This window comes from Camelus ferus, chromosome 9, assembly GCF_009834535.1.
Source record: "Camelus ferus isolate YT-003-E chromosome 9, BCGSAC_Cfer_1.0, whole genome shotgun sequence".
Classification (NCBI taxonomy): Eukaryota; Metazoa; Chordata; class Mammalia; order Artiodactyla; family Camelidae; genus Camelus; species Camelus ferus.
The window spans coordinates 63,351,814-63,412,761 of NC_045704.1; the positions used below are offsets into that span (position 1 = coordinate 63,351,814).

At 40.3% G+C, this 60,948-nt stretch overlaps 2 protein-coding genes and 1 long non-coding RNA gene across 20 annotated transcripts in view; 1 reads left to right on the forward strand and 2 right to left on the reverse strand.

Moving 5' to 3' along the window:
• Nucleotides 1-6,184, reverse strand: part of LOC106730410 (golgin subfamily A member 6-like protein 22) — a 16,808-nt gene extending 10,624 nt beyond the window's left edge. For 9 of the 18 annotated variants that reach the window (XM_032487023.1, XM_032487026.1, XM_032487025.1 and 6 more), the window contains exons 1-4: nucleotides 6,030-6,182; nucleotides 2,560-2,721; nucleotides 2,023-2,219; nucleotides 1-12 (exon numbers count right to left, since the gene is read on the reverse strand). The exon at nucleotides 1-12 is cut by the window's left edge and continues 73 nt beyond it. In XM_032487023.1, the coding sequence (XP_032342914.1) occupies nucleotides 1-12; nucleotides 2,023-2,219; nucleotides 2,560-2,599 (249 nt within the window). In that variant the 5' untranslated portion in view covers nucleotides 2,600-2,721; nucleotides 6,030-6,182. Of the gene's footprint in view, nucleotides 13-2,022; nucleotides 2,220-2,559; nucleotides 2,722-3,109; nucleotides 3,874-5,331; nucleotides 5,442-5,987 lie in introns of those variants that run through there. The other 9 variants (XM_032487027.1, XM_032487030.1, XM_032487032.1 and 6 more) reach the window with 7 other exon arrangements.
• A 23,954-nt stretch (nucleotides 6,185-30,138) lies between these two features.
• Nucleotides 30,139-46,865, forward strand: LOC116665873. Its single transcript, XR_004322630.1, has 3 exons — nucleotides 30,139-30,318; nucleotides 45,135-45,138; nucleotides 46,855-46,865. It is a non-coding gene; the product is annotated as an uncharacterized LOC116665873 (long non-coding RNA).
• GBP6 (guanylate binding protein family member 6) lies at nucleotides 32,066-50,895 on the reverse strand. Its single transcript, XM_014564546.2, is given in 15 exon segments — nucleotides 32,066-33,118; nucleotides 34,093-34,170; nucleotides 34,172-34,287; nucleotides 34,630-34,680; nucleotides 34,683-34,728; nucleotides 35,649-35,861; nucleotides 36,548-36,828; nucleotides 37,580-37,825; nucleotides 39,143-39,315; nucleotides 39,317-39,337; nucleotides 39,523-39,632; nucleotides 42,521-42,648; nucleotides 43,443-43,659; nucleotides 47,988-48,081; nucleotides 49,966-50,895. Coding segments are annotated over 13 exon segments (1,881 nt in total). The 5' UTR covers nucleotides 43,633-43,659; nucleotides 47,988-48,081; nucleotides 49,966-50,895; the 3' UTR covers nucleotides 32,066-32,890.
• Between the last annotated feature and the right edge of the window lie 10,053 nt (nucleotides 50,896-60,948).

Consider the following 60,948-nt stretch of genomic DNA (forward strand, 5'->3'; position numbering starts at 1 on the left):
CATCACCGAGGCCTGGAGACCACAAAAGGGCAAAGACATGACAGGCAGGTCAAACCTAAACTTCCACTGAAATATTCTGAGAGAAGAACTGTTCTGAATAACATGCCCTGGTTGCTTCCCACCCGCTACATGTAACGTTTCCAAGACCCTGCTTACCTCACTACCTCTCCAGCCTCCTCTGCCAGTGCTGCTTCCACCAGGCAGAAGAATGAGCACTTTTACAAACAGGTAAGCTTGGGGGCTTTCGTATTTTTCACATGCTGTTTTTTCTGTTTGGGGCTCTCCTGGTAACATCCCATGTTGGATTGTATGTACAAATAGTTTCAAATTTACAAAACACTCCTTTTCCAGAAAGATGTTCTAAACTTTCCATGGTGACATCATTGTACATTTATATAGGTACATTTGTATCAATTGTACATTTTAAACGCATGGAATTTATGGTGTGTAAATTATAGCTCAATAAGACTCTAAAAAGTCCTTGAATTACCCATCTTAGAAAAAAATACTAAAATACTCTCTTTAAGGCTACTAGTATGTTTTTAACTCCCTGAGCCTTTCTTGTGAAATGCTGAGTTTGAGTTTGCATTATATAATCCCTGTGGTGCCCGGCAGCTGCAGCATCCTGAGTCCATTTACAGCTTATGATTAACAGTAAACAACTAAAAGCAAAATAAAGATAAAGAAAGATCTGGTAAGAGAATCTTCCCAGAGGACTGTAGGTTACTATGAAGGGGAGGGAGTAAACAGGAAAAGCAACAACCTCAAAATAATTTAAGTGTGTTCCAAGCACATGAGGAAACTACAAGTGTTCAGTCAAGGAGGATGTCTGAGTGCCTATACTGACCTTGCTAAGAGATCAGACAGATTTCCAGAAAAAGTGTTGTAAGCAGATATGGTAGGGGCTTCCTGGAGAAAAAAAACCAAGAATGACTTTCTTGACATAAGAGAAGCCATTTTTTGGCCTAAGCCATTTTGTGATCTAAGCCTGGCCACAATACCTGCCTTCGAACAAGTCTCAGTAATAATGCTCTTAAGAGAAGAAAAGGACAAACTTATCAGGCAAGTGATGTAACAATAGCAAAGACAGCAAATAGTTGTAAAGACTCCCAGTTCCATTTTAATGTAAAGACTAACTTGGAGATATTTTGCAGAATCTAAATCCCAACTTGGGCACTCAGCACCCAGATCGGCTGAAATCTGATAGATGATGATATTGACATTTTCTGGCTCTCATGACTCCATTCAAATAAAGCTTGGACTCTGACTGCTGCTCAAGACCCTGCATGAATATGCATGTACCCATAGCTCAAGACTGCCCTAGTTCTGCTGGTCAGTGAGACGGCTTTGGAAAAGCTCCCCGGTGTCCTCCTTATTAGCTGCAAGTAATGAATCCTTCCTTTTCCAATCTTTGGCTTGGTTGTGTCTTTTAGCTCGACACCCACCAAAAGTTTCCAGGTAACAGCACATATTTGGACTAGAAGGAGATAAAATAGAGTAATCGCATCCTTTAGATCTAGCTTACTCAGAAGACTCAGGATCCATCCGCTACGAATGGGAGTTAATCTATGGCCAGGAAGGTGGCCTCTAGTGAGAGGAGAAAACCTGAAGAATGGACTGTGCGGTAAATCGCCATCTGCTGCTCCAGTAAATTCTCCTGCTTATGGAGAATTTAGACACACTCCGTTAGAACATCTACTTGATAATCCTGAAAACCCCATTTAATACTGGCTCCATAAGATCATCCAGGAACCCCCAAAACAGCAGCACAAGCACTGGGAGAGTTCTTTATATCCTATAAATGCTTGGAGGCACCAAGTTCCTCCTAGGCTCTTCAGAAACTCACTGTGAACAGAACTCAAGTTTCTGGATATAAGCCACTAAGACTCAGGGCTTCTAGGGAGTCAAAGCCAGTACAGCGCAGGGGTGCTTCTCTCTCACTTTGCCTTGATTCTCCCCCTCCCCCTCCTGAGGTCCCAGGGCTTTGTTCACAGTCACTGCACACACCCAGACCTGACCTACCTTGAGCCACTCAATCTTCTCATTCATCTCCCTCAGAAGTTTCTCTCTCTCTCTTGTATCTCCTATTATTTTGAATACAAATTTCATGAAGCCTATTTTTTGGTTTTCCAACATTTGCTGCAATTCTTTAACTGTTTGCTCAGGAGGCTCATTTTCCATCCCGGAAAAAATAGGCACCTCTCTTTCGTCCAGATCTTCTGCTCCAAGAAGATTTCATAGAGGAAAGGAAACAACAGTCAGCCCTGAGAGCTACAATGCCCCCATCCCCCAACACTCACTTTCTCAGTGACCAAACTGTCTGAAGAAAGCAAATGGACATGTCTGAATTCACCCGTGACTACACATGACGGACAGGTGTGAGAATCTGCTAGGAAGGGCTCTGACTGGCTGGCTGGACCTGTGTACTTTTCAGATGAAGCAGAGTGTGTTCACAGAAGATGAGGAAGTTCTCTGCTTCTGGAAGCTGCTCCCATCATCGTTCTCAGACGTGACTGCAGGAAACTCCACACCCCATGTGAGCTGAGCCCTCCCCTGTACCTGCTGAGGTCTTTTCTCTTTCTCTTATCTCCTCTGTCATTTTAGCTGTTAATCAATCACTCAGAGACTCTTGGTCCTCCAACTTTTGTCACAGCTCATTAAACTAATGCCGTAGAAGCTCCTGTTCTTTCTCCAGTGCCTCTCTTCTGGCCCACTCCTCTGCTTCAGGAAGATTTTAGAGAGAGAAGAAAACAACAGTTAGCCTGGAGAGCTACAGCCCCTCCATTCCCCAACTATCTGCTTTCTGAGTAACCAAACTGTCTGGAAAAAACCAATGGACGTGTCTGAATTCACCTGTGGCCACACAGCAAGGGCAGGTGTGAGCACGTGCTAGGGAAGACCCTGACTGGCTGGCTGGACCTGCAGCCACAACTCGACTTTATTTTCAGGTGAAGCGGAGTGTGTTCACAGGAGGAGAGGAAGCTCCCTGACTTAGGAAGCACCTCCTGTCAGGGTCTCCGAGGGCACTGCAGGAACCTGCCCGCCCCACTGTGAGCTGAGCCCTCCCCTGTACCTGCTGAGGTCTTCCCTGCATCTCAGAGGAGCTCACCTTTCTTCATGCACATTCTTCCACTTCCTCTCTTATCTTCAGTGTCTCCACAGTGGCGTATCTTTTTACATTCCCATCAACAGCACACAAGTGTTCCAATTTCTCCACATTATCTCTGACATTTATTCTTTTCTGTTTTGTTGATGGTACTCATCCTAACAGGTGTGAGGTAGCTCCTCATTTTAGTTTCTACTCATATTTCCTTACTGGTTAGTGTTGTTAAGCAACTTCTCATAGGCTTATTAGTTATCTGTATATCTTCCTTGGGGAAATGTCTATTCAAGTCTTTTGTCCATTTTTAAATAGGGTTGTTTGTATTCATGTCATTAAGTTTTAGGAGTTCTCTGTGTATTATGGATGTTAATCCCTCACCAGATATGACTTGTAAATATTTTCTCCCACTATCTCAGTTGCATTTTTACTCTGTTGATAGTGCCTTTTTATGCATAAATGTTTAAATATTCATATGTAGGCTGCACTTCAGTCGTCTCTGAGTTCATTCTTCCTTGCTGTGTTCCTGGCACAGTTTGCATAGACTAAGGCCTACAATTAAAAATTCATCTATTTTTGGTTCTGCCCTGACAATGAATCTCTGGAATGGCCAAAGTGCTCCCAGTGCTGTGAGGATCTCAGAGTGGATGTTACTGCTGGCACATTCTGTCATACAGTACAGCGGCTCTACCCAAAGCCGAGGAGGATACGGTGGGGGTCATCATCACTGAGAAGCAAAGTGACCACCTCATCTGATCATCCTCTCCCCAGACCTAAAGTTTAAGCATATGGTAAGAGAAAACTGAGCAGTGGAGCCAATGCTGAGGGAAGGTCTGGGAGTAGGATGACCTGGGAAAACAAGCCAGGAAATGTTAAGCCATGGACTTCATGCATCTCTTCTGTCCCTTGATCCTAGTTATTGAGAAGAGCTGTAGAACTAGTGATGAGGATCGCAAGTATTTATAAAAATCTGAGTTTTTAAGCTGATAAATTCTAGTTTCCCATATGACAGATCAATGATGCATAATACCTATGGAACCATTTATAATATTCAAAGGATTGAAAGAGTTTGGCTTCAAGAAAGGAAACAGCTTTTGGTTTTTCTCCTTTTTTAGAAGTCATAAAAATCCTTTTGGCCACAAATTTTAAGAATTATCCTCTGTGTGGGGAAACTGAGCCACTGGGAAATAGATTTTGTTTTTCCAAACAGAAATGCGCAGCAACATCAAGAAAAGGATGTATGTTATAAGCCAATAAAAAGTATATCTTAATTTAAAAGTCAGTGAAGAACAACAAGAAGACCAACTTCTGCACCATCCATGTAATTGTTCAAAAATGTTCCTGTGAAAAGACTCAGAACCAACTCTGCCCTCAGGTGGGTCTGCATAACCCCTGGACATGTCTGCCACTGAGCTTCATTAAGGTAGGAGACAGAAGCACTTACTTCCCAGGAAGAGCTGAGTTGGTCCTTCCCAGTTTTCAAGAAGTACCAGAAAGAAGCTGCCCTACGGGGTGTCACAGGCAGGCTTGGCTGAGCAGTGACTTAGAGCCAAGGCCAGGAGACAATATGCTTGTTTCCCAATTTTTAAGGGTGCAAATGGGGGTGACAGTAAGGATGCAATATTTAGGTTGCCCACTTGTTTTGGGATCTCACCACCACCCCCCCATTCAAAAAATAAAGGCAGCCAGATCTTTCTGAGCAACTATGGTCTTGACTCAAAAAAGAAAGGAAAAGAAAAGAAGTGTGTAGAAGGTGAATCTAGTGTGGAGCCTGGGTTGAGAACCAGTGATGAGTCTCTCCCAATGTCTATACAGTGAGGAAACTTGAGGTCATGGGTGGAAAAATTGCTTCCCCACTCCTGCCCAACAAAAGATCCAGGAGAAGACCCTCATCTCTCATCTCTCGGGCAGGACTCTTTCCACTCCGCCTGCTGCTGCCCTGGTTACGTGACATGGTGTGAAGCGGTCACCATGCAGCTACCACTGGTCCAAATTAAAAAGCTGAGCTTTCTCAGAACGAAAGCCAGCGTCTGAACCCTGCAGTCCAGACTATCAGGATACATTCCTCCCTGACCTCTCGACTCCGCAGATACCATTTTCAATCAGAAACTGAGAGTTCTGAGGTCAAGATTAAGTTGTATTTAAAAGAGAGCAGACAAATTGGCATTTCTGCTGCACAGCTCTTCAGGTCAGCGAGTTTAGGGAGAAGCTCCCAGCTGCTTCCCACTCACCTCGCTCTTTCCTCCTCCCGCTTTTCTGTTGCTATGTTATAGACGTTGAAAATGAACTAAGGGATGTCTTTCTTCTTTCTCACAATGGAAACAGAGCAAAAAAACTGAAACTGAAAATTAAAGTAATTTTTCTTTCTGGAGTAGGGACCACACATTTGGTAACAACAAAGGATAAAAAACAGGCTTAGATCTTATACTTAATTTTTAAGAGTTGATTAGAGAAAGTGAGAATGAATTATTTTATACAAATACAGCTTTGTGCAATCTTTAGAATATTACATATGGTTAATACTGGAATTCTATAAAAATTTAAAGTGCACATCAAGGACTATCCTTCCTGTTTTTCCAGCGCCCAGTAGGGCACAGTCGGGACCCGTCGGAGGAGGGGAGGAGGGGCAGGAGGGAGCGACTCCACCCACAGCCGCGGCCAGGAGGCGGGGATTGGCCCCTAACCGTTTCCGCGGGTGAGCAGGGGTGCAGCCCTCCTCCTGCCCTGCAGGGCTCTTTGCCGCCTGCGCCCGTGGATGCTCCCGGAGGAGCGGCGCATCCCATTGCAGCCGCCACGGATCCAAAAGGGGACGCTGAGCCTCCCCTGCAAAGTGCCCCGCCCCCGCAGCCTTCCCTCCGGCAGCCGGTGTCTGGGCCTGAGAACTTACTTGACGGAAAGGTTCTTGGAAGTAAGTTAGGCGCAGACTTACTTGGCGCGGGCGGTGCACCGCGAGGCGAGTTCTCAGCTCCCCTGGCTCGCCTTCCGCGCGCCTCCGGCGCCTGGCTCCTCTAGAAACCTGCTGCTCTTTAAAAGATGAGAAGGAAGCCTGATGTGAAAGCCACCCAGTAATGAGGCGGGTTTACGAGAAAGGAAATCGAAAAGACATGCGCTTCTGTTACGGAAATGACAGGCCAGCCAAGAAACAAGCGCCACTCTGAGGTTTGGAGTACTCAGATGTATTACGCCGGCGGGCTCAGAGGGGCTTCTGCTCCTAAGCCCTGAGCGCTTCCAAGACGTGCGCATGAGGTTTTATAGGGTTAAGTACAAGCTTGGGGTGTTCGGCCAACAGGCACGCAATAGCTTTAGAAACATCATTATCGCAAAAGTAGAGGCAGTGAGGCAGCAAACCAACAGTTTCAAGGCCAGATATGTCTCTTTGAAAATCCAGCTGGCTAGCAAAGCATGAACAGGGAATCAGCAAACCGACACTTACTAATTTACATTTACGAGTTAGCCCAGCAGAGCTCAGATCAGTAATCCGACACTTGTTACGCTTAGATTTGTGACTTAGCTTGTTAGCCCAGCTGGGCTTTTCCTTCACACTTCTCCTGAGTTTACCTGGAACAGGTTTTGGTTTTTCTTTTTAACGGAGGCCAGAGCACTCAGGGGTGTGGGCGAAACCCATGCTCCTCCCTCCTCCCCTGCTGGCTGGGTGCCCTTGACCCCGCAGCGGAGGTGGAGCTGGAGCTGGAGCTGGAGGCGGGAATACGAACAAAGCAGCTGTAGCCGAGATCCTGCCACAGCCTGTCTTGGAGGGTACTTTTGGGGGAGGAAACAGAGGATTTAGGGGTTTTAATTTTTTACTTTGCATCTTTTTCTCCTTTCTCTCAGCCTCCTTTCAAAGTATTCTTGTTATTAATATAAGTACTTTTTCATTAACAATAAGTGTGTGTATGAGACTCCTAATTTTACGGTCCAGAAATAATCACCACTGTTTTGTAGCATATTTTCCCACTTACCTGGAGGGAGGAGGTGGATCTACGAGGGATTATGGAGGTCTGGAGTTTATATATTTTGAGTGTTTGTTTCAAACGAAATAACATGAAGGTACAAATTCAAAAGTGAATATTGATTCAAAATGAGCAAAGAAATCATATCAACAAATCTTTAAAGCTGACAGATGTTTAAAAGCTGACAAATACATTCTGTCAGTTTTCTAGTTATATTGTCTGTTAAGTTTCTTGCCTCATAGTCGAGCAGCTTTTATAAATTGTCTTGACTTGGTACTTTTTAATACTTGCTGCTTTTTCCTGCAACACTTGGTGGTGCCCTTTACTGGTACATGTAATACACTCGTGAGGCCCATCGCTACTGTGTATTTAAAGATGAGCGGAAGAAAGTTCTCACCTAGGTCCGATCTACACCTAGAAAGCAAATATTATAAAATGAAGCAAGAAGTGATTGAGTGTTAAAAAGGGTGTTACAGATAAAGTGCTTATTTTCTACAAAAGCAACTGGTTACTTATATTTGGAAGGCTATAGACAGTGTCACTGAGGAGGTATCATTTCTGTTGGAACTTAAAGAGTGATTCAGATCTGAAAAAAAGGTAATTGGGAGAAATAACCTTTAAAGCAAAAGAAAGGAATGAGCAAAGGTACAAAAGTTGGGGCTAACTGCTGGGAATCAGCCAGGTCCAGGTAGCCAGTACAACAGGCTCATTGAGAATAAAGTTGGAAGTCCTGGCTCATGGACCATGTTCCACAGGCAGGTGGAGACTTGGAAGCCTACTCCGCATGCGCAGAGTCCTGTTGGAGCTCCTTCTCTCTGACGGCGGGAAGACAGAGAACAAAGTGAGGACACTGGAGACAGAGATGATTCAGGAGGCTGGTGCCACAGCTAAGAAGACATATTACAGTCCCACCATTCTAGGTTCCACAGAGTCATTCAGAGACTCAGGTTCCTTCCATCCTGTTGTTCGGTACCCACTAAGACATGTATACACCTGTGTGGGTTCTGGCCAGCAGAAGTCCCACCAAGACAGAATGAATTACTCAAGACCCTGTGGAAAAAGTCAAGAGAGTGAGAGGGACTTGGGGACCAACTCCACGAGCCTCTCAAATGCTCCCACATTTATTGTGTATAATCAAAGGAAAAATCATTAACAGTTGTGTGATGGTATGCAGGAATTTAGGGAAAGACAGGATGGGATTGAGATTGTAGAAGTCACAATGAGTACAAAGGCTTTATCTTTAGGGAAGTCATGGGGAGAGGAGAGCAAGATACATACATATAGATGTGCAGACCACCAGACCAGCCAGTCCCTTGTCTGGGGGATAACAGACTATCTAACAGCAGGCACGCCAGCATTTATAGCTGAGGGCCTGGGTCATTGCTTTGCAATGAGCGGAGTGCTGTCTAAAACCTCAACTATGCAAGCAAGGCATTGTCTCTGCTTTTCACGGCAAGGAGACAGGAGTGCGGACGGACACACAGGCGCCTGCTTGTAAAGCAGTTACTAAGCACATTTGTTCTTCTTAAAGGAGACAAGCGGCTGGGGTCTGTTACAGTTTGTTAACCCAGTCATGGACTCCCACACACCTGCAAGTTCAGAGGTCGACTGCTGCCACATCTGCTGTCCAGATAGAAAGATGGATAAGAGTGACTGCTGGAGAGCAGGCTCAGAGCTCTCTGGGCCAGACCCACAAGTTGCCCACAGACACTGCTGCTCATCCACCACGAGCGCATGGCAACGCTGTGACGCAGGAGAGCTAGAGAAGTATAATCTCCACCTGGGTTGCCATGAGCTCATCTCACAGAGCAGAATCATACAGTATTTACAGCTGAAAGTCTGTCATGGCTCTAAAGGTATTTCAACAGTATTAGAGACAGCTTTTTAAAAAAATACCTGAAATTAAACTTGGCAGTTTTTAGAGTTGAACCTAAACTGGGTTAAGTATAGTGACCCTGGACTTACTGAGACACAGCAGCTGTCTATGGGCTGGGCACCGACCCAAGCACAAAGAGAGACCGTCCTCCCTCACTAACTGGAACAAAGCAGCCTGCCTGCTCTCTCTCCCTCTCCTTTTTTTTTTTTTTTTTTTTTTTTTTTTTTAATTTTGTTCCATGAGGCTATAAAATAAAAATGTGACTAAGAGTCAGCTGGCTCGGCCCCTTCCTGGCCTGCCGCACACGTTCTGCAGTGCAGACGAGTCAGTGCCCTGCTGAGGCCACACTCCCTTTACGCATTTGCAACATTTCCAAAGCCTGGTCCGTTTAAGTTGTACACAGTTTGCTTAGAGGAAAATGTAAGGTTTTTGACTGGGGTTTCATGTCTCACTCTTAGACAGTGTTCACTCTAAAGCCTCTTTAGTTCCCATTTTTAAAGGGGAAAACATTATTTCTGGCTTAATGTTTCCTTTTATCTTATCTTTGGAACCAGAGAGTTCACGTAATCAACGCTGAGAGACTTTAAAATTTGAAAGGGTGTGTGTGTGGAAAGGTGAGGGTTGTCTTCTAGAGTTTCCCCAAAGACTATCCCATAATGACACCGAAACATTTAACATACATGCATGCTACATGCTACATACATTTGACTGGAATAGCAAAAGTAGAAGAGGGAAAGAAAAGACATCTATAATTTTTCCAAAATTAATGAAAGATAAGAAACCACAAATGCAGAAGTTTAGAGGACCCCACGCAGTATAATTAACAAACAAAAACACAATAGCTTAAGTTTGAAACCGAGATGCATGTTTCCAAATTGCATTTCTACATTCTGTGACTTTGTGACCTTGAGTCATTTACCTAACATCTTTCTATCTTATTTTTCTCATCTATAAAATGGTAATAATAATAGGACCAATCTCAGAATCTTGTCATAAGAATTCAGGAGTTAATATCTTTAAAGTACTGGCCACATAGTAATTAATGATTAATTTACAATTAGCAAAAGCAAAAATGAACTCAAGTTGAAATGGCTGTCCAGCTTACTAAAGTTTTTATTGGCCTTGTGTGTGCTCACCCTGCCCTCCATTCAATTCAGAAAGGACCCTCCTTTCTCATCACATCTATGTTCTGAATAGGAGCTGCCAGCTTCTCCCTTGACCTTGTCTCCATTGTCCATGGTGACCATCCAAGGGGTGGATACTCTCCAGCCAGAATACTCAGTTGCCCAGCCTTCCCTGCAACAGACACTCATTTTGGAGGAGAGAATACGTAAGACAGAGTATTCAGAGAGCTCCTCTAATCAGAAAATCCTCTTTGATGATAAGGATGTAAACATTTTTGTATTGAAATGAAATAACAAAAGGAAAAAATAAATTAAGAGTCTTTCTTTCAGCTTCTATGGCTTGCAATTTCTACTAGAAGCATGTTTTTAAATATAACATTCCATAAGGCTAACTACACTAAACAGCATTGGTATACTGGTAAGATTCTATTGGTAAATGAAGAATTATAAACTGAACAGTTTTGAAAACTGATAGAAAACTGATAGTATGTAATAAACCTGACTGAACTGAAAAAAATATTATTTCAAGCCCCATGAGCTTCATGAATTTCCAACACCATAAAAGGTGATTGAACCCCTGACTTGGGAACAAGTTGTTCTCTGGCGCCTAGTTTTCTCAGCTTTAGGTACTTGCTGGACATTCCCAGACAGGAAGATCACCACTCTAACGTCAAGCAGCCTAAGGAGAAGGAGCACAGACTGGTGACGTCCAGACCCGCATGGCGTCCCCGGAATCACCGCATTTAAATGCTGTTTAAATTAAATTAAATTAAATTAAAAGCACCTTCAGGTCAGGAATAATTTTAGTGAAATTCCTCAGCTGAGAAAATCTGGGGTTTAAGGAAGAAGCGTATTTTAGAGTCAAGGTGTTAACTCCACAAACAGGACAAAGAGACAGTAGCCACTGTAACATAAGCTGAAAAGAACAGAATGAACACTTTGGAGATTGCTGGGCAGGAAGAAATATAGAAAAAAGGAATAGGGAACTGGTTCTATCAATGACGGGCAAGAAAGTGTGCCCTCAGTTCCCCGGTTACTGTGCACAGGGCCTGGAAGCTAGTTGGAAATGAGAACTTAATAGGGTTTAACATTTTTAGGATACACACTTGAAGGAAGAAAGAGGCTCCCTCCAAGAACTGTATGCTGGCTGCAGTAGGAACAGTTAGGCATTTGGCCTCCCTCCAGGGCCTGGGACATCTGGTTTGTGATGGCTGACATGTATGTACATAGATTGTTGTTCATCCTCACTGCAGGAAATGCCCATTAATACATCTGTCCAAAATTTTCAAGGATCGTCCATTTGGGGCTAAAGAAATTTCCAGTTTGTGACCTTGGCTTCAGGTCAGACTCTGAGGGCAAAAGCTATCAATTCACATTTGTTCTACTTGTCATTTTTACACCTCGAAGACCTTCAAAACCTGCACCTGAATTGTAGACCTGCACCTGAATTGTAGAAAAAGTCTTGGTAGAAGTAACATGGTCTAAGCAAAAGGCTCGCACCAGGATGCGTACGGGCTCTGAATTCCCTGATTCAGGCTCCACCTAAGTGGTCTCTGAATAGTCCAGGGCCCCAGGTGCTAGTAGGTTCTGGTTGTCAGATGGGCTTCTTCTGTATAACCGGAGGTGCCAGCCCAACCCTAACCCTAAACACTGGAGACAGGTTGCCGAGTTCCAAGCCACGCAGGAAACGCCCTTCCCAAACTGCAGGAGAAACGGTCACACCTGAAGAAGGATGTCAAGCCCTTGTGACTGAGGAGAGCTGTAGCCGCTTCGGCTAAGACTGTGTGTCAAGTATACTTCACCAAATTTGACAGAATCAGCATCCTTCTTGTCTTTTTACCCGTCTGTTCCCCTTCCTCTGTCTTATCCTCTTCCTCCTCTCTTCTTTCCATCCATTTTGTTCCTCCTGCTTCTTGGGATATTATACAGAATCTGTTGAATCAGAGATTCCCACTGGGAACAAAGTTCATTCCACACATTACTTTGCTAGTTGCCATGGGTACCTCATATCCAAACAAATACAAACTGTATTTGCTATCCGCCACTAGGAAGAAGTGGAACCATCACGTACATTTCAGACAAGTAATGCTTGTCTGAAAACCACAAACCATTTCAGACTAGTAATGCTTCCGAGTGGCGTTTCTCTTTTAGGAACCGTTGTGTGTTTCAGGATGACTTGAAGTACATTCAAGAAAACAGTGTGGAATAATCTACATAAGTTGAACTTAAGTTCCCTATGACCTGGCTATTTCACTCAGAAATACACATCCAGCAGAAATGTGGATACATGTGCACAAAAAATTAGAGAGAATGATCATAGAAGCAATGTGTGTAATAGTTCCAAAGTGAATGTAACCCAAATGTTCAGCCATAGTAAAATAGCTAAATAATCTGTGATATATTTGCACGTTGGAATGCATTTTAGTAGTGAAAATAAAGAAACTATAGTTAAAACCAACAATGTAGATTAACCTCACAGTTATAATATTGAGTAAAACAAACTGCCCACAATAGGATACATACTGTTTGATTCCATTTACATGAAGTTCCCAAACAGGTACATCCACCTCTGATGAGAAAAGTAAGGAGAGCAGGTAACTCTGAGTAGGAAGGACGGGTGATGGAGTAAAAGGGACATAAGAAAGCTTCTGGGGTACTTTGAGTGCTCCCTTTTTTTTAACCTAGGTAACAATTACAGGAATACTCATTTTGTGTGTTTCACCTGCTGTACACATTTAAGCTGAACATTTTCCTGTTTCTATGTTATGCATTCATTTAAAACTTTAGAAACTACAACAAAAGCTCTCATATAATAAAAAGGTGATGTATGACATCTAGTTATAAATGCTGTACCTCAAAAGCAAAGCAAACAGAAAACAACAAAGAGAACTGTTGCCTCTTCTACATCACAGTTAGCAAATAAAATCTGGACACTTTTGTGGAAACCCTGGAAATTTTAAAACCTGATCTGAAATTCAGATTCTTACCCAGCCATCAGGAATATGGACTCAGATGAGAAAATGAACAGTGTGCCAATGCCAGGGGCTGTATGCAACTTATATCTGAGAGAAGTTGGGGAATAACCCAACAGTTTACCCGTCTCTCCTCTTGACTTCTCTAACCTTCTTCTAATTAATACTTTGTAAAGGACAAGGTCTAAGTTTATCCTCACCTTCTTGTGAATGTGGAATTTCTCAGTCAATTTCAAGACACAACTTGACACTCTGTATTCTGCTAATACAACTGAGAATGAAAGTGAAAGTCGAGCAGGGCTGCTTTGAAATGTGACCGATGCTCAGAAACCAGCTGCTTTTTCTTCTGACCGATAAAGCCCTTGTTTATGCCAGGGAACCAAAAATAGTTTCAGAGACAATTGAATGTTTATATGAACATTGTGAACTGAATTTCCTGCCTATTCTTGCAGCCCCTTCAGAGATAAACCAAAGTGGTTTATTGCGTGCAGGGAAACTTTGAAATGTTGGTAAGAATCATTTACTTTGTGGTATGGAGGGTAAGGGTCTAATTTCAAATAAAAATTATAAATCAATAAGGTAAGAATAAAATCCAAGAAGAAATAGTACACTACAATTAACAGCATCTCTAGGTCATTGAAGGGGATAAAGTTTATTTTTATAGTTTTGTGCAAAGGAGGCAAAGCTTCATGACAGTAAGAGATGGGGACTGGGAAGAATTGTTATTTTTAGCCCATGTGATGATTTAAAGTACACAGTTCCCACATCTTTCTTCTTTTCACTTCATAAGAAATCCTGGAGATTTTCTCTTATTAGTCAAAATAATATTTACCTCTTTATTTTAGTGACTGTAGAGTATTCCTTTATACATATGTCCCTTGACTTAAATTACTAGTACCTGACAGATGGACTTTAAGGTTATTTCAATCTTTTGTCATTTCAATCTTTTGCAGGATTGCATCAATCCTGCAACAAATATCCTAGTACATAAGTCACTTTGCACCAGGGCAAATATATCTATAAGATAGAATCCAAAATCTGCACTTGCTGGGTCAGAGTTTTGTGTTCATTTAAAAATTTTAATATATAATTGTACAATTTGCACTGTAATTAGCAAATATGAGAGATTTGTGTTTCCCCAAACCCTTGCCAACCCAGTGTCCCAGCAGATGTGTTCTGTCTTGATAACTTTAGAAGCGAAACACATACCTCATAGTTTTGATTTGCACATCTTCTTGTTATCAGTCAATGTAAACTGTAAATTTTTTTAAAAATCTGTGTTTTCTACTATTTTTGCCCATTTTTCACATTTGAAGCAATTGTTCTTTTTCTCACTGGCCTATGAAGGACTCCTTATAACATAAAGAAATTATCTCTGTGTCTGATATAAGTTGCAGATGTTTTCTTCATCCTACCATTTTTCTATCTTTTTAGTTCAATTTTTCATGTTTCATATTGATCCATCTGAAATTTATTTTGGTGAAGGGTATAAGGGATTTTATATTTTATATAAATTTTATATTTTACATTTTTTCATATGGCTACCTATAGTCCAGTTACCATTTACTGAATGTTCTATATTCTTTCATTGAGGCAAAAACACCAGATCCATCAAATACTAAAATTCAGTATGAATTTGTGACTATTTCTAAACTTTCACTTCTGTTTTAGAGCTGTTTGAATATTCAGCTGTCAGTACCAGTGTCCTAATTGTTGGAACGCTTTATATAATTACAGCTGGTTCCCCTCATGTATTATCAGTGTTTCTGAGTTGCATTGGATATTCTTGCTTTTAATTTTTGCATGTCTGGTTTAAAATAAATTTTCTACTTCAAAAAAAAAAACATTTTTGCCATAGTTATTTGAATCATATAATTTATAAGGATTGATATTTTTGTTTCTGAACATTTTCACAACTTTTTATTTCATTCAGTAACATTGTAACATTTCTTCATAAGTATGCTGTGTACACACTTCTTGATAATTTTCTAAAGTATTTTACTGGTTTTCAAAATATTATGAATTTGTCCTTTCTTCCATTACATCTTCTAACTTGTTTCCTATTTCTTTAAATTAAATTGATTCAATCATAATTAATTCGCTTAATTAATTAATTTAATTATGTCAATCAACATGCAACTTGTTTTCTGTATTATAGGTCATAATATTCTTTGGAAATTAGGTTTTCTTTTTTAAAATCTTTATTAAATGAAAAAAGCATGACACATATACTTCAGAAGTGAGCCACAGCATAACAGTATTAAAACAAAAGAAGTTTCATTTTATAATTTCCTTAACAGAAATTCTGAAGTCTTCATTTGTGGGCTCAGAATTCTTTTCCCTACACAAACTAGCATAACAATGCCACGTAGTCCCGTAGTGAACCGTTGCCAGCTTCTTCAAGAAATTTTGAAAACTCTGAGCTTTCATTATTGTTTCAGTCTCTTTGTTCCAGTGTTTTTATCTCTTCATTTACTCCTCAGATTTTGTTTTAAGTCTTTCATTAAGCCGTTCCTCTTAGACTTATAAGAGAGAGTCCACTTTTGAAAATCCACAGTCATCAAGAGTTGGGATTTTGTGTTTACAAATCAGCAACTAAGCATTCATGTGTATTTCTCTACCACCTTAGCGCACTCTTTGATGGGGTCACCCAATATTTCCATACTTTTGGGTCGAGATACTGATATTATCCATTGTTTGAACCCAGCTGATATTCCCTCAGCACCGTCTCACTGGTGCGAAGAGAGGCTGATGACAGGCTAGGCCTGAGAACTATCCCATGATGTGTCCCGGCTCTTTGAGAGGTAGCGTAGGTTACCTCTTGATGTTAATTTATTCTCAGTTCTAAAATATATAAGCAGCTCATACAACTCAACATCAAAAAAACAAACAACCTAATTTTAAAAATGGGCAGAAAACCTGAATACATCTTTTTCCTAAGAAGATATACAGATTGCAAATAAGTACGTGAAAAGATGCTGAACACTGCTAATTATCAGACAAATGCACATCAAAAGCACAATGAGATATCACCTCACATCTGTCAAATGGCTATCCTTAAAAAGTCTTCAAATAACAAGTGTTGCTAACGTTGTAGAGAAAAGGGAACCCTAATATGCTGTTGGTGGAAATGTAAATTGATGCAGCCACAGTGGAAAATAGTATGGAAAGTCCACAAAAAACTAAAACTTGAACTACCATGTGATCCAGCTATCTCTTGTGTATATAACCAAGAAAATTAAAACACTAATTTGAAAAGATACATGTACCCCAATGTTCATAGGAGTATTATTTATAAAAGCCAAGATATAAAAGTAACCCATGTCTATCAACAGATGAATGAATAAAGAAGATGTAGTATATATAATGGAATATTACTCAGCCATAAAAATGAAATTTTACAATTTGAAAAATTATGTATACACCTAAATAGTATTATGCTAAGTGAAATAAGTCAGAGAAAGACAAATACTCTGTGTTATCACTTTATGTGGAATCTAAAAAATGAAACAAACAAACAAATATAAAAAAAACAGATGCAGACTCACAGATATAGGTAACAAACTAGTGAGTACCCGCAGGGAATAGGGAAGGAGGGAGAGACCAGATAAGGTCAGTGGTTAAGTGATACAAACTATTATGTATAAAAAAATAAGAAACAGGGATATAGTACACAGCACAGGGAAATATAGCCATTATTTATAATAACTTTGTAAACTACAAAAGTATTGAATCACACTGTGTGTATCTGAAACTAATATAATGGTAAAAATCAACTATACCTAAAATAATTGACAAGTTTGAAAAACAGGTGAATGTTGGTGTCAACGTGTGTGAAATATTTCGAGTGCTAAGAAGAGAGTAAATGCGCAGGAGTAAGTGAGCGATTTTTTAGGAATTTTTTTTATCAATCATGGGCTATATTAGGGACACTAGTGCTATAAATTAAGTCCAACAAGTATTCATTGAGCATCTACTAAATACAAAGCACTGTATTTTGTTTGTTAATGCAAGTTCAATATCACAGTCCCTGCCCTCAAGAAGATAAATTTCTAGAGAAGCAGATAAACTTGAAAAACAAAATGCACCCAAGATGATAACCTCTGCTTGGCAGAAACAAAAGCTATAATGTAAAGGAAAACGTGGCCAGTTCAATGAATGGGTTCAAACACTCTCTGAGATCAGAGCTAGAAGAGAATAACTCTAACTGGGAAATAGTTGAAAATGCCTGTTCTTCACACAATTTATAAAATGTGGACGTGTAAAGAAGAAGACATCATGCAAGTGGAAGGACCAGCACAGTCCAAGTCAGGTTGTCAGAAAGCATAGGTCTGCCACAGGTGTTGTAGAATTACTTAGTTGACCAAAGCAGCACGTGAGTGTACGAGAAAGGAAGACGAGACTGGAAACAAGATTCAAGGCAAAACAAGAAGGGTCTTGAAAGCCATGCAAATAGAATTAGCCATTCCTCCAAAACACCACAATTCTAAAGTCAGTAAACAGTTCTCCTGGCATCAGCAGTTTATAATTTGGTACAATTTTGGTCCTTGAACAAATGCTTAGCGGACTGTATATGGAAGATTGGAAACATTTCTGTATATGGGGGAAAAACAGTTCTTCCATACCCTTTTGTGTAATTCATAAATTAACCAATTTAGAAAAAAGAAACAGAAGTTAAGACCAAAAAGCTTATTGGCATATACTAAGATTATTATTGAAACTTAAAAAGAGAATAAAATCACTTTTTTTTTAAGTAATAGAAGCAAAACACCTACTCCTGCTACTTTCAATGTAAAATTAAAAGGAGAAATGATTCATCACACCTAATACTATAAAGACAAAATATCCAGTATTATCTCTTTTGCAGTTTTTTTTTTTCTTTTTCTCATGAGTCAAGTTCATGCTTCATTGAAGTCAGTAAAGAGTTCATTGCAAACGCCAAGAGATTTGGACTAAAACCTTTATGACTTATATTTATTGCTGTGTAGTTTTCTGTTTTATGAAAATACCACAATTGTTTTATCCATTCTACTGTTGATGAGAACCTGGAGAATCATTATGGCACTGAGCATACAGGTAAGCATTACAGTTGGGCATATACCTAGGACTGAAATAAGCTGATCCTATGATATACATTTGTTGCTTTTATGGCAGACTATATCCAACAATTTTCCAACGTGATTATCCCAATTTATACTCTCACCAACAATGTACAAAATTTTGATGCATCATGTTCTCACCATCATGCAGAAATGACAGAATAAAATTTTAGTCATTTTTGCAAGTACATAGTTTTAATTGCAGGTTAATTACCTTTACTTCAATAATTACTAGAGATAAATAGGAGCGTGGAACATCTTTTCACATCTATTTCTTACTTGGATGTGCTCTTTAGTCTTGCCTATTTAAGGTTTCTGCATATTTTTCTAAGGTGGTGTCTGTCTTTTTTTTTCCTGTTTTTATTGTAGTATAGTCACTTTAGAACACTGTGTCAATTTCTGGTGTACGGCATAACGCTTCAGTCATACATATGCATACATATATTCGTTTTCATATTCTTTTTCATTATAGGTTACTGTAAGATATTGAAATATGTCTTTTTTCTTGATAATCACTTTATATATTCTGAGGTTGAGTTTATGTGTGTGTGCATGCATACACACATACATGTATACATGTATGTAATATATGTGTGTGCACATGTATATACATATATGTATTTACTGGTAACCCTTGAATTGCCTTTTCATTCTTTCATGGAGTCTTTGGATGCACAGAGAATCTTAATTTTAAGCAGTTACGTTTTTCAACTGTTTGTCATGGTCAGTGCTTTTGTGTCCTATGTCTAAGCCTGGAGGACATGAAAATAATATCTTTAATATTTTCTAAAATCCTTATTTGTCTTTCACGTTTGGATCTACAATCCATATGCATTTGATTTGGGGGGATCTTGGGATGTAGTAATCAAATTTTGAAGAGTTTTTTCATGAATATAATATCAATACATCACAATTTATTGAAAAAATTGTAGTTTTCCTGTATTTTCCATGGATCAGCTCTCTGTACATGTGTCAGTCTGTTTCTGAGATATCTAGTTGGTTACCTCTATCCATTCCTTTATGTGTGCACCGATACCATGATATCCAAGTTACTCTAGCTTTGTAGTGAGTTTTGATATCCTGTAGAATTCTTTCATTTTGTTTTCTTCACAATTGCCTTGGCTATTCTTGGGTATTGGCATTTTCATATAGGTTTTTTCATATAATTTCCCCTTTTTTCACAATTGTATATCCCTTGGGATTTTGTTTGGATTTATTTTGAGTCCATAGATAAACTGGAAATAAATAACACTTCTTACTGAGTCTTCCACACCGTCATCTTTATATGTCCCACCGTTTACTAAGCATTTTTAAATCTCTCAGTAATACTGTTTTCAGCATATAGTCTTTGCATATGTTTGTTAGATTTATTCTCACATGTTTTGAATAAACTTCTCTGAGCATAAATACACATACAGAACAGTGCACATTTGATAAATGTACAACTTCATGAATTTTCAAAACCAACAGATCCGCATTGCTGCAACCAAACAGGACTCTATAGGGGTCTCCCAAGTACAGATCCTCTCCGTATCACTATTTCTGGTTGGTAGGAAATAGGCTTCATTCAGCTTCCTTGACCTTCCCATAGTTCCAAAGGGCAGATTTTAACAGTTGGTAATCAGAGAAAAGAAGGAATGCAGAAACAAGGGGAAAGCATTCAAGAAACAACAGTGCAGCCTTGGGCAGAGTCCTGGTTCCGCCTCAAGGAAGATGCATAACATATTTTTGAGTTCTTCTGCAGGAACTAAGACCCCTCACCTAGGTGGAGAACGGCTGAGCACAGGATTCCTGTAACACCACGTTGTTACCTCTTTGAGACAGGATGGAAGGGGGCAGGGCACAGCCATTCAAGGACTGCCACAGCAGTTAACATCAAAATGGTGGAAGATTCAACCCCCAGGAGGCCTTGAGGCTCAACATGATGGGATATTTGACTTCTAGTAGATCTTGAGCTTCATGATACACCCATTGTAATATATTAACATGGTGAACAACATGCTCACAGGCACCGTGGCAGTCCCAAGGCTAGCCACAAAAGGTCAAAGGGTGGGAAGTGGCCAACTTCCTGGGAATCCCAGCCCCTTCCCCTTAGACTGGTCCTTCTACTTATTAGCATATGTAGCCACCAAACCCATAAAAACCAGCAACACGGTGCCTTGTGGCCGTCCCCATCTGGCTCCCTCTTTGGAGAGGGCCCTCATTCTGTCTATGGAGTGTGTACCTACTTTTAATCTGAGCACCCAACCCCCACACTTTGTGGCCTTTCTCTTGCCTTTCAATGTAGCTCTCTGCATAAATCTACCTTCACTCAACTGTGGCTCACTCTTGAATTCTTTCCTTCATGAAGCCAAGGACCCACACTAGGCAGGGCACGTCCCAGTGGCTCAAACGAGACCTGGGACACAGTCCTTCTAGTGCCCCACATCTGTTTTCCTGCATCATCTTCACCAACCAATCAGAAGAAAGCCTGCACCTAGTGGAAGATAACAAAGACTCTGACCCCTCCCCAAATGATTCTCCCTTTAAAAATTTTCACGGTCCAGCAGAATCTTTAGAGTTGGTTTTTGGTTATGAGTCTTCTTTCTCCCCAGCTTACCCAACTCCTGAATACAGCAGTTTTTCCTTTACAACCAACACCTGTCTCTTGAGTGTTGGCTTTTGAGTGGTGAGCAGTCAAACCTGAGTTCCATAACAGTAACATATTGTGATTTTAATTTCCATGTGTTTATTGGCCATTTTGTGTTTGTTGTTGTTGTTGTTATTTTGTTACAAAAATGATGCCATTTATGTATGTAGCAGTTTTTAACATTTTTTTTTTCCGTTTTGAGATCTGCATGTGAATGTATATTTTTGAAGAGTTGTTTTTATGGCTATAACATTTAGATTTATCCACTAAAACACATATAGGCTGCTTTCATTTTTAAATATATTTCAGATCATCCCTAGTTTTTGGCAGCCCACGAATCTGTAGGTCCTCCTCCAGGACTTACATCAATGCCAATCTCCTGCAGGGAATCCAGTCTTCAGGACACTCTGTCTTGGCACAAGAGATACAAAGGGTTTAGAACAATCCAAGGTTATGTGGCATGGGTCTCCATTCCCTTCTCTAGGAATTCACCTTCAGAGCTCTTTTTTTGTTGGCTAGTACATGACAACCTTCTTCACTCTGCTAAGATGATTTACTGGAAATGTTACAGAAATAACAGGCCAGCCAAGAAACAAGCACCACTCGGAGGGTTGGAGTACTCAGATGTATTACGCCGGCGGGCTCAGAGGGGCTTCTGCTCCGAAGCTCTGAGCACCTCCAAGACGTGCGCATGAGGTTTTATAGGTTAATTACAAGTATGGGGCTATTAGCCAATAAGGTTCAAACAACAAAAAGCAAGGGATCAGTACACTGGAACTTATCAATTTGGAACAGATCACGTTACTGACACTTGTTGAGCTTGGATTTACGAGTTAGCTTGTTAGCCCAGTAAACTGACACTAAACTTCAGATTTATGAGTTAGCCCGGCAGAACTTACATCAGTAAACCGACACTTATCGCACTTAGATTTGTGACTTAGCTCATTAGCCCAGCTGGGCTTTTTCTTCACAGAATAAAGACTCATTTATCTAATTTAAGCAGATTGTTTCAAGTGGCACAGCCTTCCAGAGGGAAGAGCAAGCCAAGGAGCACTTTCCTTCATTTCCCATGGCGTTTGGCTGGTGACATCACGTGGTGTCAGTGCCTGATTCCTTGCAGCTTGGCTGTTGCAGTCTTGGGGGAGGTGACCTCTCATCTTTTGGATGATAATTCAGTCAGAGACACAGCTGCATATAAAACCTCCTATAGCCGCACTGCAAAAGCCAAGACCATCCAAAAAGCTTATAATAGATTGTGAGTATAATAGATTTTACTGAAGATGGGGGGAAAATATCTGTATTCCTAAGATTTATTTCGCCCATCACAGCTTTGGAGGGAACCATAAGCTCTTCATTCCACCAAAGCCCAGCCCCTTTCTATCTTACTGGCTCCTCTCCATAGTTTGTTCCTTCGTTTACTCACTGCCTTGTTTTGGAGAGCAGTTAAAACTTCTCCAACAAAGCAACTTAGCACCATTTCTGCTGCTTAGGGGTCTGCTGATGAAACCAGCAAGACCCTGCAGGGCCCTCTCAGGTGCAAAAGCCCCTCTGTGTCCCCTGTTTCTTGTTTGAAGGGGGGAAAAAGGCTTAGTCTCCTAGGCCTTCCCTGAATTCCAAAGAGCCGGCTTGAAGCAGATCACAGGATAATAGAGCCACAGGCATCCTAGTTCTTCCTAAAGGGGTGTAGATAACAACCTGACACATTTCTCTGAGTTATTCCACGGAAACTAAGACCCTCACCCAGGTGTAAGAGGATGACCACATGCTGACCACAAGCATGTGGACCCCAGGCTGGTTTGAAACAGCAGGTTGAGCTTCTGGAGATAGCATCCTATTACTTCATTACTGTCGACTGAAATAAATGTGCAGCCTAAAAGTTGAGAGTTCTGTTTTATTTGGCGGGAGGACTCGAGCCCGGATGACAGCCCCTCAGATCGCTCTGAGGGACTGCTCCGAAGAGGTAGGGGAGGAGCTAGATATAGGAATTTTACAACAAAGACCAGGTAGTTGGAACAATAAAAGATTACTTGTTATCTAAAGAAAACCAGGCACCTCAAGTTAAAGAATTGAGCACTTTTCTATGTATGGGAGGAAGCAAACATTTGGGCTCACTGAATTCATTCCTTTGACAAGCACCTAGGGCCAGTATCTTGTCCTTTATTACTCTGAGTCCCCTCAGGGTGCACCATGGTGAGTGGCTGCACAGGCTGGGCTGCAGTTTGCCTTCACTGGGGGGTGGCAGCAGCTGCTGATGACTTGATGGCTTCAGCATTCTTTGTTTACTGATATGGTTTATAGTATTTTTCATTCACATTGACAGCCAACTAGAAGAAAGTCATACATTCTGCAAATTTTACGTTTAAAAACTCTTCCAGGAAGGCCATGGGAGAGTACGGGCCTTCTGAGCAGAAGCCACCCACTCTCCTCGCTGGGCCCTTGCAGCAACCCTTTCCCTGCTCCGAACTCTGGCGTCTGGGTTTGTCCGGCCTCACTGAGTGTCTGGCACACAGACCCGGGCAGCACTGACGCTTACATCCTGGTTTTCCCCGTTTGCTCCAGGAGGCCTGTCAGTGAATTTCTACAAACATGCACATCTCCTTCTCTGTCAAGAACTGGGGATCAGATGTTAAAGATAATAAAACTTTATTTCATCTTTTGAAAATGTTGGCCCGATATCTATTCTGCATAAGAAAGAAAGAGGGCATGTATGGAGATTTCTAAGAATTCAAATCGTGGCCAGACACCTTTGTTTTGGAAATGTTTGGCAAAATGGACCACAAGAGGTCAGAGACATGCAGCTTAGATTGAATTACACATTTTGAATTACACCACTCTGGGGTTGGTGAAGTTCCTAGCCAAACAGCAGTTGCACATTCCATGGACATTTTCTGGCCAGTGAAATACAGTATACACCAGAGGAAGAGTGTGTTTTCTAAGGCGAGTCTGCAGAAGCACTTTAGGGGCACTTACTTACTTGTCTACACAGTTTTCATATTCTGCTATAGATTTAGATCTTTAAAATCAGGCTCTCCTTTTGCTCCTACAGAAAGGCCTCTGGTATCCCAGAAAGAAGCCTGTTACAAAAGGAGATTTTCCTCGCTTTCAATTTCAATCTGGATCATATTTACAGAAAATGTTATTTCAAGTGGCCTTAAGTGACATATGAGATTCTTTTTCTGGCTGTAAATTTTATGCCAGATCTCCCATCTCAACAAAAGGCAAGATGGAGATGGGACTATACCTGCAAAAACACTGCCAGCTGGAACCACACGTTGTAAAGGAAAAACCGGGCTGGTCTAACAAGATAACTCACAAGTCTAGGAATGTGAAGGAGAGGCTGGGCTGGGCTAACAAGATAACTCACAAATCTAAGTATCGGAATACTGATCTGAGCTCTGCTAGACTAACTTGTAAATCTAGGTTAATTAGTGTTGGTTTGCTGTTCATGCTTTTTGCTAGCCAGCTGGGTTTTCAAAGATACATATCTGGCTTTGGAATGTTGGTTTGCTGCCTCCCCACCTCCACTTTTGTGATGATAATGCTGCTAAAGCTGTTCCATGCCTATTGGCCGAATACCCCAAGCTTGTACTTTACCCTATAAAACCTCATGCGCACGTCTTGGAGGTGCTCAGAGCTTCGGAGCAGAAGCCCCTCTGAGCCCACCTGCGTAATACATCTGAGTACTCCAACCCTCCGAGTGGTGCTTGTTTCTTGGCTGGCCTGTCGTTTCCGTAACAAGGTAACAGAGAAAACAAAATGAAATGAAAAAAGACTGTTGGACTTAGACCAAACAGAACCAGACCATATGAGACAGGAAGGGGACAGGGCACAGCCATTCAAGGAATGCTACATCAATTAACATCAAATTGGTGAAAGGTTCAACCCTCCTGTAGGCCTTGAGGCACAAGATGATGGAAGATCTAACTTCTAGTAGACCTTGAGCTTCATTATGATGCAGGAAAACAGATGTGGGGTGTGAGGAGAGCCGAGTCCCAGGTCTCTGCTGAGCCCCTGGGACTTGCCCCACCAAGTGTGGGTCCTTGGCTTCGCACAGGAAAGAATTCAAGTGCAAGCCACCGTTGAATTAAGGTAGATTTATTTAGAGAGATACACACCGCATAGAGTGTAAGGCAAGAGAAAGGCCAGGAAAGAGGTGTGGGAATTGGGTGCTCAGGTTAAAGTAAAAGCAGGTACGCACTCCGTAGACAGAGTGCGGGCCGTCTCCAAAGGGGAGAGAGAGTGCGCAAAGGGCCACTAGGCGTGGCGGTGTCACTTTTTATGGGCTCAGTAGCTGCACATGCCTACAGGTGGGATCATTCCAACTGCCCCGGGGAAGGGGCTGGGGTTCCCAGGGACTGGGCCACCGCCCATTCTTTGGCCTTTGGGCTTTAGGGCTCCTTCCCCCTCCTGGGGTTCTTGGGAAATGTAAGGCCCCAAAAGCAACTACCACAGGCTGAAAAGACTAGTTGGAGAAAGAGCGGATACTTATCTACTCAGATGAATTTTAAAAGTACCCAGATAGCTGCATGGTGTCTTCTCATTCCCCTCCCAAAATTGAGTTTATGGTCTCCATAAGATTATATATCATGACAAAAGAATCTTACAAGTCTCCTTCAACTTTCACTGCATTTTGCAAATTTTGATGAGTTGTATTTTTATTTTTATTTCATTGAATACATTTTAAAATCCCTCTTGAGACTTATTTGACCTATGTATAACGTAGAAGTGTGTTGTTTACTATCCAGGTATTTTAGGACTTTCCAGCTATCTTTCCATTGTTGATTTCTAGTTTAATTTCACTCTAGTCTGAGACATACATTATAACATTTCTGTTCCTTTCAATTTTTAAGGTGTGTTTAATGATACATAATGAGGTCTATCTTGGTGAATGTTTCATGTTAGCTTGAGGAAAATATGTATTCTGATGTTTTTGGTATTCTATAAATGTTGATTACATCCTGTAGATTCCAAATAGAAAAATCAATCAATATAATATACCACATTAAGAGAGCAAAGAAAAAAAATGGTCATCCAATTGATTCACAAAAATCCTTTGATCAAATTTAATAATTTTTCTGTTAAAAAAATACTAAAAAATTAGGAATAGAAGAAAACTTCCTCAACATGATAAAAACCATGCATGAAAAATCCACAGCTACATCCTACTCAATGATGAAAGACTGAAATCTTCTCCCCTAAGATAACAAAAAAGACAGTAATGCCCATTTTTCCCTCCTCTATTTAACATAGTATTAGAGGTACTAGCCAGTGTAATAAAACAAGGGAAAGAAATAAAGAGATTTAAAATTGGAAATGAAGAAATAAATTCTCTCAACACACGACAAGATATTAAATATAGAAATATCAAAGATTTCACCAAAAAATAGAAAAAATAAACGAATTCAGCAAATTTGGAGGATACAAAATCAACAATTAAAAATCAGTTGCATTTCTATACACTAACATGACAATTCAAAAAATTAAGAAAGCAATCCCATTTAAAATAGGATCAAAGTGATTAATTAAAAATAAATTTAGCCTAGAAGAAGAAAGATTTGCATACTGAAAACATTGCCAAAAGACATTAAATAAGACATAAAGAAATAGACATCCATGTTCATAGGTGGGAAGTTTTAATATTGTTAAGCTGTCAGTACTACTCAACAGATTCTACAGATCTCATGCAATTCTTATCAACATTCCAATATTTTTTCCAGAAAATAAAAAGTTCTAAAATTCATAGGGAATTTCAAGAGATTCCAAATAAACAAATAAAAAATCTTGAAACAGAAGAACAAAGTGGGAGATATCATACTTCCTGATTTCAAAACTTAGTACAAACTATTGTAATCCAAATAGACATATAGACGAATACAGTAAATAAATCTTCTCATATGCTGGTCAAATGATTTGGTAAAGGTGTCAAGACCATTCAGTGGGAAAAGCACAATATTTTCAACAAGTGATACTGAGGAAATTCGATATTCACATGCAAAAGGATGAAGTTATACCCTTACCTTCCTCCATATTCAAAAATTTACTCAAAATAGAACAAAGATCTAAATGTAAAAGCTAAACAAAATCTCTTAGAAGAAAACGTAGGGGAAACTCTTCATTCTATTGGGTTTGGCAGTGATTTCTTGGATATACACCAAAGGTGTTTGTAGACAACAAATGAAAAAATAGATAAATTGGTTTTTACAAAAATTTAAAACTTTTGTGCATATCAAAGGACAATATCAAAAGAATAAAGGGTAACTCACAGGATGGGAGAAAATGTTTACAAATCATACATTTGATAAGAAATTAATATACAGAATATATAAAGAACCCTTTAACTCAGCAACAACAAAAACAAAAACAAAGAGCTCATTTCAAAAATAGTCAAGGACTTGAAGACACCTTCCCCAAATAACAAAGATAAATGGCCAATAAGTACCTGAAAAGGTGCTCATCATCATTATTCATTAAGGAAATGAGATACATTTCACACACATTAATATGGTTGCCATTTCTTTAGAAACAGAAAACAAATTTTGGTAAGGATGTAGAGAAATTGAGAATCCTGTACATCATTGGTAGGAACAAATTGAACAGCTAATGTAGAAAACAGTATAACTATTCCTCAGAAAATTAAACGTAAAATTACCATTTGATTCAACAGTTCAACTTCTAGTTATATATCTCAAAAGAACTGAAAGTAAGAACTCAAATATATAGTTGTACACCAATGTTTATAATAGCATTATTCAAAACAGTACAAAAAAATGGAAACAATCTAGTTATCCACTAACAGTATGAATGGGTAAATAAATTGTAGTGTATTTGCTGGTCAGAATGGCTGTCATCAAAAGAACACAAGCAACAAATATTGGCAATGATGTGGAGAGAAGAAACCCTTGGTGGGCTCTTGGTGGGAAAGTAAATTCATGCAGCCACTGTGGAAAATAGTATGGAGATTTCTCCAAAAATCTCAAAATATAATTACTATATGACCCAGATTCCACCCCTGGGTATATAAAAGCAAAACCAAAACCAAAACCAAAAACACTAATTTGAAAATATACATGCATGTCAATGTTCATAGCATCATTATGTACAATTGCCAAGGTATGGAAGCAACCTAAGTGTCCATGAACAGGTGAATGGATAAAGAAGATATGATATACACACACACACAGATAGATAGATATAGATAGATATAGTATGTATAGATATTTATTGTACTACTACACACACACACACACACACACACACACACACACACACAATGGAATACTACTCAGCCATAAAAAATGAAATTTTGCCATTAACAGCAACATGGATGGACTTGGATGGCATTATGCTAAGTGAAATAAGTCAGACAGAGAAAGACAAATACTATATGATATCACTTATATGTAGAATGTATAAAATACAACAAACTATTGAATATAACAAAAACAACAACAAAAAAAGAAGCAGGCTCACAGATATAGAGAACAAACCAGTGGTTACCAGTGGGAAGTGGGGCGGGCAATAAAGGTATGGAGGAGTGGGAGGAGTGGGAGTAACACACTATTGAGTATAAGACAGGCTACAAAGATGTACTGCACAACAAAGGGAACATAGCCAGTATTTTGTAATAACTGCAAATTAAGTGGAAATGTAAAAGTTCTATAATAATTAAAAATTAAAAAAATAAAATAGAGTGTAGTACATTCTTACCATGGAATGTTATTCAGCCTTAAAAAGAAGGATATTCTAACACATGTTACAGTCTAAATAAACCTGAGGACATTATGCTAACTGAAATAAGACAGTCACAAAAAGAAAAATACTATATGATGTCATTTTTATGAGGTATCCAGGGTAGTTAAATTCATAGAAACAGAAAGTTTACTCACACTTACCAGGAGCTTGGGGAGAGGGAAATGGAGACTTGTTTATTGGATACAGAGTTTCAGCTGAGCATGATGCAATGGGTTGGAGGTAGATAGTGATGATGATTGTAACATCTATGTGAATATACTTAATTCCACTATATTGTACACTTTAAATAGTTAAAATAGTAAATAGTTGTGCATATTTCATCAAAATAAAATAATTAGGTACTTTAAGTGGGAGGGAAATAGAACTTGATTGTCTGCATTTTCTATATTAATGGACAGTCAGCAGGGGCAGAGAGAGATTGGGGCCTTAGACCAAATATATCAGGGGAGGAATTCATTACTCATGTTTTATCAGGGACTGTTTCCTGGGCTAAGAGTGAGCACCATATTCAATGCAGCCTGGGACCACTGTCCACAGAACAGTGGTCAGGAATAAGATCACATTATCTGAAGTAAAAGGAATTCCATCCAAATAACACTGTTGAGTGGCACAACCACACTTCCATGGAAAAAGAGACACAAGGAAGAATATTCCAGAGTTGTCATATCAGTCCTAGTACAGTCATAGAAACAGAATCCACTTTAGTTTGTTTAAACATAATAATTTGTACAGGTGATAAAGGAATAGAGATCAAAAAACACAAAATTCTTCACCAAAGCCTTTACTTTTTGGCCTATAGGTAATAGAGGGATATTTATTACCCTTTGAAATAATAAACAAATGTCACACTTATTCATACATCCAACCATTAATCTATTTATTCATTGTTTCAATCACCATGCACTCTAGGTTTTACCTTACTTTAAAGTTACCATATTTGGTCCTTAGGGCTCTATAATACACAATTATATCTCCAGGCAAGATGCACTAGGTTGAAACCAAACTTAAAAAATGACTATTTGGTTGCTACTTAGATTCTTGATCACTACACATAAAATATTTATATATATACACACACACATACACATACATACACATACACATATCTATATACACACACACATCTATATACACACACACATATATATATACATGTATATAATTACAATATTTATTTCTGCCTAAATAACATTATGTAAGGCCCATACACAGTGTAAGCTGCATGAGGACAAGATCTTTGCTTTTCTCTCTTTACATAATCCAGAACAATGGCAGGGAGGACATAAGAATTTAACAAACAATGTAAATAATTAGAACCAAGCATTCCTTAATGAGGATTAGAATAGATGTGTGAATAAATTGTTAACTACTTTTTAAAGCCTTTTTATTTTTCTAAGTGACCATTGTCAGTTTTATTATTTTTTATTGAAAGAAAATAGAAACAGTATTTCAAAGAGATATCTGCACTCAAGTTTATTGCAGCATTAACCACAGTAGCCAAGAAATGAAAGCAACCTAAATGCCAACACATGAATGGATACAAAAGATGTGGCACATATACATATACACAAGGGAATATTATTCAGTCACAAGGAAGGAGGATATCCTGCCATTTGCAACATCAATGGACCTTGAGCACATTATGCTAAGTGAGATAGGTCAGAGAAAGACAAGTACAGTGTGATATCACTTGTATGTCGAATCTAAAAAAGACAAGGCTTCTCTTTGCTCTTCAATGCAGGGTGTGTCTAGTCCAAGGGATTAGAACATCTGCTTAAGTCAAGCTCTCAGTGGGAACAGATATACAGATATTTCTGTAGAATAGTTTACTTTTCCATTAAACCCCATGATACATTGGTCACATATTCATTACTATATGGTTTCTTCTTTAAAAGGCAAAGCCATTCATTCTTCCTTCTGAACACTTGAAGCCACGACTAGACTGGAGTCATTTAAATTCTCCAGTGGAGATGAGTTAACATCCTCGCAGAGATACTGAGACTGTGGTGAATAAGGTCACAGAGGGGGAAACTGTACCGAAAGAGTTTCTTCTGCTCCTCTGGTCCTTAAGTCAAATTAGAGACCTTAATCTAATATCTAAAATCCAAACAATCTATTATCTCAGAGGTTTGGTGTGATCATGGAATTCTGGCAATTGAAAACAATCACACATGTGTCAGCTTTTTGTTTTTACAGAAGTTTCTTACTAAGTACCCTCTGTGCCTAAACATACACTATGAAGATGTAAAGAAAATACATATATATATATATATAAAATGGTGTCTGTCTTCAGACGAACTATACTTTTATTTGAAAAAAATACTAGACCAAGTTAGTTGCACCTGGGCCAAGACTGTGTTCATACCAGGATGTCATGTACCTCTAACAGGGAGACTGTGATGTCTTTTCAGGATCTGAGCATCACTCCTAGCTTGGATCCTGATTCTGAGAGTCCTTGAAGTGTTTGGGCATTCTCATTTCCCAGCATATGGATCCAAGTACATTTCCAGAGGTCCCCTAGGAGAGGCACTGTGAAAATCATTATCATTTATCCTCATCCCAGAGTTGCAAGGTCCTCTCTCCTGGGATCCTGCCCTCCCCTCCAGGTGATAGTTCCATCATCTGAAATTGGTTTAGACCAAGGCTACGGATTATAACCTTTTATCAATGTTACCTCTCAGCTTCCTATAAATATCCTTGATTACAATGGTTTCCTCCCCATTCTTTTTTTCTCTACAGACACCTTGTTTTATTTGCCATCTTCAGAATTTTCTCTGGTCAGGTCTGCTAGCTGCCACTCCAACCAAATTATAGACTGAATGTTTGAATGTGTTCTCCAAAATCCATTTGAGGAAACCCCAACTACCAATGTCCCAATGTGCTTGGAAATGGGGTTTGGGAGGGATTAGATAATGAGTGTGGGGCCTTCATGAATCTAATTAGTGCCTGTATAACAAAGAATCATGAGATTCATTCTCTCTGTCTCTCTCTCTCTCTGTCTCTCTCTCTTCACCATGCTAGGACACAGTAAGAACCTTGTCATCTGTAAAGCTGTAAGAGGACCCTTACCAAGAAAATAACAATGCTGGCACAGTGCTTTTGGACTTACAGCCTCCAGGACTGGGAGAAATAAATGTTTGTTTTGTAAGCCACACAGTCTATGGTAATTTGTTATAGCAGCCTGAGCTAAGACAAACCACGATGCTCATTACTCTTATTGTATGTACTTGAATTCTGATGTTTAAATGCCAACACCTGGCCTCTGTGTGTCTGGGTTTTTCATTCCCCATTACTATCAAGGCATCCATTTCTGCAGTGGTGCATCACCCCTTCTGTACTTGCCTACAGCAGAGACGCCACCACTGAACTTAAGGATGATGGGAATTCCTCTCACCAGTGAATATTCTTAGTGTTTAGTAATTTGTTTCTAAACACTGTAAAAGTGTAATTGAAACCTATGAAGTAAAGGTTACTGTTGTTGAGATTTCAAGGGGTAACAGGAAAGTTCATACCTTATTTTTGAAGCAAATATAAGGGATTAAAAACCAAGGCCAAAGCAAAAACAAGATTAGGATGCAAACGTTATTTTCTAGTATTCTGATCTTAGTCTTATACCCCTCATTAAGCAGGCTAATGTCATTTCTGGAAGCAATGAGCAATTCCATTTATTCACATTCCATTTACTATTTTAATTATTAGTATTGTAGTTTGTTTTCTTTGTTATTCGAGAAATAACACAAGCTAACTTTGCAAAATTGAAAATATAGAGTATATAATGAAAAGCATGTGTCCTTTCCATCCCTGATGCCAAGCTGTCCTCTCCAGGAAGAACCAATGATACCAATTTCTAATGAATCTTCCAGAAATGTACTATACATACATGTGTATGAGTGCCCAAAATAATTGCCTTTTTTTTTTTACGGTGAACACATTATACAAACTGTTTTGTGCCTCATTTTTTCACTCTACATTCTATCTTCCAGATTGTTCTATATTTATACAAATAGAGCTCCACTATCTATTTACTAGCAACCTAGTATTCTAGTATAAATGCATGCAAAATATATATTACCAAATTACATAAATGAGCATTAAGTGGTTTCCAATCTTTTGCCATTAGAAGTGAAGCCTCAGTGAAACTCTTGTATATATGTACATACACATATATATGATTTTGCACACATATATATTTCCTAAAACTGAACACACTATATCAAAGTGTCCATGCATTTATTCTATCTAATGTGGGCCAGGCATCAGTATTCTCTAGAAATCACTTTTTATATTTAAAGCATTGCTGGATGAAAGTGAAAAGCATGCACATCAGAAATAGGCCAGAGAACATACATGTATATTATATTATATATCTGATTTCTTTACAAGGAGAGCTACTTCTTTTTAAATAGTGAGCTCACTACTTTCATAACATTACCAAGAATGTTAGCTGGGGCAGGCAATAACGAAGCGATTCTTTTGCCAAGGTTGTCCAAGGCTTGTGCAAGCAAGGAACTATCATCATTTTTAGTATCAACAATTCTCTCTCCCAAATGATTTATCTCTGTACTCATCTCCTCACATTTCTTTCTAAATCCTTCAGTACACAGATCTTCTTGGACCTAAAAAAAAAAAAAATGAGGAAGGAAGTAAAACTTTTTAAATCCCCCATTTTTTCAAGGATTACATTTTGTCAAACTTTAAAACTTTGTCAGACTATCTTTGTTTTATTCCTAAAATTGTTCTCTCTTAATCATGAAAGGAGACTCTTGTAACAAGGAATATTTCCTGGTTTGGACCTAAATATTAAGAGAAGTGTAGTTTACAGCCTTAATAATATTCATATACCTTAGGGTTTTGCCAGGAGGCTAAGCCTGGCATGAGGACAAATGTAATATTTTCCAGTCAAAAAATGCAAATGAGAGGTAGCCTTGGTCTGACTGCACTAATTCTCAGTCCCACTCAGGATGACACTGTCACCCATATTATAGAAATCTGTTATAAACACATGGCCCCTAAATTATAGAAATCTCTTATAAATCATGTTCAGATGAACAATGAGAGAAATCCCTCCAAGCCACATGATAGCTTGGGGATCTGTCCACACCTGGAGGCAATGCAGCAAGTGTAAAATCTATCATTTCTATGTGTTTTTAAGTCTGGACATTTCTGGTAGTTTTATGTCAGCACAGATCTACCTCAGGGCCTTGGGCTGAGCAGGTCTCCTGGTAAAAGGTAGTGATCTTGGTAGAGCAGTACTAGTTGTTGTTCATATTAAACACACATAGTTGGAATATCTGTTCAATCAAGCCCTGTGAGATCATTTTAAAATTCTCTAAATGGCTATTCAACCCTATTTATATTCTCTGAGGGCTTGGAGTAGAGGGGGGAATACTCATCCTGAACTCTCCAAAGTCTACTTACAGAGCCAAATTTAAAGGTTTTGGAAGGATTCAAAGGCTTCAGGGTTTTAATAAATCACAAGCAGTAGATGCACTTGTGATCTCTGCATGACCATGCTGTAACCTTCACCCATCCCTTCCTGGGGTACCAGGGCAAAGCTATCAAGCTCTACTACTGCCACAGCCTGATTCACCTTCAGCTGATGCTCCAATATCTTGTTTGGCTCTCTCAGCAGGTTTTCTCTTTCTCTCACCAGCTTCTCCATCATCTGGAACTATGTGTTTCTGGAGACTTCTCTTCTGAGCCTCCACCTGCTGCTGCTGCTCCTGCAGTTTCTGTTTCAGCAGCTCCTGTTCCTTCTCAGCTGTCTCCTTCCAGGTCCACTCTTCTGCCCCAGGAAGGTATTAGAGAGGGAAAAAATAGGCAAGGATTGACCTCCACCCTCCTGAGCTCAGAGGCCAAACCAAATTAAAGAGAGAGGTAGGAAATCTCTGAAGTCCTCCCCCCAAACCCCATGTCCACACCATCGAGAACACACTTCAGAATGTGAGAGAAAAGGCTCTGCCTGTCTGGCGTCCAACCACAGTTCCCTTTGCTGTTTCCAGATGCAGCAGGGTTGTTCCACAGAAAGGAAGGAAGCTCCGGTATTGGGAAGGTTTTGCTCTCACACCTGTCAGAGGGCACTGCAAGAACATACACATCCCACTGTGAGCCCAGCCCTACCCTGTACCTGCTATGGCCTTCTCCCCATCAGTGAGGGCTTTATCTGCCTGCAGGATTTCTCTAGTGCCATCTGGGACTGCAGAAACCTCTGGAGGAACTCATTTGCCTGAGGAACCAAGGAGGAGCACAGAAATTAGATTTCCAATAGGGAAATTAGTGATGCAAAGACAACTAAGTCCATGTAACTTTTGCTTCATGTTTAAAGTTCCACAGTGGTTCCTTACAATGAGTCCAAGCTCCTTAGAGTGACCTGTCTCCCTCCAGTCTCTTGCCCAGTGCTACTTCCTTCTCCCCACTCTAGATTCCAGCCAGTCAGAATCATGTTCAGTTCTACAAACCCCAAATCTCTGGTGCTTTTACATATCTGCTTTCCCAGTGTGAAATAGTGCCTCTAAATTGTGCTGCTGTTCTCCTCTGCCACTAGCTGGTTATAACTTTAGACAACTTATTTTAACCTGCCTATGCTTCTCAGTTCAGATCTTTAAAATGTTGATAATGTAGATGCTTCTTAATGCTATTTGAAAGATTAAGTTAAAGAGTCTAGGGAAAGAGCTTAACATTTTGGCTATAGGAAACAACAGTTCAATATATATTAGTTGTGTTACTATTGTTGTTACCACTTTTTTATTGTTATTATTGTGTCTGTTTCTACTACCTAAGTAGCTCTTTCCTGAGTGTTATAACTTGTCTATGTAGTTGACTTCCTGTCTCACTTGTGATCATCCTTGTGTACAAAGACTGACTTGTAAATTATCAGTGCTCAACACGTCAAATATGTTGTTGAGTAAAAAAAAATGAATAATTTCTGTTCTGTCTCTTGTGGATTTAAGAAATCTGTACTCATGGTTGGGAGTTGACATTTGTACTCTCTTCAGGAATAAATAGCATGCAGTGAACCTTAAGAGCCACAGCTGTTTGAATGGCCCCATACTCTCTCTTTATGCATGCATGGAGCTGCACTCTCAGATTTTCAGGAGACCCCTTTGAGCTATTCTGTAGGTTCCCCATGTTTCCCTTATTCCTCACCTTCACTCCTTTCATGGGCACTTGGTGATATTCCTTTTCAATAATTTCCTTTGCTTTCCTGTAGAGTTCATGACCTCCAGGAACAGAGAAAGTTCCTGCTGAGATACTTTTTATTAGTGTCTTTGAAAGCTGATCAAGTTTAGTCTGGCAGTATTTGATTGATGTCTCTTCATTCTGCATCAAGAAATCATCTTTCTTATTCTTTATGATTTCCTAGAGGGAAGAAAGATAGAGGGCTGTCACCAGAAGCAAGGAACAGAGGAAGTAAATTTCCAAAGGATCTGGTAGAAGAATTGGTCTAACTGTGTTCCTCATGAGAAAAGTATTCTGTTGGAGGACATGTAATAAAACAGCAGTCACAAGATTTGATTTATTCACAGCTCTGAAAACTCTGGAAGACCATGGGGAAGTTCCCTAACCTCCTTTGGGTATTTCATCTGAGCTGTTGGAGTTGCATTACCTAATCTCTCTGGTTCCTTGAAGCTGCCACATTCAGTGATTCTCTGTCTTCAATGATAGATACAACAAGGAGCAACCTAAGCTGAAAGTGGCCTGAGATGTGGATCTGAAAAGAGAAATTTTGGTTCCCAGCCATAGGAGTGTGTTCACAGAAAAAGAAGCCAGCTAAAGAATGTCTTGGGTGTTCTGGACAGGCTTGGAATCCACAGAAGTATTTATTTCAAGAGGATATCTATACTGATTTTTCATTGAAGGTCAAAGGAGAGTTCCAGATAAACTGCCTGAAAGAAGGAAATGTAGTCCTTTGAAACTCTGTCCCTCATGAGAACATGGACTACTTTATCCCTGAGTGAGAGATGAGCCATGGGACCAGTAACAACACTTCTAGGCTTCATTCTTCAAGGGGAGGGGACACAATGGTAAATACTAAGACAGATTACCACAAGATTCTTCTGGAACTCCTGCTTGTCATCCTTGAAGGAGTGCTCCATGAAGACTGCAGGGGCTTCCCTCTCACAGGCAGCGTGCACCTCCAGCAGCTCCTGCAGCATGTCTGTGGGGAAGCTCACTCGCTGGGCCATCTGCTCGCTGTAGTGGTTGTCTGCCTTCTGAATGGCAGCTGAGTTCTCCAGCTGGGCCAGAGTTGTCACTGCGTTCTCCAAGCGAGGTACTGCTCCGCTATTGATAGTATCCACGTAGGTCACAACCAGAGTCCTCAGCCCTGAAGAAGCCAGGAAATTTAGGGGCTAAATATCAAGTTATCAGTCAATGGCTCCAGGATTCTGAGACTATGCTTCTAGGGTCATATACACATGCACACACACAAACACACACACGCACCCCTACCTCCTTCTACTATTATCACCTTCATTTTCTACTGACTCTTCATTTTTATGGTTTTCCAGGCCACAGGACTAAAAATGTTAATATCTACTTCTATCTAACATACTAGGGGCTACCTGGAAAATACAGTTTCTCATTTTAAAAATTGAAAGCAATATAGATTACATAGATAGACAGATGAGGCAAAGTGTACCATGTTTAATTTATTCCTAATTCTGAGGCTTTGAATGGATTTTCAGTGATTTATGGGCTAATATTTATTTTTGGACCACTCTAAATTCTCAAAATATCTTTTGAATTCTCCTTGTGAAGAACACTTATTGTATAGGACTTCCTTTGAAAACATGCAGTATTCTGTTTTTACACCAAGAGAGTGATTATATTCTAAGTGGAGGATGTTTTCAGATAAGTGGGAGCCACAGATATCATTGACAAAAGTTGCAATTTGGGGAGGGAATTTGTAAAGCCCCCAAAGTGAGATAATTATAAAGTATACAGATTTCTTCATGGAGTATAAATGTCTGTAAAATCAGAATTCTTTATAGAATCAAACAAAAATACTAGAAAGCACATTATATAAAATATTCAACACATAGCAGTCCCCATGGAAATGGGAAAAAGAGACTCACCTTTCCCAGTGACCATGATTCCTTCTGTGAGGGTCTTGGTCCTTGCATCAGCGAAGATGTAAGAACAGAAATTTTTTGTTTGCTCCTGGAATTTAGGATCCAGTTGGTCTTCAGATACCATCCCAATATTGGCTAGAATTTCTTTGTCATTTGTTGGCCGGTCAAAGACAAAACACTTCCATCTTGGAAATAAATGCCTGATGCAGTCTCTGGGTAGATTGGATGTTTGGGCTTTGGGATTCTTCCCTGAGGGACAGAAAAACAGGGATTAGAGTGTGTAGAGTCTTGAGGCGAGGGGGTTACAGGTGTTCATGGCAGGGATTTGTGTGTCTTTGCCATTTCTACACATAGAACTCTTTTAACATAGACATTCAATACTTCTTTGCACATCAGACTTATACCAATGATATAACTGCAGAGAAATTTAGGGAGACATCTGATCCAGTAAAGGAAACCTATGGCTGGTCTCTCCAGACATGCACATAGTAGAGTGGTTGTCTATGATGTGTTTGCTTAACTAGCAGCTAAAAGGATGAAAGGTCACATGAAACTTTCTGCTCAACTCAACCTCATGTAGGAATTGAGCTGTGGAACCAAAAAGGAGAGCTACAAACAAGGGATCATGGACAGTAATTGGAATATTAGGAATGACATCCTCATTATTTAAGAAAAACTGTTTTGATGCTAAAAATAATTGATGCAGTGTTATCTATTTTTAGCAAAAACCTCTGAAGGGTAAATGTACCTGAAATGTAATTTTAAGGTATCACCACTAATCTATAAACTCTTTGAGGTAAATGATTATATCTGGTCCTCTCCTGCCAGCCAATTTCTCAATAGCTGTTTTGAGAAATCATAAATAGAAACATGAAAGTAAGAATGAATAAATTGGAATTGATATTTCTCTCAAGGTTTCAATAGACACACATCCTTGGAAATGTAACCCATGAAAATAATTTATTACCTTGTAATTAAATCATGGGTAAACATGTGGGAATTAGGAGAAAGCTATGATGTGGAAGGTAAAATGTCAGTATTATTGAAAAGGCATAGATTGTAAAGACAGTCACTTCTTCAGGTTTATTTAGAACATACAATCATTTTGTAGATGATATAATTATACAGGATTAGAAAGTTATATATCCCTCTTTGAAAAGAATAATATGTGAAATATATATTTTGTTCATTAGATAAGCTTTTCACTGCAGTTTCATGTCTAACAATTAGCTGATTAGTTGTTTTCTTCAACAGAGAAAAGCAGAAGCCAAAATAGGAAACACAGTGTCTAGTCTTTAGAATGTTTCAGCACCCATTTAAATCTGGATGCTAAATTTAAAGATGTATAAAAAACAAATTGGTTTTGAGTAATTTCACTTTACACTTTACTTTTCTTGAGTAAACTTCAACTGTAGCCCCTAGATCTTTGCAACCCACTTTCCAGCCACCATTTCCACAGACTTTGATTTAGTCTCAAATACAAATGCAATCACAGAGATGAGGGATATTGTTTAGTAGATCCCACACTCTATTGGACCATACACTGCCCAGGCCATACTCTGATACCTGGAATCAGCTTCAGGGCATTCTCCAAGTACTCATCTTCTGTGATAGGCTGACCACATAACTGCAGCTCCAGGGTGAAATCCCATACAGTCCAGATAAAGTCTGGAAAGAAATTCACAAATTCTGTGGAATCTTCTACTCTATCAGGTGTTTGAGAGGACTTTGCCCTGATGTTTTGCAAGCTCTGTCACATAACTAAGATTTGGTTAGGGAAAAGAAACTCACTACCAACAATTCCCACATTTCTCTAATATAAAAATATTATAAACACACTCTTTTGCTCCACCCAAGGAAACTAAATGACAGGGAAGGAGAGACTGACTCTATCTCCATTCCCATGAATTCAGTGAAACATGGTGGTTCAGGACCTGGAAGGATACTGCAGCTGCTCCAGGGCCTGGTGGTTGATGGTGCTCATGCTGTTCTAGACAAAGCTACTGCACAGAACCACGGCCAGGGCAAAGATCCATGAATCCTTCTTAGACTCATCCTAGAAAGCACATTAGAACAAGAGAGTTAGAAGTTTACCCCTACATTAGAAATTCATCTGTACACTTCTTCAATCATGGTTTCATTTATTATTTCAGCTAACATACTCACCATGCAAAGAAATTGCTTGAAGACAGATGTAAATGCAGATATCAACTTTGACAATTACAGAGACTTTTTTATTTTTGAGTGAAGGTAGATTTATTCAGGGAGATACATTGAAAGGCAAGAGAAAGGCCACAAGGTGTGGGTGTTGGGTGCTCAGATTAAAAGTAGGTACACACTCCATAGACAGAATGTGGGCCGTCTCCGAGGAGGGAGAGAGATGGGCGGCTGAGACATTTCTTGTGTTTGCAAATTTTTCATATATAAAAGGATTCTAATGTTCACAGTGCTTTCTTTTTCCTCAATTGGATAAAGTAAAATAACATATACAGAAAAACTAATACAGTACCTGTTGTGTAATTAGGAATTCAGTGATGAGTGTGGGCACTTCTTAATTTTTTCAGAGAAGTTGGTGCCTTTATTGACCCGCAGGCTACTGGAGGGGGTGAAGCGGGAGGGGTGGGTGGCCCCGACGCCAGGCCGGCGTGCTTCACGGGCTTGCCGCGACTGAGAACTCGCCTGGGTATTGGCCGACCCTCTCGGGCCTGCCCTCCACCTGGCTGCAGGTCCTGCCGCTGCACACGCCCACCACACCGCGCTGCCCACCGGCTCCGGGGAAACAGTCACATCGCGCAGGCGCGTCTTCCCCACCTCGGGCTTCTCCGTGGGCGGCGCCTCCTTCTGGGCCTCGCGCAGGCGCCTCGGCGGCGCGCGCCGCTCCCCGCGCAGGCCCGGCTGGGCCCCCGCGCCGGCGCAGGGCAGCTGCACCGGCTGCTCGTAGGCCGCGGCCACGCGGCGGTACGCGCGCTTGCGGAAGGCCCGCCTCCTCCTCTGTTCCGCTTCCGCCGTCTTGTCGGCTCTTCAGAAAGGCGGCGGCGCTTGCTCATGCTACACATGCTCACTGATCGGACTCCTTGTAAAATATACCATAGTTGGCATAACTGGGTATTTAAATTATATCCAATCAATAAATAATTGCAGGAAGCTACTAAATATCCCCCACTGTTCTTAGATTTTAAAAAAGCAATGCTAAAAATGAAAATTATTCCTTTCAACATGACTATTTCAAAGCAGTGGACAAACATCCATAACAGTAAGTGCAACAAAGATAGCAGTATCTGTAAAAGGCTTACTCTCAGTAATGTATATAAGCCGTGGAACCTATAGCTATAACACTAAACTAAAATTTAGAAGTCTATCAAGGAAGAACAGAGCTATGAAATTTGGAGAAAGAATATATGATCTGAAAGCTTCCTCAAAGTCTTGAGCTGAATATTAAAGAACTGGTAAATGTGGAACTGAAGAAATGAAGGTGATCCCATAGACAGGAAAACCCAGAGAAACAAAATTAGAGATGGGAGAAGACAGGGGTCTTGTAGTTAGAACAGAGTCATTTGAGGGCAGAGGGCAAGTGGAGAAGTTAAGGTGAGCTTTCATGCAGCCTAATCAAGGGCCTTAAAGCCCAGGCTAATTTGTATAAATCATAGCATTGTCTAAATAATGGCATAAACCAGAAATTGTTATTATAAATGGCATGTAAAGTTGCTCCCAGTGCAAATGCAAAAACTGTGGTTTATGTTGAGAAGATTCTAAATGGGAGTTTGGGGGGATAAGAGTCTATTCATTACTTTCTTTCCCCAAAACCCAGTTTTTAAAAATAATCAATTAGGATAAGAAGAAGTAGCAGTTATGACAAACAATTATTTCAACAACAAGATTATATCATTGTTTGATATATGGCTTTAAAAATAAGCACAGACTTTCTAACTCCTGTTGAGAAAAGAGAGAGCTATAAAAATGTAGGTACTATTTCCAAATAAGTCTCAAAAGGGGGAAAGGAGGGATAGTTCATTTCACCCATTAGCAGAAAGCTAAAACACCAAAAATCCATTTTAAAATGTTTCTTGTAGGACAAAAACTTACTTTTATAGAACTTGCACATTCAGAGGTGTCTCACAGATTTCCAGAACACTCTGTGAGTAGTTGATGAACTTCATCATAGAAAATGTAAACCCGTCTCTTAAATCCAACCCTCAAATACACTCTTCACCTTGTAGCTAAGAAGGTGAATCAGAAATTTTTCCTCACTCACAGATTGATACTTCTCCTCTTTCTTACTTATGCTTAACTGTAAGTTCTCAAAACCAGTCAGGTGCTGCCTGGATTGCCTTTCAAAACTGAAGGACTTATTCCCCCAGCTGTTGGGAGTGCTGGTGGAAGACAGTCTTCAGGTGTCAGCCCTCTTAATTAGAAAGGCTTCTGGAGCAGCTCTTCAAAAATGTATCAGCACCCTGTCCCAACTCAGGATAACTCAAAAAAGCCATTCCAGCCATGGAGCTCCCATGAAATTCCCAGAAATTGGGGATTGCAATGCAATGTAATTTCTTCTTCTCTCCAGCCTGCTTCTTTCCCAATTACATGGTATTAAATCTGACTGCAGATAATGTGGTCTTGTCAATTGAACTAAAGACTCTTTTAGGGCAGGACCTTTACTTTGGTCACTGATATCTACAATGCTAAGTCCAAAGGCCTGGAACTCAGCTGTTCAATAATGACTTACTAAATGTAATCAAGTCATCCACACAGTGCCAAGAAATAAAAGAATTTATCTAAGACACCATGATAACTTACCTAGAAGTGAGATTCAAACAAAACATAGTTTGCCTTATTTACTATAATTGATTTCTAGATTTTACAGATTAAAGCAGTAAAATTTCTAGGACCATGGAGAGATAAGGGGAAAATCCAGAATAAAAAGGATTTAACTGTGAATTTCTGCCTTACCATTCCCACATCCCCCAGGCCCTCAGTGTCCAGAAGGACCAGAGTATGATTTGGCTTGCGTGGGTGAGGCACACACCACATCCAGATGCCCTTGGTTTCAGACTGCACTGTAGAGCCTAGAGGAAAGCCTGTGAGGAGAGGGGAGAAAGCAGCATTCAGTTAGAGCAGATAATCTAAACAACCAAGGGGCTACAGAGTCAGATCTATTGGAATGTCAGTATCCCAGCATACGAGTTGGTGCTTTCTCCATTTCCTCAAGAATGTCCTACTTTGTGTGTCATCTGTTTCAAGGAGGAAGGAATATTAATTGTGATAAAGATACCAAGCAAGGGCTCAACATAGAGGCAAAGGGGAATCCATGAATCAGACAAAATGGAAGTCACTGATAACCATAACAAGAGTATCTTGAAAGAATGGTGAGGTTCAAAGCCAGAGAGAAATGGACTGAAGACAGACATGGGAAGAGAAAAAGGTGGAAAAAAAAATCAAGATTATATTTTTTGTCAGACAAATTTTTCAAAAGTGGGGAGAGGTGTTAGCCACAGTAGTATATGACATACAGGAAATATTTTTAAGATTATAGACATTTGAACATATTTATATGTTGATGAGAATATTCCATAAAAAAGCAAAATGTGTTTCAAGAGCGAGTAGACACAATTGCAAGAGTCCAGTGCTTAAGCATGTAAAATAAGGTAGGACTGTGTGCATCAGCAGAAGAAATTTTGCTTTACAGGAATAAAACAAAGAATATGATAACAAATTACACTAAGATAGTGATTTAGCAGTGAGAAATAGAAGTGGAAAGTTGGTTTATTAAGAGAAGTTTGGTTCTCCCTACACATGACCAGGGACGAAAATTAAGAAGCTGAGATATTAGCTAGAATCAAGCAATTGGCCCTTGACCCAGTACAGTACTTACCGCTGTTCTGACCTGCAAGACGGTTCATCAAGTAGGATTTGCCCGTACGATACAGTCCTACGATGGCCACCACCACCACTGGCTGAGAAATCTCACCAAGAATCTGCAGAGCTTCTTGGTTCACTGACAGCAGCTCATCATCATTTTCCAGCAGACAAATGGGGTCCATCATGTTGGGTCCAGATGCCATGGCAACTGGCCAACCTAGAAGAGCTTCCTAGTGGAAATCAGATTACAAAGTTGTTCTCTAACTCAGACTTATACAAAGCATCCATCAACTTAGCATAGGGTAAGACTTCTGCGCTTTCCATGAGACAAAATGTAACCTAGAATTAGCATACTGCAGAGGTTTTCCCCCATCATTCCCTCAAGTCTCTCATGATATTGGTAGTGAAATAATATAATATCACTCTCCAAAGTGTTATTTCAAAATAATAATATAATTAAAGTTATTGTTATGATGCACTGAAGGCCTACAATATACCAAGCCCTTTAATAGTAACGTACATACCCAGCTAAACTGATACTCACAAGAGGCTGAAAGTTAGAAATTAATATAACTACTTTACAAATGAGGTAAATGGTTCTCACAAAGGCTGAGTGAGTAAGTGATTCAGCAAGGCTTGAAAAATCTATATACTTGAGCAAAATGACAGACTAGCAAGCTCTAAGCTCTTGTTTCTCCAACTAGACATCAAAAACAACCAAAATACTGGCCAGAATAACCTTCCAGTAGTTCCGTAAAACAGTCAAAGGTCCAAAGCAGCCAGCCACGTACCCAATCAAGAAACAGCCTCATTCGAAATGGTAGGAAATTCTGCGGGGTTTCTGTTGCCCTGGGTCCCTATTGTGGTAAGGTCTTCGTCAGAGGAAGTGGCAACTCATTTCCCATTCCCTCCCTTGATCCAGAGGGAGGGAATTTTATAATGTTCTAACCTGTCAGGACTACCTCTTCAGGTCTCTGTTTCACCTCGCATGAATCTCAGGGAGGTGTGGCAGAGGGGTAGGTGGTGGCATAACTTGGACATCAGGTGGAAAGATGCAGTGGGTATTGTTCAAGAAAAATGTGGAGAGACTGCTCCACAGATGCCTAGAGCAAGAGATTAGCAGTGAAGATGTAAAATAGACTATCTAAGGCATCATTTCAGTTTCCAACTCCCTTCTTCAAACTAAACAAAGCAGAGCAGACTGCATTTACAATGTTCTAACATCTCATGGGCTGCCTGGAGGACTGTTATCTTTTTCCCCTATTTGGATCTTAGGCAGGGAGAAGCAGTGGGCATTGCTTGGGAAACCTGCAGGGAGAATGACCTGCAGACACCTATGGCAAAACATTATGGGTATGTTGAGATTTATAATAAGAAATACATATTTGATTGTTGTCCCTATCCCTGGTACATAGCTCTTAAAACCCTATGTGATGAGAGAGATGAAATTATCTTTCTTATAACCCTTAGTCTTTTGTCCTCAATTCCTAAAATAGTTCCAGAGTGATAAAGATGAGAGGAGAGTCTTTTGTTATTCATAACAAGCACCTTTCAGCCACACCTGAGTTTATGTTAATGAGGTGATTCTGTAAAGCCCCTGGATCACTACAGAATGGAGCTGGTTGCCAGGGGAACCAATGTTATTAGACAGTTGGAACATTTAGCTTGATGCCCCAATCTCTGGGGAGCAGAGAAGAGCTGAAAGTTGAGTTAATCACCAATGACCAATAGTTCATTCAACCGTACCTATCTAATAAAGCCTCCATCAAAAACAAAAACAAAGACAAAAACTAACTGAAGGGGTAGAGAGCTTCTGGCTTGATGAACATGTGGAGGTGGTTAGAGGGTGGCACATCCAAAGGGGTCATGGAAGCTCCACACCCCTTTCTCGATATCTTTCCCTTTGCATCTCCTATTTTGCTGTTTATAGGCTGTATCCTTTTTTAAAATAAACCAGTAATCTAGTAAGCAAACTATCCTTCCTGAGTTCTTAAGCCATCCTAGCAAATCATTGAACCTGGGGAAGAGATGGGAAACTCCAATGTACAGCCAGTTAGTCAGAAGCACAGGTGACAACCTGGATTTGTAATTGCATCTGAACTGAGGAGAAGTCTTGTGGGACTGAGCCCTTAATCTGTAGGGTATAAACTAACTCTTGGAAGTTAGTGTCAGAATTGCTTATTGTGAAAAAATGCTCACATATGTGGTGACCCATTGGGAAATTAATATACTTAAAAGGAGCACGTATATGGGAAAACTGAAAAAGCAACACACAGGCCCAGGGAAGATGCATGCTCAAAAAAGCCTAAAAAGACTTTAAGGCTTCTCCTTAGCTTGATCCCAAGCCTCAAAACCAAGGGCCAGCTTAGGGAAAGACTTCCTTGTCACAAAGCCAGTATGCAAAGAATGGGAAAGGTGACTGCTTTCATAAATGCTCAGATTTCAGGGGGTGGAAGGACAGTAACTCAGTGGTAGAGCATGTACTTAGCATATCCAAGGTCCTGGGTGCAATACCCAGTACCTCCATTTAAAATAAATAAATAAATAATAAATAAATAAATAAATATCCAGTTTTACAACATCAACAGCAAAAATCACAAGGCATACCAAAAAAAAAAAAAAAAAAAAGAAAAGAAAAGAAAATATGGTCCTTTCAAAGGAATGAAATAAAGTAAAAAACAACTCTGAAGAAACACATGCATTAGATGTTCTAGGCAAAGACTTTAAAAATAACTTTTAAAAATATGCTCAAAAAGCTAAAGGAAGGCTCAGAAAAAGAACAAAAGAAAATCAGAAAAACAATATGTGAACAAAATTAGAAAATCAATAAGGAGATTAAAAAAAAAAAAAAAGAAAGAAACCAAACAGAAATTCTGAAGCTGGAAAATACAGTAAATGAATTTACAAATTTTCTAAAGGGGATCAGACTTGAGCAGGCAAAAGAAAGACTCAGCAACCCTGAAGACAGGACATTTTAAGTTATCAAGTCTCAGGAGCAGAAGGAAGAAATAACTTTTTAAAAGTGGGTATAGCCTAAGAGAGTTATGGGATACTGTCAAGTAGACAGATACGTGCGTTGTGAAAGTCCCTAAAGCAGAAGGGAGAGGCAGGGCAGAGAGATTATTTGAGGAAATAATGGCTAAAAAATTCCCAATGCAATGAAATATATAAATCTACAAATGCAAGATATTCAACAAACTCCAGTAGGATAAATCATCAGAGACCAATGCTGAGGCATATTATAATCAAACTGTCAAAAGACAAAGAGAGAATCTTGAAAGCAACAAAAAGCAGTAACTCATCACATCCAATAAGATTGTCAGTCAATTTATCAACAAAATATTTGGAGGCCAGAAGGCAGTGGAATGATATGTTTAAATTGCTAAAAACTGAGTGATGGGGTAGGGGGGAACCTACCAATCAAGAATACTGTTTCCAGAGGAGGGGGGTCAAGATGATGGAAAAGAATTTCCCACTGAAAACTGACAGAAGAACTCCTATACAATCAAGATTTCAAGAGATATTTCCACATAATTAGGGAGGGGTAAAAACTTCAGGTTGGGACCTGTGCACCTAGGGAAGGACTAAGAGGAAAAGGAAGACTGTGCAAACAGACCCTAACCCTGAGGAGTGAGTAGGTCAAGCCACAGACTTGGCATCCCAGTCCTGGGGTCCTACACAGAGGAGACAAGTCCCCTTGGCTACTTGGAGAAAGACTGAAACAGATAGAAAGGCTGGAGAAGCCTAGACTAGAAGGAGTGAATGGGTGCTGGTTTGCCACCAGACAGGTTGGAGACAGGTCAGCCTGAGCAACTACCACCTTACTGTACACCCCAGGAAGATTTTCTATTCAAATAACAACAAAAAGAGTACTGTTGTGCTTATGCCTATATGAGACAAAAGAGAATGTGTTTCAAGCGCTGTTAAAAGAGACAAGGAAGGACATTGTGTTAAAAGAGTCAAGTTTATCTAGAAGATAAAACAATTCTAAATATGTATATCCTGAACAGCAGAGTTCCAAAATATATGAAATAAACATTGACAGAATTGAGCAACAGATCACTCAACAATAATAGGAGAGTTTAATACCCTACTTACAATGATAGGTAGAAAAAACAGACAGAAGATCAAAAACAAAATAAAGGACTTGAACAACACTGTAGCTTAACTGAACTCAACAGACATATACAGACACTCCCATCCAACAACAAGAGAACACACGTTTTCCCAGATGGGCATGGAATATTTCCAAGGGATAGATCATATTTTAGGCCACAAAACAAGTCATAACAAATTTTAAAAGGCTAAAATCATACAAATTATCTTTTCTGAACCCAGTGAAATTAAACTAGAAATTAATAGATGGAGTAAAACCGCAAAATTCACAAATATGTGAAAACCAAACAATAAAACTTGGAGTAAAAACAAACCACCTCAACATAATACAGGCTATGTATGGAAAACTTACAGCTAGCATCACACTCATAGGTAAACCACTGAAGCCTTTCCCCGCCGCCTGCCTCCCCTTTTGAGAAGGGGCCGCACACTGTGGACCGACCTTCCCACACAGCTGCTCCTTCTTCCACTTGCCACTCTTCTTCTGTTTCAGGAAGATGTCTTGAATCTTAAGCGATTTAGTCCAAAGTGCTTAGCTGAGAAAGGTCAGATTTTTTGCAACTTAATCCCATAAATGAAAATAAGAATGAAAATGCAAATATCATTTATATTCTATTGAGAGACGTATACATATATTCAGAGAGATAAAGCAAATCCAGCAAAATGCCACCGGTGGGTGAATCTAGGTGAAAAGGACAAGAGATTCCCTTGTCATTGTCTTCCAAGGCACAATCTGATTTAGAAAATCAAGCCTTAAAAGCGCAATTACGCCATGGGTCTTTGGGCATGTTTTTGATTGGCATTGTATTAAAAGTTCCCTGTAATACATATGCATGTCTCATAATCAGACTATATAAATATGATGTTATATTCAAATGTCTCAAATATTCAGTTTCATATTTATAAGTCAAATATTAAAGATGCCTCAAATGCTATCAAAAATATTTTAAAAAAATACCAGCTTTATCAGTTACTACTTGTGTGGCCTTAAACAAGAAGCCTCACCTAGCTAAACCTAAGTTTTTAAGAATAATTATAGGGGTAATATGAGGAAAATGATAAGTCCAGTCTGGAGGATGTTTTGATAATAAAATTAGATAACTATTAGCTTGTATCTGAGCATAGCATGCAGCACAAAATGGGGTTTCAGTGCATGTTTATTGAATTAGGTGGAGCTGTATCCACAATATTGCACTAGACAAATCGGGTTACGCGTTTGAACACAATCGGCAAACTTTGGGTTACTAAGAAACAAGGTCTGTAAATAAAAATTTTTATCAGAGCAAAGCAGCAAGGAAATTCAAACACTGCTCCTGCACCATCTCCTTTTGTCTGATTCTTCATTGTGGGAGCAAAGAACACAAAGGTAGAACAGGAGCCTCTGACAGCCGCATTATAATGACTGGAATCGTCCAGTCCCCTCTTTAAAGGGAGCACTAAAGGAAGCTGCAGGAAAATGCGAGGGAAACAACTTTGTAAAAACCAGGTCTGTGATTTCTTAGCTGTGAATGAGCCACAGAATTTTTAACATCAAATTAACAAACTGCAGCTCTTCAATCCTGTTCAGATTGGTTTTCAAAATGTGATGAATCATCCAAAGGGACCATTAAACCCAGATTGTGTACGTTTAAAACATGCTACAAATGACTCCAATGTTCTTACAAAAAACAAACCCACAAACACGGGGGCAGGGGGTGGGGAAGAGGAGAAGAGAGAGAATGAGAGGGAGGAAGAGGGAGCCAGAGAGACAGAAAGAGAAAGAGAGTTTTGACGTGATCGTAATGTTTAACTAATAAAGATCAGGGGTGAGGGGACTAAATTTATCTCTACATAGAGATTTACAGAGCTCTCACTGTGAGCTTTCTTAAATTGACTAATAGAAACATTAAAAAGAAACAATCTCTATAGATGACAGTTCCCTATAACCTCCTTGCCAGGGACTGTCTTATTCTCTGAATTCTAACGCCAGCCCACAGAGCTTGACAGAGCAAGACAGGCAGGCTCCCAGGAGGACTCTCTCAAGGAGCAGCACATCCAGGGGGACACAGTGTGTCTGGCTGTCACTTTGCAGCTGCTACTGGTCCATACAGAGAAGCTGAGCTTCCTTTGAACTAAAGCCAGCCACAGACCCCTGCATGCCAGACAGCAGGCCACTTGCCCTTCCTCAGGTGTCACTTTGAATCTGAAATCAATCTTGCAAATTACTACATACAGAATAGATAAGCAACAAAGTCCTACTGAACTATATTCAGCATCTTGTAATAACCTATAATGAAAAAGAATATATGTGAGTCACTGTGCTGCACACCAGCAACTAACACAGCATTGTAAATCAACTATACTTCAAAAAAAAAAAAAAAGAAAGAAAGAAAGAAAGAAAGAAATCAGGTTTGTGCTGCACGTAAAAGACAAGGACATACCTGCTCCACACACTGGGGATACAAGAACGGTTCTCAGTGCCTCTCACACCTTGCTCACTAGCTCCTTCCACCTCTCTGTCCCTCCTTCACCAAGGCTAAAAAAGAGTGAGCAGGTCTGTCTTCTCTTCCAGTACAATGGTAATAAAACTGAAGCTGAAAGCAAAAGTAATTCATGCTGTTTTTCAGTTAGCAGAGTCATGCTAGATCCACTGATTACAGCACGAATATGGGTGTGTGGTTCATGGTGAAAGGAAATTAGGAAAAGCTATTTAATAGTCACATCTTAACACATGCCACCGCTTTCTGTGGGCTGCCCTGCACTGGAAGGCCTTCATAGCCCCCCTTCTTGATACATCTCTCCCCCGTGTAAAGTTGCCAAAGGCGGCTTAAGTTTCCTTGGCAAACAAGAAAAATAGAAAATCCATGGCACAAATGTAAGCAAGGCTGTATACAACAAGTATATTTCAAGCATTTTCCTCTTGGCGGGGATTCCTGGGTATTTTTGTAACATTTTAAACCTGTTCCTTAATGTATACATTTAGTTAACGAGTATGTTTTATCATAATTAGAAAATAAAGATTAAAGATGGAAATGAACAACCCTTCATTGTATTATCTGGAGATGCTCACTATTGGCATTTTGCTCAGCATGCCTGTACTTCCCTAACACATGGACCCTCTCCTAACATAGATACCCTCTTTCCACAGGAATTTAGCCAATTGGACCAGTTCCAAAGGGATGTATTTGGTCAGATAAGAAAGTGACTGGGTGCACACATTTGTGAGAAAGAAAATGGAGCAGCGTATAAGGGAAAGATGAGAAGTGCAGCAGGGAGATGTCCAAGGAAGCCAGACTGTGCGGGTGCAGGGAGCCCCCTCCTCCCTGCCCTTCTCCGCCCTCCTCGCCGTTCCCCTTGCCTGTGGGGACCTCTCCATAAAAGGCCAGAGAGTAAGTATTTCAGGCTTTTTGAGCCGTAGGGCCTCGGTCACAGCTGTTCAGGAGGCCATCCCTGCACAACAGGTAAACGAATGGGCACAGCTGTGTTCCAGTAAGACGTTGTTTACAAAGGTGGACAATGGGAAGCCATCCTGGTTTAGGTAAATGTGGTGCTACGATATACCAGGGGTTGTCATCAGCTCATATATGTATCATTGTCTTACAAGCCAAGTAAAATGGTCCAAGTCCAGAATCTCAGGCTGAGTGTCTGCTTCTAGTGCCATTTGGGTTAAACAGTGTCTAACTATCCTCATTGTCTTGGAGCAGAGATGCAGAAAAGGAATCTGTGTACTGTCCATGTGTCTATGCATCATCCACATGAGTTCCTGCCTGGTCCCCAAGCCATGCATCCACATGTCTATGCCAGTAACTGTCTCACTCCCAACAACATAGCACTGCCAGTAGCTCCTAGACCGGCCAAAGAGAAACAAAAAGTGATGGAATACAGTCAGTGGTAGTGAGGAAGAGGCTGGTTTGGTGTGTGACATCTGCCCAGGTCTGCAGGCCTCTGTGAGTGAGCGAGGAAGCCTGACATCTGGGTACATGTCAAGGTGACCTCAGCTGGGCTGAGAGTGTGGGGCATTGGTGAAGGTTATAACAGACTTTTCAGGGGTACTTCTGCCTACACTTGTGCAACATGGTCTGTTCATCCCCAGCACAGATTAGAGAACAACACAGTTCCCACGGGTGCTGCACAAGGCCAAACCTAAGGTGTAATGGCTTGCTGACCCTGCCATCGTGTGGTAACTCAAAACCATCATCCATCCAGTAATGTGTGAATTTCCCTGAGAAAAGTGCTTTACTGAATTCAATATAAATTCAATGTAGATTTTATAGAAATTCAATTATAGTGAAGTAGAAATCCACATATACAAATATATCCCATGCATGCAATAATAATTTTGCCATCATATGTTTCCTAACATAAACAGCTATAATGTAGTTTCTTTAAAGGTTAATTGAAATGAAGAGAGAAGTAGTAAGATCTTAAGCTCCTATAGAGAGACAATTTCACAGCAACAGATATTTGGATGTATGTGGCTTATTTGGGAAGTGATGACAGGAATCCAGAGGGGAGTAGACGAGGAAAAGGGACAAGTCAAGGAAGGTGAGTCACTGCGCTGGGTCCCTTGTGGGAAACTGGAGGGCGATCCCAACGTGGACCTTCTGAAGAACGACGTGGAATGCACCTCAGAAGTATCCCTTTGAAGGGCAGCACGGAGACCTGTCCAACAACGCGCACTTCCCGTTGGCTGAGAGCTTCTGTGGGGTCTTTAACACCCGACACTCACAGGCTGTGCTTGTGCAAAATGAGCTGCCTTTCACAGTTTAAAGAAAAGCCTGAGACAGAATAGATGAAAGGCACTCGAGGCAGGACATAGACGTAAGCTTACTGGTACCAGGAATGCTCTGCTGCGGTGGGTTTGAGAGCGGAGGCGAGAGACAGGGTGAGCAGACAGGGAGTGTCGGAGATAACTGAAGCCTAAGAATTGGGAAATAGAGTGACCGAATCTGAATAATACTTTCAGACAAAGCCTTGTACTGAAAATAATTTAAACTTCTGGATTAAGGAAATGTATCTTTTCAAAAGCAATAAAAATGTTAAACTAGTACTGAATGACATCATTAGGCCAAATTTCAAGGGAAAGTGGGAACTCAGTGAGGTAAGTGGAGCATGGAAGCTGTTGTCAAACAAAGGAATGTGCCATCAATTTTGAAGGTGTGAGATAAGGGGCCAGAGTTCAAAAGCCAGAGCTCACCCAAAGAGTCTATGGGGATGCAATGTACATAGTTAATAATACTGTATTATATATTTGAAAGTTGCTAAGAGAGTAGATATTAAACGTTCTCATCATAGGAAAAAAATATAGCTATTTGTGGCAATGGATGTTAACTAGACTTATTGTGATCATTTGTATCAAATACATAAATATGATACATATACATACATATTTGATACATATATACACCAAATCATGATTTTGTGCACCTGAAAGTAATATAATGTTATATGCCAGTTATATCTCAATTTAAAAATAGTGTAAAAATCCATGAACTAAAATATCAAAATGTTATTATTCAGGATCAAAAATTGCTAGTCTATTGCTAGCAAGAAGAAAAATAAAGGTAAAGGACTTAGGTTTTAATAACATGATATTAACCAATTATGAGAAATAAAAGCAATATAAAATGGGATGTATAATTCTATATTCTTGCCTCTCAAGAACACTGAAGATTAATGCAATGACAACACAGTTCCATTCAACACAAAAGGTGATGAAGCTTCAATGGCAAAGTGTCTTTATTAATGAAGAAATATGTTTTGCTTGAACATTAAAAATTCCAAGCTTGAAATTCCCATAGTAGAGCCCTAGTAAAGCATTCTTGCTGCAGTTTGAGGGGCTTAAACTTTCACTTCAAAAAATAACTTCAGATCGGAATACTCCCTAATCTATATGAGGCAAATGAATAACTGTGCTTTTCCTGCTGTTCTGTTTTTTCAGCTTGAAGGGAAGAGATGCTGTCTCACCCCTCCTGAAAACTACCCGTCATCTCACAGCTCCTGGAGCCATTAATGAGAACCCCAGCATTATTTGATAATAAAACTAGAATGGGTTTTATTATACATAAAACTATATGTTATATTAGAAAATATAATAACAGTATAATATATATTAATCACTTACTGTATTCCTGGAACTGTGCTAAACTTGCTCAATGTTAATATATTAAATGTGATCACTATACACCTTGTGTGATTCTCAATGTGATTGTGCTATTTGTCAATTCATTGACTTCCCAACTCCAAGTCTACTCTTTATTCTCTATTCTGAAAAAATAGAGCTGAACTCCTCAAGTATTTTTCCTTGGCAAAATGGCAAAGTTCAGCTTTGTCAGTAGAAGGTGTTAGGAGGACAGACAGGGTCTAGTAGGAGACCTCCTTTAGATATTGAAAGACTAAACTAGTTATTCTTAACATTTGCTGTACATAAACATCAACAGGGATGCTCTTAAAAATGCTCACACTTGATCTTTGGACCATCACCAGAGTCTCTGATTTAACAGAGCTGGACTTGGAGCTAAGCATGAGTGTTTTTTTAAGGCCTCCTCCCCAAGTGATTTTAATTGCAAGCCAAGGATGAAAACAACTGGAGCGCACCAGCAAAGAAAGCGGGAGCTAGAAGGAAGCCTGCCTTCCCTCACTGCCAACGCGTTACGTCCAAGGTTGATTTGATACACTATGGAAAGGAGAGAGAGGAGAAGCAAAAAAAGATTCATGGCTATCATATTTATTTGCAGCCAGGGGTTTGTTTTAAAGTGTATGTTTTGTTATTATTCAAATATGGTGAGGCCAACAGATAAGGAGATGATTGTCATTGAAAAGATGGTTTGTTATTCACAGCTCCCAAGAGGAGAGGGCATGCCATGCCAATGTGGGGCCACACAAGAAAGTACCAGGGTCAGTAAGGAGCAGAGTGAGCAAGGTGAAACCTGGGCAAGAGCAGTTGGATAGTGGCCCAGAGTGTGAAGGCTGATAGAGGAGGTGGCTGGAATATGGGCTATCGACTGGTTGGTTTTTATACAAAAGGCACACTTGCAAGGGAGTGCTTTACTATTTCTAAGAATTGGCTAGTCCTGGGTTGATCAGTCTCTTCAGGGACTGCAAAGTCCCAAGATGCCAAACCATTAAATACAGAAGCTAGTAAATATAGTTACTACAGGGTTGCATCTCTTGGATGGTCCAGGAACTCAAGCCAAAATTTTGGTTTAGGATGACTCTGGACTAGTAATATCCACAGGCACCTTAAAGAATTAAATGTGAATCCTTCACAATGGAAGACATTTTCATTCCTTTTGAAATTTGCTGTCACTATATAATTTTCTATTACTTGCAAATATTTTAAAGTTTGTCTTTTATTTGTTTAAACAGAGAAAGCTTATGAGTTTGTAATCTGTATTCAATAATTTTCAACATTTAAATTTTGTTAGTCACTTTATTCTTTTTTTTTTTTTGGAGGGGTGTTTGCTCATTGTTTCCTTTGAGCTTGGCAATTTTTAAATTGTTATTGCTATTTAATTTCTTTTAAAATTTCTTGTTGGAATTGTAAGATGAATAGGGTAAAATTATCTTCCATTGTGGCTGCTGCTGGAAGGGGAAGGGTTAGGGGAAGAGGTGAGGCAAAGAGGCAGGGCTAGGATTGGTTAGTTTGAGTAACCAAAAAAAAAAAACAAAAAATAGAAGCACAAGGAAAATTTTGGAGGTGATGAATATGTGTATTGTCTTGATACTGGTGATGGTTTCATGGCTGTGTGCATATATCCTAACTCATCACCTGTAGACATTGTGTCTGCACAGTTTTGTATATCAATTACACCTCAATAAACCTGTTTTAAAAAAGTAACCCTGATGTCAGCCAAGTCAAGAGCAGAAACTAGTAACTGAAACAGAAACCACAACTTACTATACGTGTACCACAGTGCACAAAATATGTAACATGTGAGACAAATTGAGCTCAAACACCAGCTCACTCAGCCCATAGTTTTGAGAAGAGACTACATGGCTATCAACAACTCATCGGGGACCCTTGTGTTCTGAAGATAAACTACAAACAATATCAGCAACTCTCCAACTTTACAAATTCTAAATAATTTCTGCTGAGGCTATCCTATGTTCAACTCCCATCCCCCGAGCCCGCCTTAATGCCCCAATTTTTAGATGGCCCCTCAGTTCCCTATGGTGTGCATTTTTCTTTGCTACAACAAGCTAAACAAATCTAATCTTTTCCTTGGTGAGTTTTGGTTGATGAGTGTTTTATATAAAAACGTAAAATAAAAGAAGTTAGGAAAAGTCTTTATAATATACATTTGAGTTGAAAAATTCAAGATTTGCAGATACTAAGTACTATCTATAAAACAGATAAACAAGTTTATACTGTATAACAGGGAATTATAGTCAATATCTTGTAGTAACATATAAAGAAAAAGATGAAAATGAATATATGTATGTATATATGACTGAAGCATTGTGCTGTACACCAGAAATGGACACAACATTGTAAACTGACTAAATTTCAATAAAAATTAAATTAAATTAAAAAGTATATATATAACAGTTTGGCACACTAAAATGTTTTTGAAGCAACAGCACTGCAGAAATAATGAACAAATGCAACACCCAGATTTTTGTTTTCAAATTTTTGTTCACTTAAAAAAATGTAGCAAACAATGTTCCTTAGAGAAATCACAGATTGATTGCAGGTGTAGGGGAAAAACACAACATGTGGCTATGATATAGTTTGGTGCCAGAAACCAAAAGTACACTCAAAGATTAATGAGGTCATATCAAATATGCCAAATGGACATCTCATGGGCAAGTTTGGGATAATTTTAATATCAAAAAGACTCATGACTATAAGTGATTATAATCACATAACCTAAGCCGGTATCCAGATATAACTTCAGCAATAGGAAACATAGGGAAAGAAAAACAAGATAAAAGACACCATGAGAAAATAAACAGGTGGGATATTCTATATGAAAACTAGTTTCTTTTAAAATTCAATGCTGTTTTTAAAATGAATAACACATTAAAAACACAAAATGATACTTCTAGGTTTATATAAACAGATATAACAAATAAATATAGGACATGATACTTGGTTTGACCCTGATTCAAAGATATAAATAAATGATACAGCTATAAAAGTATGTTAGACGCAATTGGGGAATTCGAATATAGGCTATCCGGTTGTGTCAGTGAACCATTAGTTACCACTCTTTCCCAGGTATGCTAATAACACATGTTTATTTAGGAGAAGATACTTATTCTTGGGAGATGCATGCTGAAATACTTAGGGGTATTGTGAAGTGTCATGAAACAAGTTTTAAATGGTTCATCGAAAAAAGTATGTAGAGAGAGAAAGTAAACGTGACAAAATATTAACAAATTTTAAATCTTAATGGAAGGTATATGGGTGTTCATTGCACTATCTTTTCCACTTTTCTGTATGTTTAAAATGTATCAATTTAATGTTTGGAGAGAGAAAAGAACTGTCCAAGTGTAGAAAGGCATTCTTGCAGTGCTGTTAAAAATATTATAACTCAGGGTACAACCTAAATGCACTGCAAAAATAAATCACTTAAACACATTTAGTACAGTTGGTCCAGCCACAGAATGAATTCAGCCAATCAGTGAACAGTTACCACCCAGGCAAATTCTTGGCATCAATACTACCCTAAGCCCTGAGGACAGAGTGATAAAGAAAATAGAGAAGGCCTCTGCTCTCAGGGGAGAGCCAAAAACAAGCCAACAAATAAATGAACAAATTCATTACCAATAGGACTGATGCATGGCATGAAGGAAGTAACAGATGACAGGAGCGTCCCTAGGCTGAAGGGGCGGGAAGGCGACCCTGGGGTGGCAGTATTTGAGCTGAGGCTTGAGTGACAACAAGGAGCTGCCACGGGGGACGCCTCCGAAGCCTTCCCCTCCTCACGAGGGAGAGCGGAGTGCGAAGGCAGTGATGTGGGCGAGAGGACGCGCCGCAGGCGGGAAGGACGAGCGCGGCTGCGGATCGTGTTCGCAGGCACGGTGCTGTGCGGAAGGGGGTCCAGAGCCTCTTCGCTTCTCTGATAGGTCGCCGCTCTTCAAGGATGCGCACGCACATGGGACGATGCAACGCCCGCCGCCGACAGCTCGTCGCTGTGCTGGCGTCCGGGGCGTCTCTCTTACTCTCACTGTCTGCTTTTGCCAGTGTGCAAATGAATGTGCGACTTCTGTTTTAAAAAGTTTTTTTAAAGTCTTGTGCCCTATCCTGGAGGGGGAAAAAAAAAAGCAGAAGCAGCTCACAGTCACTGCCTGGCACCCAGAATGAAGGTCAGCCTGCACGCCTGAGAAGGCCCATTGCGGCCCCGCCTCGTCACAGCGCGGGGAGCTGCACGCCGCCCGCCCACGGGCGGCCACTCTTCGCAGAGAACAGCTTCACACACTGTGGCGTGCTTTGCTTCCTTCCTTGGCTCCAAGCCTTGGGACTAGGACACAAAAGAGGAGAAGCTTCCCATAAGCTACCGACAGCGGAAGACTAGCTGAGCCTACGTGTGGCGATGACGGATTCAGCGTCCGGGCCGCTGCCACAGAGGAAAGCAGCCTACCCGTGGCTCCTTAGTGGGAGCCTGACCGTCGGCTGCTCCTCTGCAGACACCCACGAGAGGGCAGCAGAGGAGTTTTTGTTTGTTTTTTTTTCCTGGGGTTTTTTGTTTGTTTGTTTGTTTTGTTTTTCTTTTTAAGAGAGCTGGCTGCCCTCTTCATAGGACTTGAGACAGAGGACAGAGGCAAGGGGAGACGAAGAGAAAGAAAGAGGAGGAGATTTTAAAATAAATTTTATAAAGAAGCAAGTTCGTAAAAGTTTGTTAGAATCAATTCAGGGCAAATAAGCCAAGTTTGGTAGAAGGAAGATGTAAGGAAATCTGATCCACAAAAACCTGCTAAGAGTAAAACAAAAAAGGGAGGGAGTCAAGAGTAGAGGGATCAACCTTTTGAGAGATGGCAGGAAATAGTAGTTACAACCCAAATATTGCAGGATACTGTACTCGGGGGAGTCTCACATTCACCTGGGGAAAACTGCATGCGTAGTGGCATCTGAGGGGCCCCATAACCCTACCTGTCTACAGTAGCTTCCCTTCAAGTACTGAACGGTTTATTTTTCTACGTTATTATTATGATTATTTGGGATCAGAGCACTTACAAATACTTATATCTTGAAAAAAAATACATTTTAAGCCTTTAATTTAGGAGTTTCTCTTTTTTCTTCTCCCTATATTTCCTCCTTTCCTCTTCCTCTTTCAACTTCCAGGTTTTATTTCACAGAGCCTAAACCCATGGGGGAATTTAGAAGGTTTGTGGAAGAGAGAAAAGAGAAAGGGAATTTACAAGCAGAGAGTCTTGGAAAAAGCAAACCGGATAGAAGGACTTTCCTTCGTCCAGGAAGAAACTCCCCCGTGGGAGAGGGGAAATAAACAAGGAAAGATGTGGTGGGGCCCCGAGGGCTGAGGGCCAGGGAGGAGCCAAGCCCCCAGAAAGCAGTGACTGTGCCGCTGTAGACAGACACGAGCAGGGGCAGAGCTGCTGCACAAGGCCCTGGGACAGAGCCCGGAAAGACCCACGTGGCCCAGGTGAGTCCCTGACAACATTCCTGGGTGGAAGCGTGCAAAGGTAAATGTGTGTCCTTTCAAGGGTCTGAGTGGGGCTGACCCATCACCTGGTCCCCTCGGCCGTGAGTGACCAGCTCTGACGTGCAGCTGCTGAGTGGCCGTGCTCAGAGGCCTCACCGCCTGGGGGACGGCAAGGACAACGGGGTGGAGGAGACAGAGTCCCGTCCTTCTGCGATCACGTCTGAGTCTGCGATCCCCAAGAGGTTTACTGTCCCGCTGTCAGTCACCTCGGCCCTTTGCTTTCCACTCCAAACTCCGCTCACCCGTGTCTCTGATTGCACAGCGAAAGTGGAAGAAGAGGCGGGCAGGGGCCTCAGGGCTAAGAGCTTCTTTGTCAGAGTCTAGTGGGGAAAGCCGGGGGTGCACTCCTCCGGAGAGAGTAAGTGTGGCTGTGGTCTCTGGGTTTCAGTTTTCCCTGTACTCTTCCTCTTGCTTGATGTGGGTGAGGTACTGGAAAGCGGCCTGCATGTTACTGAAGTTTGATTAAAAGCAAGACCGTTTACTTGCTGCTTTCAGGACGGCCATAAATCCAGGAAGTCTGCCCACTGTCCTAGTCTAGCAGGCCCGAAGTCCCAGCGTCCACTAGGGCAGAACTGTCTCTCTGACCTCTCGAGCACTCGAATCCCTTTTTCCTTTAGAGCACTCCCTTCTCGTTTCTTTGCCCTTAGGTCCCAGGCACCCCTTCTGCCCTTGCTAAATAATGACATTCCTTTGAATCCAGTGCTAGGTGGTAGCTACCTTGTCTGATACGCAGACAAGGCAAACAGACCTATAAACAGATCCATGGCTTTAAGTGTTGTGCCCTCTCTGGTTTCTAAGCACAGAAGTGGTGGGCTATAAGTTAGAAGGTGTATTCCCCCCAGTGAGCTTACAGCTACACAGACTGCCACACTGAAGGGCCTGTCACAGCACAGCCAGATTATGAGGCTGCTCCTCTGCATTAGCCTGCAGACGTTACCGCATGCCTCACTTAGCAGACACTAATTAAGCATTTGCTATGTGCTGGGCATTGTGCTGCGTGCTAGGGTGCTGAAACAAGTGAGCCATTGTCTCTGTCTTTAAGGATTTCCAGGTAGCTAGGAAGGGACAGAGCGGGAGTTACTCAGCTCCACAGTTAACGTTCTGGGACTTTCATCATGAGCAAGCAGTGCATGTCCAGAATCTGCTGTGAAGTGTGATCAGTTTCCTCTTGACCCAGGGTTGAGAAATGCATTCTTGTCAGTCTGGGCATATTTGAAATGGCTGACTGTGTCCCCAGTACACGAACAGTTTTGTTAATCATTTTGCCCTGCTTAATCCATGGGCCGCCAGAAGGGCAGTGTCTGCGAAAGCCCGCCCCAAATCCTGAGCTGAACTCAGCATGACCCCAACTTCCTTTTTCCCATTGGCTCTTTCCAACCCCAGCTCAGCTTTGGAAAGTTCAGTCCACATTTGGCAGAGACCAGGTGCTGACTAACTGTTGACCTAAGCCTTTTTTCAGAGGTTAAGTTGGATCACTTTTTAAGTAAAATTCAACCACAAACAACCATCAGATTCCTTACAGTTGAACTGCCATAATACTCAAGTGATATTTCTTATGCATTTGCCGATTAGCTGGAAGGAGCCTCTTCTGTGCCTGGCTCCTTTTCAGAAAGGCCGGCGAAGACCGTGTTTTCCTTGGTGAGTACTAGGTTCCTTCCAGGCGGGGTGCTTTTACAGGCAGTTGTAATTGTCCAGGACAAATCCAAGGACATGGCCCTTGGTGTCCCGTGTCTCGGATGGGCTTTGAGCTGGTAA